The 72089-nt window shown below is 37.4% G+C and overlaps 1 protein-coding gene across 2 annotated transcripts; it reads left to right on the top strand.

The window, feature by feature from the left end:
- The first annotated feature begins 19878 nt into the window (after positions 1-19878).
- On the top strand, positions 19879-32082 carry RWDD3 (RWD domain containing 3). 2 transcript variants are annotated; one of them, XM_045547476.1, is made up of 4 exons: positions 19879-20034; positions 29064-29551; positions 31393-31508; positions 31607-32082. In XM_045547476.1, exons 1-4 carry the CDS (start codon positions 19947-19949, stop codon positions 31719-31721), a joined length of 807 nt encoding a protein of 268 aa, XP_045403432.1. In that variant the 5' UTR covers positions 19879-19946; the 3' UTR covers positions 31722-32082. The 2 variants fall into 2 exon arrangements, with proteins under 2 accessions (XP_045403432.1, XP_045403434.1); XM_045547478.1 differs by lacking the exon at positions 31607-32082 and having other exon boundaries at positions 29064-29504; positions 31393-31600.
- Positions 32083-72089: the final 40007 nt, after the last annotated feature.

Below are 72089 nucleotides of genomic sequence, written 5' to 3'. Positions count from 1 at the left end.
CCCTAAAGGACAGCCAACAACCCTCCCTGGCTTTAGCATATTATTTAGCATAATAGTTTGGGGCTATTATGAATCATGCTGCTACCTATATAATTTCAAATCAAAAGCAATATGATGGGTTTGAATAGGGAATTTTGCCCTAAAACATATGTGAAGCATTTGCTTTATGTTCTACTTATTAACCTCACTCCTCCCAGGACACATTATTTTCAAGCTGGTGTTTTAAAACATTATTTATTGTGGATAAGTAATTTAGGCTAGAAAGAAAGTATTTAATAAGCTAAGGATAAATAACAATTGCCTAATTATGATTCTGTGGAAGAACAAGGCTTTCTGGTGTGTTTGGAATTGTGTCTACTAGAGGCACCCTTTATTTTAAGCAGGCTGCTTGTGGAAAGCTAAGCCGAAAGTCTGAGTAATGACACCCTTCACGCTAAATATTGTGGTGGGATAATTTGTACAAAGCTGATGAGTTCATTTACAGAGTGTTGATCAATTTGTATATTACTCTCGAGATTAAATGGTTTATATAATAAACATTTAAGTAAAAAACATTCTACAGTTTAAATGAAAAAATAGGATTTCCTATAACAAATATTTTTATAAGCTGTGTAACCCTCACATAATTTTTGATTTCCTGGAAATAAACAAAAAATGTGTAATTAATAGTTGAGTGTCTTGGGGAACTTCTTGCTCTTCAGAAAACATTCAAGTGAACTTTAATTAAATTTAAATAAGTTTTTTACCCTTCCAGGCTAGTGCTCTTTGTTTATTGTAGTTTTGGAGGTCACTGGGGTGTGAGCACTTCTAACATCTATTATCTTTGCTAAGAAGGATAAGAGCCCACACAGTACTTAGAATTCCTGAACTACTTATACCAACAAGATTATTTCTGCACAAGGTTCATTACCAAATATCACTGTGACCTTTAGTCTTTCTGTAAGTTTACCTAAGGCTGAAAAAAATTTTGGAAGATTGCTTATAATTTTACTTACAACTTTAAGGGGACCCAAATTATAAAGTTAAATATTGACTTAATACAGTTTTATTTTTGACAACTTATTTCCTACTGAAACAAAATGAATGAAAGTTAGTGCTCAACTCTGATGGAGAATATTAACAACAACAACAATAGTAACAAACAACAGAATCACCTTACAAACATAAACAAAGGAAAGTAATGTATAAAAACTGCAGTGTTATCTGGGTAGCTAGTAAAAAGAAAATAATGCCCTTATCTTTAGGTTGCAGCTGATAGTATTTTTAGGTCAAATTAATTAGTAGGATAATTTCATATACTACTTTAATCCATACTAGTACTTAGGTTAAGAAATTGGGAGGAATTTTGTGACAATAATATGAGATATTACAGAACAAATGAAATAAAAGAGGACACCATGGATTACATAAAATTTTTAAATTTTAATTTAAAAAATATTTTTCTTATCATCTTATTTATAAAGTCTTAAAATATTTATTTATGGATAATCTAATGTAAGAGTTTTCAAAATAAGATTGTCTCCTTCCTTCCTGCCTTGCATCTTTCCTGTCCTTCAGCAGTGAGTAAGATGTAGTACTAGACTCACAGGGCTTCTCAGTGGGCATCCAAGATTTCATTGAAATGCAGATTATCAGTCAGTAGGTCTGTGATGGATCCTGGAAATCTGTGTTTCTAATATGCTTCCAGGTGATGCCAATGCTGTTGTACCTTGGACCATTCTCTGTTTGAATAGCAATGATTGAGAATAGTCCCTCCTCCAAGAGTTCATAGTCTAGTTACAGCCACTTCCATTCTCCACTGTAGTTCAAAAAGTTTGAGCTTATTTTTCAGATAATGTGTACAACCCAGATGCCAACAGGGAGCTTCTCCCTCCTCTTAAGATCTATGTAGAATTGGATTAATACACATTCCCAATTCTATAGCCTATAAAAATCCAAAGACTTTCCCATAGATTATTGAATGAACCCAGAGGTGAAACTTGATTCTTCTCCATTTTCCACAGAAAACCCACCTGCATAAAGATGTTGTCTATTTGTAGACTTTACTGAGATGGGAGAAGACAAGGAGGAGTTGATATAATGAGTGCAAACACCTCTGAAAGGCACCATGGGCTTCTGCTTCCACAGATTAGTTAGCTCAGTTTCTGGACCTTCCCACTGTCGGAAATGCTGTATCCATTCTGCATTACACACTGTAAATGCCATCCATAAGCTTGTGCTTCCAAATGTGAGGGAGGGAGCTGGCATTCGAGCTACATCTAATCAAGCACCTATTTAGAACTCTCCTAAAAAAAAAAAAGGCAAAATTTTCCTCTGCCTGGATAAATCCAGGAGAATCCCTTGGTTAGTATAAATGTTTAATGTGTAATAAAATTTAATAATATCAAAAATATGGTGAAATGATTAGACAGAATAATTGAGAACATAAAACAATGCTTAATTAGTTGCTAAATGCTGGCTGTGTGCCCTGGACAGATCAAACATCACGTGTGCATATGACTTCCTCACATCTTCTTAAAGTATTTAGTATTTTATTTACATATAGGACAAAATACTGCCAACGGTCTCCAGCCAAAGACCACCAGGAACGTACTTGTGTTTGAACACATTGGGTTTCTTACTCTTGCAGCAAGGAAGAATGCACCCCGTGGGGAACAGTGGGGGGCATCTCAATAAGATAGTGTTAGAAAGGGTTTAGGAAAGGATTTGGGCTTGTGTTTGGGCTTCTGTGCAGTGATTTGGTGGCGGAGTTTAAGGAAGCAGGGCTTTGCTCAGGAGTGGATGTTGTCAGGAAATAGCGTTCATTTTATGATTGGGTATTTTAATAAATCTTATCTAGAAGAAGAGACTACTAGACAAAGGCTAAATTGTAGTTGTTAAAGAAGCCACATTCACTCCTATTAGCCAGCATAGGAGGATGCTAGGTCATTTTTGTGGCTTGGACAATGTTCCAGTTGCATCTGTGTTCAGATAGGATTATGAAGTGCTCTTGTTTTTGTCATTAACACCATCACAGGGTGGCCTTGTCTGATGTTGGCGTTCCATGAAACAGTTTATGTTCCACAGGAGAGCCCCAGTGCCTAGCAGGTAGTACCAGGCCAGCTCCTGGATGTCAATGGCTGCTTTTCTCTTTCTCAATACATTTTAGAAGAAAAATGTCGTTAGCCTTACTTTCTTTCTTTCACAGAGCAGTGTAACATGAACCTCCATTTGATAAATGTTACTCTGAAAAATAGAAAAAAACACAGGGGGTTTAAGCTATAGGGTAATATGATGTATTTTGTCATCATGTGTGGAGAATAGGCTGTTGGAGGACAGACTGGAGGGAAAGAGACTTAAAGGAAGGGTAAATTACGATTACTAAACGCTGCGTGCCAGGCCCTGTGCTGGGCTGTGGAGCAGCAATGGAGAATGAGACAGACTGTGTCTCACAGAGCCACAGTTTAGCAAGGAGGAGAAACAAGCATCCAGGAACAGTGTGACCAGCACTGGGACAGGGCCCTGCCAGGGGAGGCCTCTGACTCACGCAGGGAGGGAAGGAAGCCTCTGGTGGAAACCAATTATGAGTTGGAAAAGCCAAATGCAACGAGTGCGGAAATGCGAAGCATGTTTCAACCGGAGGGAACAGCATATTGGGGAACTGTAAGAGGTTAGGAGGCAATTTGCAAAGTCCAGGCAAGAAGTAATGAGGATCTGGACCAGTTCAAAGATGGTGGTGAATGAGAGGCAGATTAGATGTGACAGTTGATGGGAGTGGGGCAACTAAGAGGGAGCCCATATTTCTATATTGGTTAATGCCACTATTAAGGTTAGAGGAATAGGTTTCTTGTGGGTGTGTGGTGCACTTTGGGGAAATACAATCATTTTCAGACAAGCTGAATTTGAGGTCCCGTGGAAGATCCAAACGAAGTTAGGAGAGCAGGGGGAGAAAATGGATTGGAGTTCAGAATTCTTTGCCATAGATGTAGATATGGGAAGACACTAGATTATAGGAGATAATAAAGTCACAGATTGGATGGAATTATCTAGGGGGAGAACAAAATCTTCAAAAACAGCAACATTTAAGGGTTAGGCAGAGGGAGCAGAGCTTATGGAACTGGTGTATTCATCACAAACTTAGGGTACAAATATGATCACATCTTTTGTTTGATCAATTGATTGAGTCCATGCTTGCCGTATTAGCAAGGAGTTTTCATACATTTCTTCACCAAAAATTTCCAAGAATGGAGCCTGGGCAGCATAGTGAGACCCTGTCTCTAAAAAAAAAAAAAAAAAAAATTGCCAGATGTGGTGGCACTCCCCTGTATTCCCTCCTGCTATGCTACTCTGTAGGTTGAGGCAGGAAGATTGCTTGAGCCTTTGAGTTCAAGGCTGCAGTGAGCTATGATTGTGCCACTGTACTCCAGCCTGGGTGACAGAGCAAGACCCCATCTCAAAAAAGAAATTTCTAAGAATGACAACTATTGATTCAACCCAAGGGAAGAGATCTATGTGCATCAGTTCTCTTCCAAGCATCAAGTGGAGAGGGCACTGGACTCTCATGAGCACATTGCCTGTGTTTCTTGAGTCCACAGAGTCATCACCATTGAAGGCTGTCCTACAGTTTGGTGGATGGCATTGGGATGCCTTTGCTGGTCCAGATAGATGACTGTGGAGACCACAGTGGTGCCATAGAGTGGGTATTAGGGTTATAGCTGCTTTTAATTCACACTGATGCCCAGTAATTTTTCCCCAGTATGCAGTAGCCATGACAATATGGTCGGATTTGGAGGAAATTTTGCCAGCCTGTGCTAAAAACAATGTACTCACCTCTCCACCTCCATGAATTCTGAGGTCCTTCTGCTGACATCTTTCCTGGTGCATTCCACTCTCAGAATTCTGGGCTTATTTTCCTTCTAGAAGACTTTAATCAAGACTACTTGATGAACCCATCCTAACTTTGAATCATGGCAATTGGAGTTTGGGGCTTTGATGTCTCCTTTCCAAGAAGGCCCTGAGTTCCTTATAGGCACTGAGTCACCTCCTCTTCAGTGGTGACCATCTCTGCACACCAAAGGGAGAGAGAGTTATTGCTAAAATAAGAAATTAAGTCCTTTATTCCTGAATGACAGGTGCCTGCTCACCCTATATTTGCATAACTAAGAAGATTACTCAAAAATCCTTCTCCTGAATTAGAATCTCAAGTTCTATCAATTTTAAAAAGGAACAAGTTGAAAAAAGGAAAAAATTAAAGATGGGTATCTTGCCATATTAGCAAAGGAGAAGGAAAGTTAGGAGAACAAGGGAGACTGGGGTAAGGAAACTGGGAGTTTTAAAGAAGTGAGTGAACAATACTTGCAATTTTCATCAGGTTAAGCAAAATGAAGACTGAGAAAAATCCACTGAATTTGGACTTTGTGTCATTGTTGGGTAGACATCTGACTGCAGTGGTTTGAAGAGTAAATGAGAGGTGGAATAGAGATTGCAGATCTATACAGTCAGCCCTTCACATTTTGGGTTACACATTTGTGGATTCAACCAACCTCAGATGGAAAGTTTTTGGAAAAAAATTTCATGTGTACTAAATATGTACAGACTTTTTTTTTGTCATTATTCCCTAAAGAATACAGTGTAACTGCTATTTACATTGTGTTAGGTATTGTAAGTAATCTAGAGACGATTTAAAACATACTGGAGGATGTGCACAGGTTAAATACAACTACTACACCATTTATATCAGGGACCTGAGCACCCCTGGATGGGTGTCTGTGGAAGGCCCTGGAACCTATCCCCCATGGATACAGGACAACTGAACATTTCACCCAAGAGCCTTGGCTGCGAAAGGAAAGCGAGAGGAGACACTGCGGGAGAGGGGGTGACGTTGGAGGTAGGCTTCCTCAGAACAAGAAAGTGTGGCTCTGAGTTATTCCAGCCTCACTTTTGTTATCTGCTTCTTTAGGAATTTTGAGTTAGCCAAGAGCCTGGCATAGCAGGATCAACTACTGAAATGCCAAAATGATAAATTTATTTTTAAAATAAACTTTATATTTTAGAAGAATTTTAGATTTATAGAAGAGTTGCAAAGATAGTTCAGAGATTTCCAATATACCTTGTACCCAGTTTCTCCTACTATTAACATCTTACATTAATGATGCATTTATTACAATTAATGAATCAATATTCACACATGATTATTAACTAAAGTCCATACTGTATTCAGATGTCCTTACTTTTTACTTATTATCCTCTTCTTGTTACAGGATCCTATCTAGGATACATAGCATTTAGTCATATTAAAAACAAAACAAAACAAATCAAAAACAAAACCAGGGAAGCCATTAGGCTGAGCGGGCTCCAGCATGCTGGGAGGTTTTTAGTAAGCAAACCTCGAAACTCAGAGTAACTTTGCAAATCAGAAACTGCCCCCTAATCTCCAACTAGAGACTTTAAAGTGCTGTTCCACTTTGACCCATCAAGTATTCCCTTTGTCTTGCTTCCGAGAACACCCGTCTGTCCCCTGTATGAAGCCCCAAGGGCGTGTGGTTTGGCACTGCCCGATTCGTGAATCACTGTCTGCTCAAATAAACTCTTTAAAATTTTAATGTGCCCAAGTTTAGCTTTCAACAATCTCCTCTTGGCTGTCAGTTTCTCCGACTTTCCTTGTTTGTGATGACCTTGACAGTGTTGAGGAGTATTGGTCAGGCATTTTGTAGAATGTCACTCAACTGGAATTGGTCTGGTGCTTTTCTCATGATTAGCCTGGGGTTGTGGGTTTTTGGGAGGAAGACCACAAAAGTGTCATTTTAGTCACCTTGTATCAAGGGTCCATACTATCAATGTGACTTAACTGTGTTGATGTTGACCTTGTTTCTCCCTGTCCCCGTTGCCCCCCACTTCCCATACTGTATTCTTTGGATGGAAGTCACTATGTTAAGCCTGTACTTAAAAAGTGGCGAGTTACACGGCACCTCCTTGACAGTGGAGTGTCTACATAAATTATTTGGAATTCTTCTGCACCAGAGTTTTGTCTCGTCTCCCCAGGATAAGTGAATTTTTTTATCCTAAAAAAAAGACTCAATGACTTCATGCCTTGCTTACTAAGATTAAACTCGTAGGATAAATTTTATCCAGGAAGTTAGCTGTTTGGTTCATGTTTTTCAATACAGATTAACATGCTGACAGTAGCAGAATTGAGAGCTGTGAGGAAGAGTCTCACAAAAATAATATTGAAAGCGGCTTATTCACATATTTCTTTCCCTAGTCATTAACATTTCTATAGGCCAAGTAAAAAGTCATGTAATGGAAGCTACTTGTAACTGAGTGATTTGAATAACAACAAGCTAAAGTACTGGATCAACATTTTTGTTTGGCACTTTTCATTTTCTGACTTCTGAATAGGTAGCACAGTATACAGGGTATAAATAAAGTTAGAGGGTTTCTTATCCTTATAATTAGCACTGGGAATGGAAGAGAAACCACAGAATAAAATACACTGGTTGTGTTGGGCAGCCATATTCCATCTAGATTCTACCACTTACTAGTTGTGTGACCTCTGTAAGCCTTGATTTTCTCACTCATAGACTGAGAAAAGTAATAATGCCTACATAACACAATTTTTGAGGACTAAATGAAATAATACACTTTTAAGTGAATTTGTGAACACTAAAGTAGCCCTGGTTGCTCAAGCCACTAATTCCTGGGGCTGACACTCAGCCAGGGTGCACTGCAGCAGTCAGTAGAGATGTTTATTCCTAATGTCTGCCAGTTTGGCCAGGCCCAAGTTGCATTAGCTGTTAAATATTTCGTGTATTACCGCTGTTAGCTACTGAGGAGCCACACAGAGTCAGCTTCTTCCTGGCTCTCACAGCCATGTATGGACTGTTGGAACTAGCAGCGTCTCTGTCCCTGGGCCTCACTACATGTGGATGATTAAGATTCCCTGATGTCTGGGGATGTGGGGGTGGGTAGGCAGCCGGCGCATTTACCTTGATGGAATTTGAAAGGCAAACATTCCTCCTGCAGAAGGCACACCGTGGCGCAGCCCTTCCCAGTGTAAGCACAGACAGGCAGACAGACACCCCTGTGTTCACACTGTGGTTCTGCGGACGCCCATCTGCTAGTGTGAACTTTAAGGCAGTGGACATAATTAGTATTCGGTAAAGGCAGTTTTGTTCCTTTCCATGCTTTTCCTGCATTAAAATGTTATCCAAAGTAATGAACACATGAGGAAATCATGCCCCTGAATAATTTCTTAAGTGTAAGCAAGTTAGGCATGAGTACAAAGCTATCAAAAATTCCGAGCCGTATTTATGACTGAGATTGGACATGGCTGTTCCAGGGAATTAAGCACACCTTTAAATAAAAAAAAATACTGAGTAGTATCTCCTCCAATACATTCTAACTTGAAGGCAGTTTATTGAATGAATTCTACTTTTGTTGGAAAAAATGCTTAGTGCTTTTGAAAAAATAATATAATAATTTCCCAATTACATTCCATATTTCATTTTCCCAAGTCAACATTTTGGCTAAGGAGTTTAGTTTTTTGATTTGTAAAATTGCATCAGCTGGCCGAGATTGAGTATACAGAATTTTTTATAATTGCAAATTACTTATTAATGTGGGTTTTTAAAAGGTCATTATTTTGGGGAAAAAAGCAATCATGTATTCCATTTTGGTATTAAAAATGGAAATCAATGGTTCATAAGGAAAAACAAGAACATTTCAGCCTCCTTCTCATTGTTTAACTTTGAAGATTTGACTTCAGCTGCAAGGATGTCTGCAGTTATTTTGGCTTAGGAATGAAAAAAACTCTGCAACATTCTAGAATTTGGTGATTTTCCCTTCCCCCAGTCACAAGTCTTGTAGTATGAAAACTATCATGAGATAGTTCCTGCAGATAAGGTTTATAACATCACTTTATTCTTTTACTTCATCCAAAGGTATTTCATAGTTTGTTTTTTTGTTTATTCTTAGCACTGAGCAAAACTCTTATCTTCATTTCGTTTTGTTAAGCATATCACTTGATAATACTGAATTGAATTCTACTAAGAAAAAGTACCTATTATCAAAGAAGCTGGAGGCGGAATGGGCAGTGAAACCCACTGGATTTATTGACAAGTAGTGTCTGGACTGTAAGATTCTTTGGATTGGCTGGCACCAGAGAAAGAAAGATGAGCAGAGTTGAAAGGGTTAAGCAACGAGGCTTTATTGGGGCGCTCCCGGGGAGGTTCACAGGCAGAGAGAGAGAGAGAGAGAGAGAGAGAGAGAGAGAAGCCCTAGAATTCGCATCGCCCAGAAGTTTTGAGTGGGCTTATATATGTTTTTAGGGCTGGGGGTGGGGGTTTCTTTGGCGGCAAGATTTATGGTGGGGAGAGCAAGGAATTTTCCGTTGCATTTTTAGGGCAGGTATTGAGAAATAGGAGGGGCTGGTGGCATGTGTGGACTCCAGGAACCGTGACTGTTATCAGGGTAACCATCCAGGTGTGGTCATCCTTTAACTTAGCTGGGCCTTGCAGGCATTGTCCTTGGCAGGTCTCGTGGGCTTCTTTTTCCATCAGGGAGGGGATGGGTGCCTGGCACCAGCCTTACATGGATGACTTTAATCTGCACAAGAGGCAAGAATTTTAAAACCAGAAATGTTCTTAGAAATTATCTTTCAATTTGCGTCTTTTTACAGTGGAGGAAACTGAGTTCCATGAAAGTTGAGCAACTTGCCTTAAAACACAGAGGTGCTTGCTTAGAGGAAAACTGAGCTGGCTCATGGTCCCGTGTTCTTTGTGCTTATTTCACTGCTTCTTGCCCAGTGCTGATTAGGGCATGGTTTAATCCCAAAGAGAATCAGGAGTTTCCCAAGCTGCCAACTGTAACTGAAACAGCCAACTTCATTCATTGCACAGTTTAAAGAAGCAAGCCAGCAGGGCTCAAATCTGGCTGTTAGAGGTACATTAAAAGTAATTATTACTAGTAACTACTAGTAACTTACTAGTAAGTATTACTAGTAAAATGTATAAACCGTATTAAAGCTATGAATGAATACAGTAGTATGCTTTTTGTTGCAAGTGATAAAATCCCAGATAGAACTAAGGCAAAAAAAGAGGATGATTTGTTGTTAAGATTCTCGGGTACCTCACATAATTGAAGCAAGAGCTGCATCACCAAATTGAGGATAAAGCTGGCTTCAAGAACAGCCCGGACAGTGACTGGATGTTGCTGGGCTTTTCACATTCTCTCTCTCTCAGCACCTTCTTTAAGCTTTCACTTTGAATTACTAGGGATGTTGGGGGTGGGGTGGAGGAAGTTACTGTACAAATGTCAAGAGCTTAGGGGGTCAGTCAAAACTAGATTCTAATTCAGTTTTGCAGTTTTACCTTGGACATGTCATTTCGTGGCTCTGAAAGGGTAAAAGTTAGTTCAAAAATAACTCTCTCTCAGGGTTTTTTGGGAGAATTACATGCCATAGTATACATAAGGTGCTTAGCATAACAGTTGGCTTATAGTAGCTAATCAGTAAATAGAATTGTTATTGTTATACATTGAAGATATTATTTGATTACAGATCTTTCCTCCCTATTTTTCCACCATCCCCCTGGCTGAAAAGCCAACATACAAAAGGCAACTGGCAAAGATCAGATTTTATAGAATCTAGATGCCATTAACTGTGAGATGGACCATTATTTTATGTATCACTACAAAAGATAATATCCTGCTAATTATACTATGGCTCATTTATCACTTGAAATTTTTATTTTATATTTCTTGAAAAAGCTCTTTTAGACTTATTTAGATGTACGTGATCCAATATCACTATTGTGCACATATAGAAAGGAAGATATAAGCAAAATACCTGGTTAAAGTATTGCTAAAACTCATTGAACAGTTCATGTCTGTGAACCACATTTCAACTCAGAGGCATTGGTATCTGTATTTTTCCATACTCATTATCCTTTGTTTCATTGATAGCATTGGTGAGACTGCACTCTTTTAAAAAAGAAAGCTCCACTAATACCTCCAGGACTTTTTTCCAAGTTGCTAATACCCATTCTACCATTATGCAAGTTTTGATGCTGGTACTTTCATGATCTCACCAGAAATCAAGTCATTAAGGTAAACAACCAAACTAATGCATGTGCAAGCCACATCAATTATATCTTATCTACTGCCTGGCTCATGCCAAGGCAAGATGCCATCGATGGTACAGAGCTTCTTGATTCAGAGATGTTAGAAGAAAAATATGTGCATCTAAGAAGTGATATACAAAGCATACTAGACTGCCCAGATCACTACGGGTCCCTCACTTTGCCAAAAATAAATAAATAGGATCATAAAATTATTTGAAATAGTACATTTGTTTTGCACACTAAAAATTATTTGAGTAATCATATTTTAGTCTATATAAAATATGGTGTACTTGAATCGATCAGTTTTTTTTTTTTTGGTAACACCAACAGACAATGATAGGCTGAGCTTGCAGTCTCAAAACAACTTGCCCTAAGTGAAGGAGTGGTTTTCTTCAGTTCTATTAGCATCCCACTCACAGAGACAAGTTGGTGCCATTTGAAGAAACATGAAACCTGTAACTTTTTCTTGCCAAGATTTGTTGTTGTAACATAAAAATCAAGCAGTAGCAAGGCTTAAAGATTTTCTAAAAGAATAAATTTCCTTCAATTTTCAAGCTGAGGGAATACTCAGCTCAAATCAGAAAAAAAAGGAATCTTATAAATGTACTATGAAATTACTAATCTGTCTTTTCCCTCAATACTTAAAAAAATTGAGATATATGTAAAACAAAATGCACAGATCTTACGGGTACAGTTAAATGGCTTAAACTCATGTAACTCCCACCCCAATCAAGAAATAGAACATTTCTATCATGACAAAAAGTTCTCTTTGGTCCCTCTCCAGTGAATCCCCTGCCCCTTCAATATAATCTGGTCTTTTAATTTAAGCCATGATCAACAGCACATTGAAGCATCAGTAAAGCAAAAGAAAAAAAGAGAAGGAAACTTCTTTAGTGATTATAAGTTACACAGTGAAAAATCTCAGAGCGTCTTCTTGAGAGCTTGTTTGGAGGTTCTAGCGGGGGAGCAGGGGAGCACAGGTACTCCTATACACTTGACCGAACGGTCCTCCTCTATCAGGGCAGGTCGTCCTCTTCCACCCAGAGCGCAGCTTCGGGAGGGACGCACATGGAGCGGTCAGGGAGGAGGGGGACACCTGCCTAGCCAGCCAGATCAGCCGAATCAACCCTGGCGGTCAGTGGGGTGACAGATGTCTTAGCCAGATCGCCCTCACATCCAAAGAGCGTATTCTTAATTTTAGTTACTATGGTTACATTGTTATACATCGCTAGAGTAGTCATGTGATCAAGTGACTAAGTTATTTTAAAAACGATTAATATTAACTTGTATAGTAACAAACTAAAATACCCTAGTCACACATTCAGGTGGTAATTAATATGAGAGAGATTTCTAGCCAGTCTGGATCGGGTACCATGTGGTGTCCCATTTCAGTTTGGGACTTAAGCACTATATAGATTTACCTACCACATGACTTCCAGACTCAGCCCATGAATGTCAAGACTTTATATTGTTATTAGCTAAAATAATTACTTTAAACCACATTTCTCTTTGTACATAATGTAATCAAGTGAAGGTGGCAACTGTGAGCAAATATTACTCAAATGTGAAAAGTTACTGTGAAAGTGACATATTCTCCCCTTTTCAACTTCCTGTATGAGACTGTGGGGCTTTGTTACGAGTAATCCACTGTTTCCTTTGCCTATTTGTATTTTTCTCCACCACTCTGAATGTGAATAAAGACAAGACATGGGTAGCAATCTGTTTGCTTAACATTATGTGTCAGCATGTTCAAGGGATAATAAAATCTGGTAGAAATCAGAATGGAGGTAATAAGAAAAGTGAACCATAACCTGTTTGCTTATACACTATAACCATGCATTCATTTATTCTTGATTCATTCTACAGATATTGAATGCCTTTTATATGCCAGGCACCATGCTAAGAGTTGGAGGTACAACCAAAGATGGCATAGAAAATACACCCTTATCTCATGAAAGTCATACTCTGCTGGGATTATAGACACATAAGCAATTACAGTACAGTCCAACAAGTGGGTAAATATGATAAATAACAGAGAAAAATAGGAGGGGTCCTCAACTCAGACTCAAAAGAAAGCATGGGATTCAGACCTGAAGAATGAATAAGAGTTCACCAGGCAAAGAGGTGGGAAAGTATCTTAGGAAAGAGGAGAAAGAGGTGAGGACAAAGCATGTGGTAATACAATACCAATAATAGGAACCTTGGCCGTGCTTCATCTAGAAGTATAATGTTCATTTTGAAAATAATGAAGCTATCAGTGAAGAAATTCCTGGCTAATCAATGTTTTGAAGAGCAATGAGAATTACATAAATATAGCAGGATTTTATCTGAAAAAACAATAGACAAAGTATTCTAGCCGAGTCTTTTATTCTTAGGTAGCTTTTATATCAACAAGGTGGGGGCAGGGAGAGAGAGAGAGAGAGGGAGAGAGAGAGAGAGAGAGAGAGAGAAAGTCAGATGAGACAAAGTCCAAAGACCAAGGTGGTATTAACAGGTGGTAATAGTGCCACAACGGAGATTTTTTTCTATTTTCTTGACTTGACTTTTCTCACCACCAAAAATAGAGGGAAATATTGTAAAAAAAGCTAAAAACAATAAGGAAATACAGAAACACTTCCACAAAAGGACTATTGTTTTCAACCCAGATTATGTTAGAAAGACCAGCAAAATAGTGAATCTTTGTTCCATTTCCGGGAAATTCATCATCATCATTGTGAAATTCTTGCAATGCAGGCAGGCAATTTCATCTACCCCCATTATTTCAACAAACTGCAGATTATCAAATGTGTGATTTTTTTTTAAGGTCTGTCTCTACCCAGTACCATACAACTTCTAAGAGGTTCTTATTGAAAACCACAGTTTCCCTTGGAGCTGGTACAATACTTGGCATATAATATGGTGCTCGATAAATGCTCATTGAAGAATAAAGGCAGAGATACCTTTCCAGCCACCTTTCCTTACGCTTTCCTTCTCTTCTCCTTACCCTATCATAGGGAACCTCTATCACAATGGCCAAACCAGGCTTCCTGGGCCTTCTCTGATGGCCGTCCCCTCACCTGGCAGGACCCTCATTACCTCATCCAGGAAAGGCTGATGTCCCTCCAGGATTAGAGGGCCTTGACTATGTCTCATGTACTCATGGAATGCCTGAAACCTCATAAAATGGCCAATACATAGTTCGTGCTTGATAACTCTGTTGAACAAGTGATTTTATCAAGAACTTACAAACTTTGCAATGAGTTCATTTGTGTCAAAAAATATTTATTGAATTCCTAATTTGCCAGGCACTGTTTTAGATATGGAAGAAACATTGGTGAACAGGAATGATAAAACTTCTGGTCTCATGGAAATTTAAATTCTAGTAGAGATAAACCAGATCTCTTTCTTTCACCATATACAAAAATCAACCCCAAATGAATTAAAGACTTAAATTTAAGACCTGAAACTACAAAAGTACTAGAAGAAAATGTAAGAGAAATGTTTCAGGACATTATCTGGACAGGTTTTTTTTGATGGGGGGGCGGGTAAGACCTCAAAAGCACAGGCAACAAAAGCAAAAATAGACAAATGGAATTATATCAAACTAAAAAGCTTCTATACAGCACAGGAAACAATCAACAAAGTGAAGAAACAACCTACAAAATGAGAGAAATGGGAGAAAATATTTGCAAACTATCTGACAAGGGGTTAATATCCAGATTATATAAAGAACTCAAACAATAAAGAATTCAAAAGCAAAAACACAGATAATCTGATTTAAAAAATGGGCAAAGGATCTGAATAGACATTGCTCAAAAGAAGACATACAAATGGCTAAAAAGTATATGAAAAAATGCTCAACATCATTTCCTTAGGGAAATGCAAATCAAAACCACAATGAGGTATCATCTCACCCCGATTAAAATGGCAATTATCAAAAAGACAAAAAAAAAATAACAAATGCTGGTGAGGATGAAGAGAAAGGGGTTCCCCTTATACACTGTTGGTGGGAATGTAAATTCATATAGTCATTATGGAAAACAGTATGGAAGTTCCTCAAAAAGCTAAAAATAGAATTACTATATATATGATCCAGCAATCCCACTTCTGGGAAAGGAAATCAGGGTGTTGAAGAGATATCTGGACTCCCATGTTGCAACACTATTCACAATAGCCATGAAATGGAATCAACTTGCATCTATCAACAGATTAGTGGATAAAGAAAATCTGGTATATATACACAATGGAATATTAGTCATAAAAAGGACGGAATCCTGTCAACTGTGGCAACATGGATGAGCTTGGAGGACAGGATAAGTAAAATAAGCCAGCCACAGAAAGACAAATACCACATGTTCTTACTGATATATGGGAGCTAAAAAAGTTGATCTCACAGAAGTAGAGAATAGAAGAGACAGTACCAAAGGCTGGGAAGGGTAGGAGAAGGGGACATGGGAAGAGGTTGATTAATGGGTACAAAGTTACAGTTAGATAGGAAGAATAAGTCCTGGTGTTATAAGGTGACTATAGTTAACAATAATTTACTGTTTATTTCAAAATAGCTAGAAGAGAAGATTTTGAATATTCCTAACACAAAGAAATGGTAAATGTTTGAGGTGATGAATATCTCAATTACCCTGATTTGATCATTACATATTGTATATGTGTATTATATGTATACATGAAATATCACATGTACTCCATAAATATGTATAATTATTATGGATCATTTTAGAAAAAGAATCCAAAAAATTATTTGCACTGAGTAAAACGAAAAATAAATAAAATTTCAGATCTCTTTATTATTTAAGAAGCATGTGAATCAATCATCTTTACTTTTTCTAGATATAAAGCCAAATTCCCAACTCATAATTTCCTTTGCCTCCTAAAAATTGTCCTTTTCTTAACATCTTCCAAAGCGTTCATCTTCCTATGTTCCCTTCCTTTCCCTTTCTCCCTCTCCCTCCTTCCTCTTTTTTTCCCTTTCTCTTTCTCTTCCTACCCTCTTTCCTCCCTCCACTTTAAAAAAAATTTTTTTTAAAGGATATCCAGGTTTAGTTTTCCCAATTATAGTTTTGGTTCCCTGATATGCATCTCTTTCTCTGTTTTCAACCACTGAAAATCTATTTTGCTAAAATGTCAGAGTTTACTCATGTATCAACCCTTTATGCATTTGGAGAAAAGGATTTTTAAAAAGTCACACAATCCTCAACCCCCACTCAAATAATAAAAGCTGCCTACACTAGTAATACAGAGTGGGAAAATATAATGAATAGTAAGAATCCATTTATATTAATAGTAGTAACCAAAATTAAATATTGGATATTATTTTAACTAGACAAACTCTAAAACCCTAATGATACTGAAGACTTGTTTTTATAACAATGATAAGGTTTTGACCTTTAATGTCAGTAGATCTGGGCCATCTGGATGGTTTCCCGTAAAGCAAGCTGGAACCATCTTGATACCATTTATGCACAGGAATCAAGCACAGGCAGAATGCAATGAACATTTTGGAGGGAGTACAGATTACTTGGACATGAGGCAGATCTTTCTACACAATAGTATGATCACAGAGTCAATGTCAAATTCTCATAGATTTTATTTACTTTTATTTTGTTATCATGATGAAAAATAAATTTGCTATTTGTACACTGTTGTGTACACTGTTTACAGAGCAAAAAGAACTATGACCAATAAACATTACAGACTTTGTGTACTTTGGGAATCCTTCTACGTTCCTGAGCATTACAGAATTATTGCTCCTCTGGGAAACTGTGGGAGATACATGCTACTCCTCCACCCCACTGCTTTCACCCACATCATGATATTGAACTTCAGACCACTAAAGAAATGTGGCAATTCTTGTACCCTTAGCTTGGTGAAAGAATTTGTAATTGTAGCATATTGTGTTTATTTGTTTAGACTAAAGAGTGAAGTCATTGAAGCAAGGACTTGTTTTCATCTCTAAATTTCAACACTTAGCTTGAAGAGCCAGGCCAACAGTCAGTGAGAACCCAAGAATATTTTGTGAAATGAGTAGGTCAATATAGAAACCCTTTAGACAGAACCAGTAGCACAGCTTCTTGGAGTTCAGGTTTATTTAGGAAGTTGGCATTTAAGGCCTCTTTTGTTCTTTACTCTTAGTGGTTCTTGAAAGCATTTTTACTGTTCTCATAGTTTTGATGTGATAATTTTCCTCATCACACCCCACTCCAATATTAGGATCTTTAGCTTTTTTGACACAATACTAACACTTAACCTCTCCTAATACTCTTAAAATTGTGTGTTCTCATTTCTATGCCCCAGCAAGTTTTTGACTTACAACTTAGAATTGAATATTTAAGTCTACATACTATTCATGAGAAAGTGAGTAGAACTGTTTCCCCCCCAAAAGTAAAAAGAACTCTCTTGGGTTAGTGGTTTTAACTGAAGGTGAGAGGTTTTAAACTTTTCTCCCTTATGGTCTTGGCAAAGTAACTATTTGGAAAAATTTCACGTAAAAATAATATTATTCTGGGGGCAGAGGCAGAAAAAAATAATGTTGTTCTAGCAAATCACACACCGTTGTATGTATGTGGAGGGGGAGATAGAGATGGAGATTGACAATGCTCTAACTGTAGACATTCATTCCACATTTAAATATTTAGAATTTTCAGTGGCCTGTGAATACAAGAGAATTTATTACATTAGGGTAGACTTTATAGAGTTGACATGTAGTTGATATTTTCACAGTGTGAGAAATATCAAGCTGACATTATGCTGTCTCTGCGATGATTATTTCCAAATGTCAGAGTGCAAAAACATATTCATGGGACTTCAGTGCCTTAGTTAGGATGGTGTCAATTTAAAAGACATTCATATCAACTTTTTTAATTTCAACATGAAGTATGAAAAGCAGGTTAAGAAATCAATGGAGAGAGGAAGAGCAAAGAAGCAACCTATTGACAAGAAAATTTTAAATAATAGATTGATGTACTCTTAAATCAATTTCCACGGACCCCTTGCTGACAGCAGGCTTCAGCAACTGCCTTCTAATATTTCTGACAGCTATAATCTTGCTGTTCATATTATTTCACTCAAATCACTTATATTAAACTTGAAAAATTAAAAATAGGATAAAAACTATTAGATTATTTTGTAGACTACCTTTAATAAATAAGTCAAACTATTTGACTTTAAGTAGTAACACTGGACTTCAAACTAAAATCAAATAACTTAGTGATATTTTAAAGTAAAAATTTATTCTTTTGTTCACCAATTTCTTTAGCAGTTAATTATGAACCCACTGAACTGCTTGAACTTCTGCTATTTTGGAAGTAACTCAAAGGAGTTTTTTGTTTTTTTTAAACCATTTGGCCACATCAGGGATAACTATGAGTTTAAATAAACCTTTGTCGTTCCAATTATGTGCACAGCAGTGCTCCTAATTACTTGGGGTCACTGAAATCCCATGGCATCCTCTGAAAAGCATTTCCCCTGCAGTCCATCTTGTTAGGTTTCTTTTCTGTTCCAGGAAGCCAGTATCTTTTCCTTTTTCAAATCCCTTTTTCGGGCAACAGTGGAAATGATAATGGTAACATGGATTCAGGCAACTTTGTTTTGACTTCTGTAGGTCACTAAGTAGCTACCTAAATTCCCTGATTTATCTCATATAATGTTATTTCTGATACAAACAAAAGTTCTGGGACTTCCCTGAGCAAGAACAGCTGCTTTTTGGGGCTGCCAAATTTTAAATTGTTACTTGAAAATCAAAAGGACAAGCCAAACATGCTGAAAGACAGAACTACTACAGAGTAGCATTGTAATCTGGTTCACTAAAATGAAAGCCCAAAAAGAACGATTGCTAATTTTGTTATCCAATTGGTATTGCTCAAATTTTTAAATTTAGGTGCTGGATTCAAGGATCATAATTTCATTATTACTCATCGAGAGTCACAGGGGTAATGCACACATTGTATTGCATGCATCGAATACTACAAAATGAAAACACTGAAAAGCTAGCGTTTGCTAGTGTTTACACTCTCGGATCCTACCCCCAACGGCCCAGGAGTTCCGCTGGCCGCTTTCAGGTGGGCTGTCCCCTGGGAAGGCAAGAGACAAATGGGAGTGTGAGGACTTTGCTCCCAGGACCTTGGCGCATGGTTCCCCACCAGGTCCAGGGCCAAGACCTTGAGCAGGCTAGGCCTGGCAGGTCCGATGCTTCCCTTTGCACCCGTCGTGGGAACGAGGTCCCGGACTGAGGGCCTTGTCTGGAGTCCCAGCGCCAGTAGCAGCTCAGCGTCCTGGAGGCTGTCACTCACCCGGCCTTTCCCGGGCTTCCCAGACGCCTGGAGCCCTAACGGCTCCACGAGGGCGGAGAATTTCGCCTGTTTTGTTAACTGTGCTGTATCTCTAACACCTAGTTCAACCCTGAGCCGGACACGCTCACCTCGTCTTCTGATACCTCCCTCCCCAACTGCCAAGTTCCTCCCGCCCTGTCTGTCTTCACCCCACAGCCCCAGGCCGCGTCTGGGCGGGGATGCTCAGGGCTCTAAATCTGGGGCTCCGGTTCGAGGATTTCGGGCTTTGCTGGGAGGCCTCCTTCCGCTTAGGAAAGCCGCAGGTAAGCTGGGCTGTCGTCTCCACCGAGACCCAGGCGCCAGACCTCCAACCTCGGACAAAAACCTCAAAGCAGCCGAGGTGCGGATCCCCCAGTCTGGAGTTCAAGGGCAGGAGCTTTTGGGCGGGACTGGCGAGGGCCCCGCCCCGCCCCGCCGCGTTGGCGCGCGGCGCCCCCTGGTGGCCGTGTGGCCGCGCTGCTCGCGGCCGGCGGCGGCGGCGGCGGCGGCGGCGGAAGGGGCAGCGCTGAGGCGGCGGGACCGAGCAGCCATGGCGGCGGAGTCGGTGCGGGAGGAGCTCTCGGCCCTGGCCGCGATTTTCTGCGGGCCCCACGAGTGGGAGGTGCTGAGCCGCTCAGGTGACTATCCCGACGCGGGAGGGGCACGGCGCCCGTGTTCTCTCCGCGCCGCCCTCTCCTCCCCACCACGGAGCCGGGGCCCACGGTTGGGGACCTGGGCAGTGGAATGATGGAATGACCCGCACCGCGGACTGGAGTCGCGTCGGAGCAGGCGCGGGTGTGAGGCGACTCCCGGGGACGTGAACGGCGGGGCGCGGCCCGACTCGCCTCTGCCAGCCCTTGCCCTGGCCTTCAGCTCTCTCCTTGAAACGAGGCCTATGCTGGCATGTACCCCCTTTGAAATCCAGCTTCCCGAAGTTGTTTTACGTCCTTCGTAAGCACCACGCATTAGGCCTTTGAGGGCGCTCACCAGGTGTAACTCTACTTGGGTATTGGGTCGCCGTAAGTTGCACAGAGGCAGGGAGCCTGTTTTGTAATCCCAAACTCCAGGCACCTAGAACAGTGCCAGCCAGGCACGTGGTAGATAAACAGCAACTGGAATGAGCTTTTGAATTGTCCAGTGCTCAGCCCCAGCCTTATTTGCGTTCTACTTCCAAGTTGATTGCTTTTTCTCATATATTTTTTTAACAAGCTTTTAGGGGCACATTAATCATTCAGCCCACATTTGTTGAATATCTGCTCTGTGCAAACATTGACAGGGTTTCAAGGCATCGCCAGTGCCGTCTAATAGCTAAAACTTATTCTGTCCCGGTCTATGGCTTTTATTAAATAACAAAGAAAGCCGCCACTTATAAGAAAGTGCAGTGATGCAGATAATTCTCAGTTTCACTTAATTGTCAAATACTTTATGCACATTTTGGGGGGTATGGGATTCATCCTTCTAATGTTAGGGTGTAGCTACTATTAAAATTGTCTTTCTGATCATAAATTTGTTGACCTTTAAGAAGGTAGTCTAAAATGGGCTGGATGTTGTGAGAAAACCATCTAGGATGAAGATAGCTTCATGGTATCCGTGTGGTGTGTTATTTACTCACAGAGTGTGATCGGCCCCTTTTCATTTATTCCTTCTGGTGTTCACCCATCTACAGGCATTCAATGAGCACTGTTATGTTCCAGGCACTGTGAACCTATAAATGTAATGGAGCTGCTTTCTTTTTAGTACCTAGCCTGTCTTGTATCTTTTTGAAACAATTGCTTAAAATCCATATGAAGGGACTTACTCACTTTTAGTGTTTTCTTGTCACCCCTCTTGTGATTGGATAGCCTTCGTAATTCCCATCTCCCTTTCTGTCTCCTCTGCTGTCTTTATTGATAATTACTTCTGCCTGAGGCAGCTATTTGAAGAGATCATCAGTTTTCTTAAATTCATTTATTATAGCTCAGTTGGGAATATCCTGGAAAAATGAACCTGCGATTTCCTATCACACCTTAAAGAGATAGTAATAGTTTGGGTCATGAGTACACAGCTGAGCATAAAACACTGCTGACAGGTCAGAGAAAGCCCCAAAAAGTATGTGTAGAAAGAAAGAGAACAGTTTCTTAATATTGAGAACACTGTGGACCCTTTATTTGCTGTTAAATTGAGCATGACTTTCAAGCCGTGCCTCCTAATTAATTTAATTCAGTGTTCTGGCATCAATAAGTAATTGAATTATGAAAGAATTCAGTGTAACAACTTAGGACATTTTGTTGCTGAAAGGTTCATTGCAGAGTAGAACAATTCAGTGATTGAAATAGGGGTGTTTGATATTCACAACTGGGAATTAAGGATAAGGTAAGGACTTTTTTAACAGACCACAAAAAAAGACTGCTGGCTACGGTTCACTATTGCTGTCCGTTTGGGTTAGAGGGTATAAGCTCGGTACCAGAACACTCTGAACACCATTGGTTCCTTCCTGGCCTTCCCCAAGTAAGGTTCTCCCTACTGCCACTGGAATCAGGAGAACATTGCAGAGGGATTGCACTGCTGGTCACAAGATAGCCCAGAAAGGCTCAGGCTCTAATCCGAGGGTGAAATATTAGGGCCACAAGATTGAAGAGGCTGAATAATTGGATTCAATTTAGCTGGGTTAAAAAATTTAATCAGAATTTCAGGGGATTTATCTACATTTTGGTCTCTTTACAAAGGTTACAGTAAGTAAGAGGCATCAGGTGTAACCATCTCTTAGGGAGACAAATTATGTAAGTCCTTATACGCCTGTCAATTAGGGAGGGTTGTAAGAACAGTCTGTCCCTCTCCAGTCCAGGTGCCAAGTTTAATGGGGTCACTTACCATGTACCTGAGACTTTAAATGTTTCTTACTCCATGAGGGTTACTCTTGGCCTTATTTTACAGAGACAATAACTGAGCTTGGACTGGTTAAATAACCACCAGGTTCGAGAGTGTATGAACTTTTGCGGTGCATCATGTTCCTAAATAGAAATGTGGCTGCTGCATCAATAAAACAGTTGTGGAGAGCGAGGAAACACTTGTCCAGAAAGACAGAGCAAAAATGAGCAATAATGAGCACCCAGAGAAAAGACATGGCATGATCCAGTTTATGTTTAGAACAGTTCTAAAGAGGAGGGTGTATGTGTACATCTATGAGGTGTGTGAGGTAGGTGTTATGCATCTTCATTTTCCTGATGGGGAAATTGAGGGTCACAGAGATTGTATTGCTGTAGTCAGTGCTCATTATATGTGGGAGTTGCATTTCTGGAAATCATCTCACAGATGAAAAATTTCTAAAATGGGAGATGTATAAAACCCAGAATCAGGTAAAATGTTTGCACAGTAGTTTCAGGGTGAATTTTTCTATGTTATTAACACTAATGTTCAGATTAGATTGGGCTGTCTTGCAAAATGAATCGTGAGTGTTACACCTTAACCGCTTTAAATCTTCTCAGCTGTTTCCTGCTCATTGTCAGTACTGAGCTCACCTCTGTAAAACCAATTTAGCCTTGAACTTCACTTCTGAAGGATTGGATTGCCACTTTTAGCTTCATTTATTTTTAGTTTTTTTTTTTTTCTTTTGTAACTGCACTTAAACATGTAAAAATCCAGCTGAAGCCTAAAACAAGCACTTGTGTATGTGCACTTATGAACTGCCTGGGAACAAGAGGAAAGAAAGTCCTGGTACATGAAGTACGAGAAGGTGTTGGAGGCTTCTTAGTGGTTTTCTGCAGTCTCACATTGAGGATATATAAAAACTGCAAAAGAAAAAAAAAAAGCAAGTATAGGGAAAGTCAGCTGTATGTGGTATGTAAATGATTTCTTATTGTTCTCCTTGGGCACTAAATGAAACTTGAAGAACCCATTCTCTTAAATTTTGTTTACCCTTGTCAGTGTCTTCTGTTATTGGACTATGTTATTGAGTGTTATAGACTATGAAGAAGAATGAAACCTTAAAAATAGCATTAGTGTGGAATTTGGGGTTCAGTTCAGTTTTGGTAGTTTGAATTTCTGTTGTCTGGAGTGTGGTTAGGAGCATAATTTCTTTTGTGTGTTTATGAGGAAGGATAAGATCTGAAACCTATTTCAGTTTGTGTTTTGCTTTAGTTATGAAATGGATACAACTATTATAAGGTAGAGTGATTTATAAAAAACAACAGCTAGTCAATTTGTATGAACTTCAACTGGAGGTGAGACCTACATCTTTTGGTAGGGTCTTTAGAATAGATGGAAATAGCCTCGAAACTTACGAACATTGGAGTTTTCTAGGGCAGTCATAAGTTTTTTAGGGCTTAGATATTTGTTGAGAAAGATGAGTTTGTGAGTTAAGCTTATTAACTAGAGAATTAGGGGGCCAGGGAGGGGCAGAGATTACCATTCGATTTAGAACACAATCCTTTTTTGTTGTTGTTAATCACTGTTTCTAAGCTGTTAATAACCTAAAGCAGATAGGCGTAACTTTGTTTTCTTTTTATTATGGAAAAAAAGAAAACAAACACAAAAAATTCAGACTTAAAGTGCATGTGTTACATGAAAAATTTTGAGGCAAAGGAGTAAGTTTAATTGCTTGTACAAATTAAGGCAGATGAGAAACGGAAGGATAAGATACTTCTAGAGTTTTAGGGAGAACATGAGGTTTTAAAAAGCATGTGTAATTTTATTTCCACATTAAATATCAGCAGAATGGGGTGCATTATTAGGCTTTTCATTTTCTTATATCGATAGTATCATTTTGTATAATTTTAGTTTTCAGCTACAGTGTGTGTGGATGGGTGGGCAGGAGGATTCACCAGGAAGACCAATTAGGAAGAATGTTTATTCTTCCAATTCTTAAAAGAATTAAAGTAGTTTTTCTTTTGAATATATATTACAACTAACAGTTTCACAATCTTTTAAGGTAAAAGTCAGGATTTCCCCCCATTGCTATTCTGTTTGCTGGCTAGGACCAGAAAATGACAGAGAGAAAAATGAAAACTGGTAAGGGTTTACATGGCTGGCTCGATAGACTTTCAAGACTCCCTCGATGGTTTCTGTCATTTGGTTCCCTGTTTTGGGGAGGAACAGGTGGGTGTTTATATGGCAGAAGTTGGAGAACACTGTGAGTCTCAGGGTTTTGATCAGAAAGGGATTCTTTGAAGCCTGCAGCAGAGCATCTTGCTTTAGTGGATACATTGCCTTCTTTTGTGGTAAAATCTTCTGCCTCCCCCTTATAAGGACACCTGTGGTTACATTTAAGGCTCACCTGAGTAATCCAGGATAATCTCCCCATTTCAAGATCTGTAACTTAATATGTGTACAAAGGCCCATTTGATGTAAGGGAACATACTCATAGGCTCCAAGGAACAGGCTGTGTATATCTTTGGGTCCGTTATTTAGCCTATGACAGGTACCAAGGACTTCTGCACCTGTGTGATCCATGGTTAAAACCTACTAGCATAATTATAAGAGCTGTACAACTGTAAGGTTTAAGGCTTTTTTTGTAAACTCTCTTTTGGTTGTTGTTTAAAAAGAAAATTGAGATATTTCAGTGGTGGAGAAAATGTTAATTTGGTTTAACCACAATAATTCTAGGCATGAAAATACCATAAGTAAGTTCAGAGCACCATGGAAGTCATAAGGGCAGGCTTTAGAGAGGTGCCATGGAGATTGACAAAATTCTAGGAGACACAAGGTTAAAGGCCTTCTTGAAAGGCACGATAGCAGGAGCAAGGTCCAGAGCAGAGATAGGAAACTAGGGAGTTAGGTCAGGGCACAGCGTAAAGTGGGTTAGTTGAAGCAAGGAATGAGGAGAGAGGAAGTAGAGTGGTGAACTGGCCCTTGGTGTTGGATGGAGGAATTTGTAATTCAATTTGTTTGTCAGCCTGAGAGAGCAGTGTAGGATGATTTGGTGTGGGAAGGAAACCACTATTGCAGAAGCCAGAGAAAGGCCTGGATTAAGAGGATGGTAGTATGAATGGAAGAGGGAGAAATTCTGGAGGATTGTAGTGGGAGTTTGGCAATTGAATATTAAGTATGAAGCAGGGAGGGAAAAAAATGGAGTGGAAGGTGACTTTAAGATTTTAAGCCTGGATAACTGGAGCAAGAAAGTTGTTTGTGGTATTATGCTTTACAGAATGCCTGTGTGTTTAGGGGTTTAGGAAAAGAAGGAATATTCCTTTAGTGAAGGAATAAGCAGAGATATGGGAAAAGCACCAGGACTATGTGGTGTCTGAGAGGTAAGGGGAAGAGAGAATTTTGAGAAGGAGATTGGTTCAGTAGGTTCAGATGCTATTGAAGCATAGGACAGGATAAAGGCCATTGAGTGGGGCTGTGTCAGGGGTCCCCAAACCATCCTCAGACTCATTGATTTGCTAGAAGGACTTACAGGACTCAGAAAAGCTGGTTGCAATGTATTACAAGTTGGATACAGATTAGAATCTGCAAAGAGATAATGTGTATAGAATGAAGTCCAGGAAAAACCAGGAGCTAGGTTCCAGGTGTCCTCTTCCAGTGGAGTCACACAGACATGCTTAATTCTCTTAGCAGTAATGTGTGACAACACATGAGACATGTTGACAATGAGGAAAACTCACTTGAGCCTCGGTGTCCAGAGTGTTTATTGGGGGTCAGTCATGTAGGCATGTAGCACCTATATGGCTGATTTTAGCTACTGAGGCTCCAGCCCCTGGAGCAAGAAGATTCACCATAAATTACAGTTAGCATAAACCATTTAATCAACAGGTGCTGTATGGCCCAATCCTTCAGACATACCCAAACATTCTTTTTTTTGTTTTTGAGACAAGAGTCTCACTGTCACCCGGGCTAGAGTGGCATGGCGTCAGCCTAGCTCACAGCAACTTCAAACCCCTGGACTCAAGGGATCTTCCTGCCTCAGCCTCCTGAGTAGCTGGGACTACAGGTGCGTACCACCACGCCTTGCTAAATTTTCTGTTTTTAATAGAGATGGAGTCTCACTCTCTCAGGCTGGTCTTGAACTCCTGACCTCAAGCGATCCTCCCGCCGTGGCCTCCCAGAGTGCTAGGATTACAGGCGTGAGTCACTGAAATAGAATATTACAAGGACTCAGAGGTGAGCTCTCAGGAGGCAGCCATGGGCCATTCCTGAAAGCAGGCTGATCTGGGGAACGTGCAGGATTTGAGCAGCCCAAGCCTGCTGAGTTGCCTCTTTCCTGCACGGTGGCTGCAGATGAAGGGACAGAGAGGTACGTCTGTAGCTTAAGGGAATTAGTAGTATTGGATTTTTTTTTTTTGAAGCAAGGAGAAGATAAATATTTTGTTAGTAGAAGAGAGGAAACATTAGAGAGAGGGATAGAAAATGCAATTACGAGAGAAGTGATAATGATTGGAACAATGTCTTCGAGACGGTAAGGTTTCCTGTGGAAGGGAAGAAGACGCTTTTTTCTCAGAGAAAGGAGTGAAAAGGAAAGAGCAAGGTGGTGATAAAAAAGTGTATATTGTCAAATGGTCAAGCAGTTCCCAAGCAGCAGTGACTACGACTGCAGCTGCTAGACAGTCTATTGCTTGCTGCACAGCAGGTAGCATGAGCTTCATGTTCATATTGTTTCTTAGTCCCCAAGTCCTGTGGGGCAGTGTGGAGGTGGACTGAGGTGGATACTACGCACACAGTAGGTCTGGACTGAAGTGGATACTATGCACACAGTAGGTCTTGTCACAGCTGAGGAACACTGAGCTTAGGAACCCTCCAGTCTTATAAGGGGCTGCTAGAGATCCTGCTCAACCTTTGTCTTGAAGGAATATGTTGTCTTACTCTGGTTAGGAAATAAATCTTCCCTCTGACCTGGAGGGAGAAATCTCTAGCTTCAAGGCCGTCTGTTATGTAAACATCCTTGAACAAAGCTATCAGTGCCCTCTGCTCAGAAGATATTCAGAAATGCCAGACCCCTGAAGAATTATCCCAATAAATAAACATTTATATAAATTATATGTATATATATTTGTAAATAAAGAAATTTTTAGGTGTAGAAGAGAAGTTGAGGAAGATCACTTGGGATGTAACCACCCTTTTCAAGTTCTGAAACACTGAATTGAGTCAACGTGTCAGGATCTGTGTATTACCCATTCTTTTCCCTCAGAGACTAGTACAGTGCCTTGAGCTTAGTAGGTGCTCGGTGAATGTTTGTTGAATGATGAATGAATGAAGAGAATGTCTGTTGAATGGTGAATGAATGAAGATCTTTAAAAGTTGTATCTTCTCCTTGAGAGAGAATGTGGACTCTCTAGATGATTATTGGAGAGTTTATTCGGCCTAATGGTCATATGTTCTCTGCAGGTCTATTTATTAATGCCCATTTCACATAGCAAAATGTACTGATTTAACTGACATATAGTTAGGGTGTCTACTTTAACAATAAAATATTTTTTTAAAAGGATAACCAACTGAATACAAGAAAGAGGTTTTGAGAAATGTGATGGATTTTGAAGGAATGTATCAAGTTAAGTTTGGAACACTTCTTTATACAATACACATTTTACTTATGTAATACAAATTTATTCATAAATTACATCATTTTAGCATGGTCCTTGTAATGGTTACTGCCTGTGTTTCCAGGTGGTGCCCTAAAATAGTAGTTCCTTGCTGCTAATACTGAAGAGTCTATTAAAGAAAAACTCTGTGTAACAGACGTGCTTGGTCCTGTGTGAATTGATGTCTGTAACAGTGGCTTTTGTATACATGGAATCAGATGGCTAGGAAGCAATTTTAATGTTCTGTTAGGTTCTTTAAAATGGGAATACATTCAGGTTTCTGTTGTTGAGGCTGTTGAGCAGCCCTCCAGGTACGAAAATGAGAAAGATTTGACTGCATCTCTCGTGAAGAAGAATAAAACAAGGGCCTATGCAGAAAGTAGGGGGAGATAGAGACAAGTTAGCTTCAGAGAGATTCTGACGTTTTATCAACTTTCTGAAAAGTGAGGTGAAGTGGTGTGGAACACATCAGAGGGGTGAAGCCAAGCAAATCTGAAAGAGAGCAGAGCATTTCATCTGATATCCTCTGAGTGCTCTCCCCTTCCTTCTTGGGGAGCCAGAAGAGGCTGAATTGATGTCCACTCAATTTCAGTTCATCTTGCTACCGTCATGTTACACTGATACTAATATATTCAAAATAAGAACAGAGCAGTTCAGGCAGTTACTGTGTCACACGCAGTCTTCAGTTTTTCTGCAACCCTACAACCACACCGATTCCAGTGTTTACTTTGACTTGGATTTACCTTAAAATGACCTTCTGTGAATTGAGCGTAGAACTTTTTGATTAATTTCTGATTTTATATATACATGGTACTGCTGCTTTGAAAGTTCATAAGAGTTTATTAGCGGTTTCTAAAATTATCAACTAAGTCTGGATAGAAATACATTGTGTGATGAAAAACCTTTCTGGTATTTTAGTAAAAATGTGGTGATAGCAAGTATAAATGCCATCTAAGTCCTGAGTGTTGGTGTGCGTGAGTACACGAATGTACGTATATGGATGAAGGAAATAATCTGTAAATCATGGCTTTTTAGTATTGCATGTCTCTTCCTAAAGTAACTCAGCATTTTCTTGTGAAAAATAAATCGACATTTGAAACAAAATTTTTAACTTGTTAGTGTTGCATTCAAATTGAATTACGTACAGCTAATGATTATTTTTGCATGTCTTCCAGAGACAGATGGAACCGTGTTCAGAATTCACACAAAAGCTGAAGGACTTATGGATGTGGATATACCCTTAGAATTGGTGTTCCATTTGCCGGTCAATTACCCTTTGTGTCTTCCTGGCATCTCCGTTAACTCTGAATACCTGACCAGGGCCCAGTGTGTGACTGTGAAAGAGAAGTTACGTGAGCAAGCAGAGAACCTTTTGTCAGAGCCTATGGTTCACGAGCTGGTTCTCTGGATTCAGCAGAATCTCAGGTATATCCTTAAGCAACCAGAAACTGGAAGTGGCAGTGAAAAGTGTACTTTTCCAACAAGCACGACTGTCGATGATGGATTGTGGATAACTCTTTTACATTTAGATCACATGAGAGCAAAGACTAAATATGTCAAAACCGTGGAGAAGTGGGCTTCAGATTTAAGGCTGACAGGAAGACTGATGTTCATGGGTAAAATAATACTGATTTTACTACAAGGAGACAAAAGCAACATCAAGGTGTGAAAAAGTTAAATGTTGAATATGAATCTGGCTGTTTTCTGCTTAAAATGATTTGTCTTTAAGTATGTTTTATAACAATGGGATAGATTAATCATTGAGATGTTTCTGCTTTCACTATTACGATGTTAATGGATCTTCATTTTCTTTTTTAAGAATGTCTAACTCCTAATTGCAACTACAAACTTTCAAAGCTTGAAGAATAAGTATAAGATCAGATTTTAAAAATCATGCCACTTAATGAAAGTGATGGGTTATAAAAAAAATCTGTGGTACATGAGTGTTTGTTTCTGTAATTAGCTATGAGCCTCAACTTTATAAATGTGCAATAAAAGTTTGTGTATATTAATATTTCTTTCCATAGTTAGGCACAGCAAGGCGTGTATTTGTGGGTAGTCTGCAAGATTTGTAACTTCTGGCAGTTAAAAATACATTCTGACACTTTAATTTGGTGTCTATAATACCTGGAAAGAGGAGCTTGTCCCTTATAACTGAGATTTCATGTTAGTAAAAGCAGAATCATTAGGACTGTCAGCTTGTCACCTCCTACCTAGCTTTTGCTTTCCACTTGACTTGTCTCAGTAGCTGCTTTCAAAATCATCATCTTCTTAAGATTTTTCAAGTTCTTATTCTACACTCTTAGAACCTGTTTTATGAGGGACCAGATGAGGAAAACTGCTTATTATATTTTAAATCTTAGGAGACCTACAAATCACTTAATAGATTTTATACTTTCAGATAGGATAGGTCAGGAATAATTATGTTTGAATTTATTTAAAACAAATTTAGTGTGAACAACCTATAATCTTAAAGATTTGTAGAATAACGACCTAGTTTTTTAATGATGAGCTCTTACCACAAAACTACTTTGGCATTTGATTAACCAGATTCTTGCTGGATTATGGTACATAGATACAATAATGATTCAGATTTAATATATATCCTGGTTAGGGGCCTGACCAAGGAACCATGTATTTTAAGGTAATTTGTAGTATATCTATAAAATTTGATCCTTTTGGGTAAAATACTAGCTGACAAAAATGAATACAAATTTATTTTCTTGCACTTATTTACCTAAAAGGCTCAGATTTTTCTTTAAGCTAGCTCTAGTTTATTAGGCTAGATGCCGCTGTTTTGTAGATGTTACTCAGATTGAATCATCAATTAATTAACAAATATTTATTCATATGACTAGAACTCTGCTAATGGAGAGAAATGGTACTTTTCTGAGAGGTTCTTTTTTTTTTTTGCTTTCTCTAAAATGTCATTTTATGTAAATTTCTCTGTTAAATTTTTGTAAGATTGTATATTAGGATTGAGAATGTTCAGATACATATTTATAGATGCTATCAACTTGGAATGGTAAGTACTATGTCCCAGATAACTTGATTCAGCTGCTGAATTAGTAATAACAACAGTAGCTTGTGCTCTGTTGTGTGCCATAGCACCCTATACCAGGTACTCCTCTGGGTGCTTTGAATGTATTATCTCATTTAATCCTTATAAATTCCCCATGAGGTGGATCTTGTTATGAGTCCTATTTTATGGAGGAGGTAACTGAGGCACAGAGGACTGAAACAACCAGCCCAGAGTCAGAGGTAGTAGGCAGTCCACTGCAGATTTAAATTCAAGTTGTTTGATTATATCGCTCTTTACTTCCGCGTTCTCCAGTATGTTATTCTGTCAAGTATGTAAAGACACTGTGCAACTCTTTTAACTGCTTGATTCAGAGAGTACTCTGTAAGCATGAAAATAAGCCTGCAGGTTTATGGCTCCTTTTAAACTAGAACTCTTAAGGTTCAGAGTAAGGTATGTATTTAACGTACTGATTTATCATTTAGGAGTACCTGATTCTTCAGAAAACCTCCAAAGTAGATGTGGACTCAAGTGGAAAGAAATGCAAAGAAAAAATGATTAGTGTACTGTTTGAAACAAAAGTACAGACGGAACATAAAAGGTATAATTTAGTACTATTGCAGATAGAAAAGCAACTGAATCGGTAATTATACTCTGACAAATCTAGGCATATTCATGAGTTTCTCTTGTATAATGCAGGTTTTTGGCATTTGAAGTCAAAGAGTATTCATCGTTGGATGAATTACAAAAGGAATTTGAAACTGCAGGACTTAAGAAGCTTTTCTCCGAATTTGTACTTGGGTTGGTAAAATGAAATGGAAGACAGGAATCTTTTAGTAAAATAGCAGTGTTTTTTGTTGTTGTTTTTACATTGGATTTTGGGAGTGGCTAATTGAAATAGTCACCAGGGAGCAATTTTAAGTTTCTCTGAAGCAAAATGATAGACATCATCTTAACTTTAGGAACAAAGCTAGTTCTGATTTATAAAGTAGTAAACATTAAAATACCTCACGTATTCATGTTTGCCAGGAAAGACTAGGTTCAATAGATGAAACATTATTTAAAAGATAAATTTTAAAAAGTTGACGCTAAATTGGCCCTTGTTTTTTATATAGAGAATTTGTTTGGAACTATGCAATTTTCTGGCTGATTTTCTTGTAAATAAATGATTTTTTTAAAAAGAGATTTGTTTTCATGTTTACTTTTTCATGTTTACATTTTTAGCATTTCATCACCATTTTCCCCATTTGGCTTATTATGTCTAATGTTTTAAGTTGGATGTTAAGAAAAATGTAACACTGATTTTTTTTTGTGTGTGGAATAGTATAAATTGTTAGTTTAAATACAAAACAAAGAAGTTCTATAGAACTGATTAAGAATTGCTTTCTTTGGGGTTCCAGATAGCATGGTACATGATAGCTGTAGAAATGTAGAGTCAATTTAAATTAAAATTCTTATTTGAAAAATTTACTTTCTGGTTTTACAAGGGAGAAATGTTCACACAGAATGAACTTGGCTTGCTGTATGGAGGAAATTTTATCAAGATACTGTTTTTTAATTTCTTGTGAAATCTATTAAAGCATGATAAAATATATTTATTATGACCTAGGGAGAGAAGAAACCATATTAAAATTTACAACAAAAATAGAAGTAAGCATTTGTGTCTGAGAAAGGATATTTGTGTGCAGGAAGCCACAGGGCTGCAAAAATAAGGGGCTGAGTCATGGAAGAAAGGCCAGGTAAATCCCTCTCACTGCAACCTGTGAAGTACAGTGATGCCGTTATAATATTATAGCTGATGGAGAAGAGACGTGAGGGGAACACTATGGCATGCTGAGTAGTGTTTTGTGACCGTGCTGCTCTCTTAATGATGGCAGTTCAATCTGATTGTTTTCAGGTATCCTTGTAATTATCCCCACCTTTTGATTATTTTATGGGGTTATATTAAGGAGGGGGGATTTCAGTTTGATTTTTTAAAAATATCATTCTAGGGTGTCTATGATCTTTTGCTGGAGAACTGGTAAATGTAGTTAGATTTTGTATGGAAAGAGCACATATGGCAAGGAGAAGCCACCCTGCTGGTATGCAAAACTGAGAAAATCGGCTTGAAAATTTTGGGCTGGTCATTATTACCCCTTCATTTGATTTACTGTAGTTGTAGTGAAAATTAAAATAATGAAAAAGAATAAGGTTGAGAATATTGTCCATATGGTTGAGAAGGATTGAGGAAGATCATAATTTAATAACATTAAAAGTTATCGCCATCAAGGCTATAACAGCAGCAATGATAGAAGGCTGGGTTTGAATTTTATCGCAACAGAACTTTTAGTCCTCTATTTTACCATGCCTCATCTCTGCAAAAATATCTTCCTACTCATGCTTTATGGTTTACTTTTAAACTTTCATCTTCAAATTTGACTCTCTACCCCTAAACGAAGCTTAAATCAGGTCAAATTTAGTGTTAACTGTAATGACTTTCTGCAATTTAATTATTTTTCTATCTGCTGAAATTATGTAAAAATAGTATTGGTTATTATTACTTTCTTGGATGTTTACATCTGTCTTTCACAAATACATACACTTCAGAATGAAAAGCTAAACCTTGACAGTGTCAGCAATTTCTATAAATGTACTTTGATCTCTGGATAAAAGAAAATTTAAGATTGTATACTAAAAAGCTATGAGCCTCTTTGGTATATCTTTAATTTTAGTATTAGAGAAAGAGAATCTTAATTGTTTCCATTGATATTTTTGCCTCAAACTCTATTGCTTTCTTTTCAGCTTGAGATACTTATGAAAAGATAATTAGGACTTCTGCTTCAGTAATGTTATGTAGACCAGCTTCTCACTGAAGACAACTAAAAACAAAATACAAAACACATGCTCTTAAAAGCATCAGAGAAGATAGTGAGAATTGCTGTGCTGACCCTGGGAGGAGAGAGGAATCCAGAAAAGTAAACCCAGCACTTGGGGTTAATTTTTCCTAGGGTGCATTTGTCAATCTGGATGATTTAGCTGAAGGGCTTAGCTAATTTTTGGCAGCTTGAAGATCTAGGGAGTAAAAATTTGGGGTCTGGAGGATAGAAGAGGTAGGGCCAAGAGCTGGGACCTCCCCACGGACTACACTGTAGAAATAAGGGTGAACTGTTAATAAACAATTGCCCAGAGTCAGAGAAGGACATGTGGTGATAGAAGCAGAGGTCAGGGTGAGGCAGCGGCTGGCTTGAAGGGGAAGGGGCCATGAGCAATGGAATATGGAAAAGGCAAGGAGTGAATTCTCCCGAGAGCCTCCAGAAGGAACACAGACCTGTAGACACCTTGATTTTAGCCCCATAAGACTCATTTCAGACTTCTGACCTCCAAAATGGTAAGAAAATTAGTGTTATGTTAAATAGCTATGTTTGTGCTAATAGTAGCAATAGGACACTAATGCAGGAATATTTTGTTAATCTTTTAGTACTTTTAGTATCCTATTAAGTCAGAAATTCAGCATTTGAATAATTATATCTCATGTTGTTATAAATAAATAAACCAATTTTCCTAGACTAGAGCTAAGCTTTGAGGATTCTGGTAGGTCCAGAAAATCTTAAACCTTGAGCTTGGATTAAGATAATTCATGATTCTAATGCTCTCAAATCCTCAAAATTTGAGCATGATAACATCCTCCTAGGTCCCAAATTATATCTATGAACTATTTAAAAATTCAGTATGCAGCAAACAATCAGAGGTAATTTGGTACATGAAGAGACAAGATACTGAGTGAGAAACAAGAAAAACAATAGGCAATAGAAGTAGACCTGCAAGGACTTCAGATGCTAGAATTATCAGCCATAGCTCGTGAAACAGTTATGCTTAAAATGTTCAAGGAGATAAAAACCAAGCTTGAAACTGAAATTAGAAACTGTAAAGGCAGCATGGCATAGTTGAACAAAACAATAAATAGAATTTCTAGAACTGAAAAATGCAAGAATTCAAGACATGTTTAATCAGTTCAGGTCTAGTTAGGAAATCAGAAACCAGTCTAGGCACTTCAAACAGAGTAAATTTAAAACAGACATTGGTTACAAATTAAAAAGGCTGGAAGAGGGAGAGAGACTGGGGCTGGATGAGAGAAAAAAAGAGGAAGGTGAGATGCTTAGAGTTCAGAAACTGCTAAGAGCCTTTGTCTGCTGTTGCACTACTGGAGATTGCTGTAATTGGTTCCAGATCTGCTCAAATGCTGCCTAGACCAGAGCTAAAAATTACTGATCTCTGGTCTGTTGAAATTTGGAATCACTCTAACCTTGCTGCCACTGGAGCAACTGCCAACAATTACCACAGTGCTAGAGCCTGTGCTACCTTCTAATCTCCCAGAAGTGCCTCCTATGGACAAACCTAACAGGAATTGAGCTGGCAAAGAAGTCTGGGAAATACAATTTGCAGAATCTCAACCTCAAGAGAACAGAGAAGACTATAGGAGCATGGGTGTGTGTGTGTGAAGTGGGGGATAAGGAGCTTAGTGCCCTTAGTAAATAACCAACATTGTCCTTTCTTTTTGCTGTTAAGCATCCACACACATCCTTCTACCCATATTTAAATTTAAGTTTTTATGCAGCAATAATGGTTTTATGCTTCTGTCTATTCAGATTTGACATCTTTTATACAAGAAGAAACTCACCTTTTCTCCAAAAAGGGGAGAAACAAAGTCCCACCAGTTACTATTATCCTTATTGGTGTTAATTCTTCTAGTTTAGTCACAATCCCATCTGGGTATTCAGTATCCTGAAGGTTAAATTGTGAAGTTCACTACCACCGACACTCCTTGCATAGCATGATAGCGGGAAGGAGGAAGGAAAAAAATAGTTACTGTATACAAATATTTACAGAACATGCAATGAAGCAAATTTGCGTAACTACTTTGGTCATTGTTTCTATAACTTGTCACAAAGCTATAGTTGATATTTGTAACTTCTTCCTCTATTTGATTTTTCTTCACTCCTGGACAGCACTTCAGCTGGTCAGGGTTCTTTACCTAGTAGGGTAGCTGAATTTTCATTCTGGGTGTGTCTGAGTCCTTAGTTGGGTTGTTTATTAACTTTCACTATTAAATGAGAGAGGCAAACCAGAGAATCCCCTGGGTTCCTGACTTAGTCCTATTTGACCCCATTGTGTAGCAGCAACACAATCTCACTGTAATAATCTAGATCAATCACTCCAGCCAATACAGGAACCTCTCTCTTTGCTTGTTGGTTTAGTGTCATATGAAGCCTAATATATCTGGCTGCCAGTCTCAACTTCCAATTCATTTGAACCATTTTATGTGCCTGGTAGAAGCATTCTTTCCTTGTGAATAAGACCTGTAAACTAGCAAAGTCCAAGGTTACAGGGATGAGAATAAAAATTCTGTGAGAAAGTTATTAAGTGTAATACTGAGAGGAATCAGTCTTGTTTTTATCCCTTGATTTCTTTTTTTTTTTTTGAGACAGAGTCTCACTCTGTTGCCCAGGCTGGAGTGCCGTGGCATCAGCCTAGCTCAGAGCAACCTCAAACTCCTGGGCTCAAGCAATCCTCCTGCCTCAGCTTCCCGAGTAGCTGGGACTACAGGCATGTACCACCATGCCTGGCTAATTTTTTCTATATATATTTTTAGTTGTCCATATAATTTCTTTTCTATTTTTAGTGGAGATGGGGTCTTGCTCTTGCTGAGGCTGGTCTCGAACTCCTGAGCTCAAACAATCCACCTCCCTCAGCCTCCCAGAGTGCTAGGATTACAAGCATGAGCCACTGTGCTGGGCCTGAAATAAGTTTCTTATTTAGAAGTTATATTGTGAGGGATACCATGTCTGTAAGATCATAGTTGGTAGTTTTATAGGAAGGGATTTCAGATTCATACCCAGAAGAAGTGTCTACTTAGTGAGGTCAAATTGCTGGCCTTTCCATTAGAGAAGGCATCCAGTGTAATTAACCAGCTACCAGGTAGCCGTTGTTTCCCAGGAAGTGAGGCCCTCTTGGTGGCTCAGTATTGGTTTTTGTTCTGACCGGGTTAGGTACTCAGCAGTGACAGTTGCAAAATAAACATTGATGAGAGGAACTTCATGTTGTTGTGTCCATGAAGAACCTCCATCCCCACTGCCATATTTACTTTGTACATGAGTCCACTGAGAAGGAGAAGGAGGATGAGTCAGCTCATCCATTTGATTAATGAAGGCCTTCTCTGCAGTGGTTGCCCTTTGATAAACATCACATGGGACACAAGTATTTTCACATTTTGTGCTTATCCTGAGAGTCCATTCATATACCTCTGCCCCAGTTTTCCTTGTCATTAGTCCTCTTATCTTGTTCTTTCAAAGTCCCTTTCTACCTGGCCAACCTGTTAGGCATTGCCCATGAAGCACTGTAAATCTACACCTCTGGGTATCTCTTTACCTAAAGTAGACAACCAGAAGTACTGCTCGAAGTTCTGCCCACTGAGTAGATTTCACCTCTGTATTTCAGTCCTAAAGTAAGATATAGTCCTGAAATTAAAATGTATGGCTGTACTTGCTTCTAGTGGTCTTTGAAAATTGATACAGAGTAAAAAGCATTTGCCAGATTAAGAGCTAGATACTGATATCCAGAGCTGTGGTGATTTGCTCCAGTATAAGACTGCATTTGGAAGAGCAGCTATAATTAGAATCACCACCTACTTAAATTGGTTACTCTACAGTCATTTTCTAAGATGCATCTGCTTCTGCGCAAGCCCAATAGGTGAGTTAAATGAGGAAGTTATAGGAATCACACTTGGCAAGAACAGTCTTTTCAACACATGGTTTGGAACAATTAAATTTTGCCTCTACTTTGGATACCCTAGATTAATTTCAGGTGGATATCAGAACTAAGTGTAAAACTCAAAAATATTTTAGGAGAAAATATAGAACAATATTTTCTTGACTTTTGGGTCCTAATCTTAACACATTGACTGCCACACAAAAAACCCAGAAACTTTGCCTTGAGGCCACAGTGTTTTATTACGAAAATAGAACAAAAACTTTGAGTATAATTTAAAGGTAAACATAAATAGAAAAACAAAATTTATTCACTTCTATTCATTTAATCCACATTTTTAGAATTAAATTGTCAATATTTGTTGTAGCAATAAGAACACCAAGAAATGAGATTTATATATGTGCTTCATGTGGCCCCGGGGTCAAAACTAGAGTGAGTTAGGTACAACTCTCATGGTAGTTAATGTGTTAAACAGGACACAAAAATAATAATCTTTACAGAAAATACTGATAAATTGTACTACATCAAAATTAAGAACCAACTGTTCATCAAAAGATATCACTAAAGATAATAAAAATGTGAAACACAGAATGGGTGAAGGTTTTTGAGCACATTTAATTCATATAGGTTTAATCTCCAGAATATTACTAAGAAATAGACAACCTAATAGAAAAATGGGCATAAGAATCTTGAACACATATTTCACAACTGAGAGTATGCAAATGGATAAAAATATGCATAATAGTGCTCAACCTCATTAGTAATCAGGGGAAATGCAGATTAAAACCACAATAAGATACCATTAGTCACCCACTAGAATAACTAAAATTTGAAAGATGGATAATAGCAGGAGTTGGCAAAGAAGGGGGGCAATGGCAGTTGGTGGGAGTACACATTGACCCAGCTGCTTTGAGCAAACAGTTTGGCATTATCTAGAAGAACTGAAGATTCCAAACACTATAACCCAGATATTCTGCTTCTAGGTATATACCTTACAAAAATGTGTGCATATATGTAGGAAGTTACATGTACAAGTATACATATGTTTATAACATTATTTTTAATAGTACAAATGGAGCACCCCAAATATCCATTAATATAGAATGGACAAGTAAAATGTGGTTTTTTCATACAATGGAATACTATTATATAGCAAACTAAATGAGTGAATTACAGCCACATAGCACAGCATGGATTAATCTTAAAAAAAAACTCAATATTGAACCAAATGAAGTAAACATAAACAATTTGTACTGTATGATTCCAAAAGTTCAAGAGCAGGCAAAATGATGCGAAATTAGGGATGCATATTTAAGTGCTAAAACTAAAGATAAGCAAGGAAGTTATTATAATAAAAGTCAGGAGAGCAGTTACTTGTAGGGGTAGGGATGGCATTGTAGTTGGAAAGAGGCATGGCAAGGGTTTTTTTTTTTTTTGGGAGATGGCTACATCCTATTTCCTGATCAGGGTGCTAGTTTCTCAGATGTGTTGTTTATAATAATTCATTAAGCTATATAGGTACTTTAATATATATTTCTATATTTCTTCCCCCGTAAATGTAGCCTTGACTTAATGTCAGAGTTGTTACAATATTTTTGGTAAATAAGAAAAAATATTGATGATAATTCTTAAATCTTTGTAATTAATAGTAATTTCTCAATCCTGAAATTTGGCTCAACCACAGACAAAATTGCAGGGTAGATGCAGAAAGGTAGGCTATTTTAAGTAGGGAAATTTTCTCTAAGGAGTTGATATTTGAACCAATACATGAATGAAAGGGACCAACCACAGCAAGAAGAGCAAAGTTGGATGAAGACAATTTGGTTTAAACTTGGTTGGATTGTGTAATATCAGTTACTGGTTTTTCATCTAGTATTAGTTTGGTAAGCCGTGGACTAAGTAGTTTTTGAAATGTTTGTATGCACTTTTGAGAAACATTTTTTAAAACTTTTTATTGATACATAATAATTGTACATATTCATGGAGTACACATTATATTTTGATACAAGCATATAACATATAATGATCAAATCAGGGTAATTGGGACATGATTCACCTGAAACATTTATCATTGCTTTATGTTGGGAACATCTGAAAACTTCTAGCTATTCTGAAATATAATAAATTATTGTTAACTATAGTTGCCCTATTGCACTGTTGAACACTAGAACTTTTTTCTTCTATTTAACAGAGTTACCCCATCACCAACACCTCTTCATTACCCCTTCCCACCACACTTACCAACGTCTAGTAGCCACCATTCTATTCACTACCTCCTTGAGATCAATTTTTTTTTAGGTCCCATATATGAATGTGAAAATGCAATATTTATCTTTCTGTGCCTGGTTTATTTCACTTAAAGTAATGTCCTCCAGATCCATCCATGTTTCTGCAAATGACAAAATTTCCTTCTTTTTCATGGCTAAATAATATTCCATTGTGTACATGCACCACATCTTTTTTATCCATTCGTCCTTGATAAACACTTAAGCTGATTCCACAGTTTAGCCATTGTGAATAATGCTGCAATAAACACTGAAGTGCATATATCTCCTGGTTACATTTTATGCCTTTGCCTCACCCAAGTGAGGTTTAGAGGCATGCCCTTCCCCTCTACAATGCTCACCATGTCTGTGACCATTAGTTGTGAGTTTACCACCCCCCAACTTCTAATCCCTGGAGAATATTACAACAATGTGATGAGAAACACTTTTGAAATATATATACACACACGAGGTCTCCTGTACCCTTGCTACTCAAGGGGTTCATGGACTGGCATCTTCTGTTGTTAGAAATATAGAATTTCACATGCTATCCCAGACCCACTGAATTAGAATCTGCAATTTAACAAGATTCTCCAGTGGTTTGTGTGCACGTTAAAGTTTGAAACTCTGTCCTGTGATCATATGTTCCTAAAAATATGTGAGGAGATCGAATGTGAAAAGTTGAACAACAGACATACATGTTGTAAGGGGCATTCCAGTCCCAGAAAGCTAAAAGTATTATAAAATGTCAGATTGCCTATCAAACAATATTTGATCAGATGTTTTTAGCATGCTTACATATTTTTAATTTTGTTCTTTGTCTCATAATTGAATGCTGAAAAGAGTAAAGATCAGTGATCGTATAACAGAAGTCATACATCTATCTTTCTTAGCATGCCAAATGATCTCCTTCTTATCTCAATTACACTTTTAATAAGACCTTTGTTAGCACTATTTTTGACCCTTTAATTTGCTGTTTCCACCTATTTTTATATAAAAGGGAAAATATAACATTCAAACAATTGCACAAATACAGCTATATAAGATGAAGATGCTGTTGAAATTTTAGAATTATGATGTGATAGCTTGATTTGTCAGTTGATGCACAAAAGTCTAAATTTGATAAATAAAAAAAAATTTTAAGTTTTTGCTGTTATAAATTGCATAGGGCAGGAAAATGAATTTGAAATAAAAAGAATCAAAAATAGGAGCAATCCCTGCATATTATGAAAAACAAACAAAAATGTGTAAAGTTTGCAAAACTGCCGATGATGCATAAAAATTATTATACCAAGAAGTAAAAAAAGTTGGGGAATGGAATCTTTATTTGTGACCAGTTTGTCCTTTCAATTAATTTGATGCCTCAATCAGTTTGCTTTCCACCATTTGGTTTTTGACCAGATTACTTTTTTTTTCCAAATAACCTGGATCATGGGTTTCAATTTCTTCAGCTCGCTTGAAGTTATGTTGCTTTATTCTTTCCATCCCTATTGTATTAGTCAGGGTTCTTCAGAGAAAAAGAACCAATAGGATATGTGTGTGTGTGTGTGTGTGTGTGTGTGTACATACAAACAAATATGTATACACATAAGAGAAAGAAAGAGAGATTTATTTCAAGGAATGGGCTCAGGCAATTATGGAGTCTGGTAAGTCCAAGATCTCGAGGGTGGTTTGGTATGCCGGAGATTCAAAAGGAGCGATGTTGCAGTTCAAGGCTGTCAGGCTGCGCACCCAGGGAAAAGCTAATGTTGCAAGTGAAGTCTGAAGGCAATCTGCTGGCAGAAATCCCCGTTGCTCTGGGGAGGGCCAGCCTTTTGTTCTACTCAGGACTTCGACTGATTGACTGAAGCCCACCCACACTGTTGCCACATGAAGAGCAATCTGCTTTACTCAAAGTCCTCAGATTTAAATGTAAATCTCATCCAAAACATCCTCACAGAAACATCCAGAATAATGTTTGACTAAGTATCTGGCCTATCCAAATTGCCACATAAAATTAACCATCACATCTTTCAAGAAATATCCTGTCAGTAGCTTTGCTTTTAGAGGTGAGGAATGTGGCTTTCAGTTCATATCTGCTTAACTCATGTTTTTACCACTGTAACACATTAAATACTGATATGGATTTGTAGTAGCATTGGTAAGAAGGATACTGTTTACAAAATAAGTTAACAACTTGACAAACTGCAGTTTATTTTGGCTTGAATGTCTCCTCTGGAGTCAGAACTGGCCATAGTAACAGATTCGACAAAAAGCCACATTTCTGCTAGCCTGGGAGTATAAAAAATGTGAACTCAAGGACAGGTATTGATTTTTTTAAAAAAGTGAACTCATCTGCTTTGGGGTATCTTTCCAAAGCTCTAAACTTGTGTCTGCTCAGTTCATTGTTGGCAAGACATCCTGAAGGTGGTTACTAGGAGGGAATTCAGGAATTTTGCTCTCTTCTGTGTGAGCCTCCGCCTGGTGCATTTCTGGTGTGTCTGACAATGCTGCTCCTCCAAGGCAGGCTTAAGCTATGTTAGTGTTTAGCAATAGACCTTTTATGCAACTAAGAAAGCTGTTCTGCAAAGCGCTAGTGATTTACCAAAATTCCATGCATGAATTTCTTTATTACTTGAGAATTCCATCCATTGCCATAGATTTCAATGCCCCCCTGTGTAATTGAGGCTCAGATTTACACTTCAGGTCTTGACCTCTCTCCTGAACTCTAAACCCCCATTTCTAACTCTCTGCTTCACATCACAACCTGGATATCCTGCCAACACCTTAAATCCATCATGTTTAAAACAAAGTCATTAATGATCTCATTTTGTTGTTGTGGATAGCATTGACATTACTATTAAGCTACCAGGATTAACCTTGAATTTTTCTTTGACTCCTTCCTTTCTCTCTTATATCTGAGAAACTGCCAAGTCTAGTCCCCAGTCATGCTTACATTCACCCATCTTTTCTGTTCTCATGGAAAAGAACCACTGTATGTAAGGTTCTTTGTTTTTCTGGCCAGAACTGTTGGAAATCTCTAAACTGGCCCTCTTGCCTGTTTTCTCCTTCTAGCCTATCCTATACATGATGACAGCAGATAATTCCTCATCTAAAACTCTTGGGGTTAAAAGTGTTTTAGAATGCAGATTTTTCTTTTTCATTTTTGCAGTTTTAGAAAGGTAATATAATTGTACCGTGTATTACAAAATCTGCCTAATGGGGGCTGGGGAAACATCCTGTAATCAAACACTTATTTCTACAGTGAAATGTATGCATATTCACACTAAGATAAATAGAGAGTATAAACAGTTTTACATTGATTCAGATTAAACTTTGATGTCAAATGAATTCAGATCAGATTGGTTTTCTCTCCAAATAAGTGACCAGAAAAAAAATCCATATTTTTTGTTTTTAGAACTTTTTGGATTTTGAAATTGTGCATATAGGATGATAGACTTGGAACAGATCAATCTTCAAGTAATCATATCACTCCTATTTCCTACTGGATTTGTTGTGAACTCTTCACTCTGGTATTTTCAAATGCCTTCTCAATTTGACTCCAAACCATTATTTTCTGCTTTTATCTTCCACTGATTCTCTACATATCCTTTTTGCCTCAGCCAAATTGGATAACTATTGCTTATTTTTCCTTCTTCTTTATATATGTTCACCCTTCTTGAAATATTGTTTCTTCTTGTCTATTCTTCTGCTGTCTGTTGATGTCTTTTCTATATTTCCAGGCCTTTTTCCTCTATAATCTACTTGATCCCCATTTTTAGATCAGTAATTGTTTTCTGGTCTGAATTCTTATAGCAAGCTTCGGTTTTTCCAGATGTACAATCAGACTAATATATCACTTTCTTAGACTTCTCACTAGATTAAGTAACGTACAAATGCACCTAAGATAGTGTCCGACACATGGTAGGAACTCAACTGACATTAGTTCTTCACTGTTCCTTTTCCCCTCCTTCCTTCCCTTTTCTTAGTATATACTGTACTTTGCTGTAGTTTTAAATGTACTCTGTTCTTCTCATTACTATACTAGAAGTTTTTTGAGGTTAGACTCTTGCTTATTGGAAGCTCAGTAAATATTGAGTTATGTAAAATGAATACAAATATTGTTACTAGGGAAATTTCAACTCTTCCTCTGGATTCTGGAAAGACACTGGTTTGTGTACGTACGAATGTTCATCAAAAAACTCAGATAAAACAAAACAAAACCTATGATCCCAAATATAAGTTCAGTCTGTAAAATTTCTATCAGTAATATTCTAACTGGTAAAGATCACTCAGTATGACCTCCCATATACTTCCTCCAGTTCAACTACTCTCTGTACTATTATTCCCTTCTGGTAGTCTTTTTCAAGGTAAGACCTTTTACCTATATACTTGATTCCATCGTCTGTCTTCTGTGGGATTCTATAAGATTAATTATCTCTTGGATTTTTAATCTTGAATAATAAAATGATCAAATTATCCCTTTTATAAATAGCATCCTCTCTTAATTTTGATTCCCACTTACTTTGTTTTGTTTGTTGAGTGCAAATCTATTGTTATTATGTAATCACCCCCCTACCTCTTTACAAGATTATGTTATAGCACTCTTACAAAAATCAACAAAATATAATTATACAGCTTAAAAAATTATTATCAAGTGAAATCTGTACACTCACCACCTGTTCAAAAAATATTCCCTGAGTTGATCACTATTTGGGTGTTTATGACAATCGCTTCCTTGTTATTCTTTTTCTGTTTACTACCTAAATATGCTAACAGTATATAAAGTTTAGTTTTACTTGATTTTGAACTTTATGTAATAAAGTCTGACTTTTCTGCTCAGTCTTACATTTGTGAGATTCATCATTTTATTGGCATAGCTATTAATATAAGCCATTCTTTCATTGCTGCATGGCATTCCATTATATTTATATACCACAATTTATTTATCTGTTCTACTGTGGATGGCTATTGGGATTGTTTTAACATTTTTGCTATTACAATGATGCTGCAATAAATGTTCTTGTATGTGTCTCTGGGTACATGTAAGTATGCATGATTCTTGAGTACACAACTAGCAGTGTAATTATTAGGTTTTAGTGTTTGCGTATCTTCAGCTTTACTAGATAATGCTAAACTCTTTTCCCAAGTGGCTGGGGCAAAATGAACAGTTCTGCCAGCTGTACATGAGAGCTCCCATTGCTCCAGATTCATGCCAGCACTTGACACTGAGGGTTTTTTTAATTTTAGTAATTCTGGTATGTGTCTAGTGGTCCTAGATACCATAAGGTGAAGGGCAGAATACATCTGATTTCTTTATAGTTAGAACTTTGTTCTAGGCTCTCAAGTATGAAGTTATTCATACCTATTGATAAATCATCCATGTATCTCTCTCTATATATAAACCCACTCCATGTACAAGGGAGCATCTCAGTTAAGTTTGGATGAATGAGGTTTCCCCGTGATCCAAAGGTCAGTTCTAATTAGCAAGGCCCTTTTGGAGATGAAAATATTTTAAAATGTTTCTCAGTCATCTGATAAGCAGAGTAGATTGAACATAATCTAAGTTCAGTGCACTGGGGTTGGCATTCACAGCCTGATTCCACCCTGCTGTGACACAAGGAAGCTCTCTCTAGGTCTAGCCAAGTAGAAGAACCTTAGCTTCTACTTTTTTTTTTTTTTTGAGACAGAGTCTCACTCTGTCACCCTGGCCAGAGTGCCATGGTGTCAGCCTAGCTCACAGCAACCTCCAACTCCTGGGCTCAAGCAATCCTTCTGCCTCAGCCTCCCGAGTAGCTGGGACTACAGGCATGTGCCACCATGCCCGGCTAATTTTTTTGTGCATATATTTTTAGATGTCCATATAACTTCTTTCTATTTTTAGTAGAGACGGGGTCTCGCTCTTGCTCAGGCTGGTCTCGAACTCCTGACCTCGAGCGATCTACCTGCCTCAGCCTCCCAGAGTGCTAGGATTATTTTACAGGCATGAGCCACCGTGCCAGGCCTGCTTCTACTTCTTGTGAATGACCCCATCACTGTCATGTCCCAGAAGGTCTTTGTCCCTCTCTCTTCCTTTTGCCACCTCTGCTTCATTTCCCCTCTCACTTTTTTCCTACTCACCATTCTTAGTGCTTCGTTTGATCTCTGCCCTTGCAGAGATTGGCTGCTTATTGATTTCTTTCCTCTTCTCTCTTCTTTGCTGTCTCTTCTCTCCTGTCTTATCCGCTTCTTCCAAATGTTATGATTTTATGGTAGCAGGACTTAGCTTTTATAGCTATCATCACCAATGAGAGTGATTCTTTTCAATCAGTACAACCCATCACCATGTGTCGTCTTGAATTTCACCTCCAGAGATCAGTACCTCCCTCACGAGGCCGCTGTTTATCCTTTTCATTATTTCCAGTGGTACTCACACCCGCAGGCTTAAAAAATTGTTTTTAGGTTCATGGTTTGTTCCCGAAGGTTGACACTACTTGACTGCTTAGGTACGATGACTTCTCCGTATTTGGTACCACACTTAACTAGAAAGAACTAAAAAGATGGTCTAATCTAGCTTTTTGTTTTTTTTTTAAGTGGGGATAGTGAAGTAAGTTACTAACCCAAGACTACTCATCCATCTGGTAGCAAAACCAGGACTAGGACACAGGTCTATAAAACTACATTTGGGAGATAATTCTATTAGATCTTTAGTCCTATATGTAGTGCCAGGAGAACTCAAGGAGCCAGGGAACAGTTGTCTGATAGTTCCAGCCTTCTAGGGAAAATATCTGCTCTGTTCTGTTCTGGCACATTAGTGAGGAGAGATGATTTCTTTCATTCTTGGATTGTAAAATTATCCCTAAATTTATACTCATAGTAAATTCATAGGGTTTCCTCACAAATAAAAGCTATTTTCTTATAATTGCAATTGTTTATATATGAATAGAACATATAATACTTGATGCCTAAAACTTGTTATACTTCTTGTTTCATACGTATTGGGTGTTTTCCTGTGGTCCCCAACCCCTGGGCTGCGGAGCAGTATCAGTCCGTGGCCTGTTAGGGACCGGGCCGCACAGCTCCACTGCGCCCACTCCCCATGAAAAAATTATCTTCCATGAAACTTAGGAAACGGCGAGGGGGGGGGGCGGTGTGGGGAATACTTGCACCGCAGGAGGTGTGTGGCTGGTTTCATTTGTATTTACGGCATCACTGCTTGAGCTCCCCCAACCCCCAGGTCTGTGGAAAAATTGTCTTTTTTTTTTTTGCAATTGCCTTCGGATTTATTTTATTTTATTTTTATTTCAGCTTATTATGGGAGTACAAAAGTTCAGGTTATATATATTGCCCATTCCCCCCCATCCCCCCCGAGTCTGAGCTTCAAGTGTGTACCTACATGATGAGTGTGATGTGCACTATCTAGGGAATGGACACGCTTGAAAAATTGTCTTCCATGAAACTGGTTCCTGGTGCCAAAAAGGTTGGGGACCCCTGTTTTAAATGACCACATGTCTCTTTTGGTTTGAGAGTAAGCAATCTGTATATCACAAAATCTTACACTTACTTAAAAGAACCTTAATTTTAATTATAATATTTTTCTGTTAGAGAAATGAAAATACAATACAAATCTCCTTTTGAGCTGCATTTATGCATTTCATTTTATCTAGAAAAAATAGAATCTGAGACCTAGAAAGAAATTTAGAGATATTTTAGTCCCAGTTTGCACCCAGTGGAGTAATTTTTAAAAATTATAACTGTGATAGACATCCAACCTGTGCTTGAAAACCTCCAGAGATCAGTACACCCTCAAGAGGCAGCTGTTATTATTACTGGAAAGCACAAGAGATAATAAGCTCTTTCTTGCATTGAATCAAAATCTGCTTTCCTTAACTTACAGCTTTTTATCCTGGTTCTGGCCTCTGGAGCAAGACAGAATTAGTATACTCTTCTCTCCATGACAGCTTTTCAAATATTTGAAAGCAGATATTATGCCTTTCCTTATTCTTCACCTCCCCAAGTTGCTTGAATAATTTATCAAAAATTATAGCTTCTCCCATTCACCTGGACATTTGCCTTTCATTACATTCTAATTGGTCAATGTCCCTCTTAAAATGTGGCATACAGAATTGAATTCCATGTTATAGATGTGGTTTAACTAGCCAGAAATACAATAGAACTGTCACGGGTAGTGATCTGTGGGTAGTAATTTCTCAGGGAAGCTTTACCCTTCAGATAGACTAAGTCCCTTAAAAGAAGTGGGCTTGTAGGAAAACACTCGGGAAATTGTAAAGTGCTTTATAAACGAAATAAATTGTTATATCTCATCTTAAGACATGAAAATACAACAAATAATTAAAGAATGTATTTTTTTACATATTCTTTTACACCGCTTTACACAGTGCAGATTTTAACCTTTGAGTCTGCAGAGTTAGTAAAAAAGCTGGTATTTCTTTTCTTGGAAAAAGGATGAAAACACTTTTAATCTCAGCCATTATTCTGGGGTCCTAGGCCCTTTCTGAGTTGAACAAATTTTACATAATCTAGTACTTTTTGGAACATGATTTTTTTTGAAGCAAATGATAAATGTTATTTTATTTTTTACCTATATATACTTATTTAATGAGGTAATAGCAAGATCTCCCACTGATAAGACATTTTAATAAACAGAACCATTCACATTTGATGTAGAGTTTTAGGTACATAATCTGTATTTTCTCCATTTTAAAGTAAATGTAAACTTTTCTGATTTTAACTAATGTAGAGTAGAATAGGAACCTGACCTGAATGTGGTTTAATGTTGTTATCTAACCATTCATTCATTCTCAGTAGCTTATTGAGTATTGAATACATGTTAAGGACTTGAAAAAGGCATTAATAAATTGTCCTTCATTCTTCATCAACTCTAAAGAAGTTTTGAAAAGAATAACCTTTTTCTAATGTGCTTGGCATGAATTTATACCCTAAACATTCTGATTAAGGATTCTAACATTCTAATGGTGGTTTATAATTGGCAAATACAACTGTGAATATAAATGTGTGTAAATATAATCGTTAAATATAAACATGAGGCCCAGATGGGATAATGGTAATGATGAGGGCCCAACACTCTCCCTGGCACATAGTAGATTCTTAATCAATATTTGCCACATGTATTCTACATATTAGGGGAATGCTATTCCTAATCTTGGCAGTGAACATGGTGTTACACCTGGAGGTTGAGTCCTATAGATTTATGTGCCATTGTTCAACTGAGTGAGACACTTTGGGACTGCACTGTATTTTAAGACCTCATATCTCTTTTGTAGGAACATTATTTCTTGGCCAAAAGAAATTACTGTATTTTCTAAAACATGACAGTATTGTAGTGGTTGTAGTTTGATTTGTAACATATGTCAAATACTCCAAAGGGCATAAATTATTTAAAAATACATAAGTATTCAGAATAAAAATCAGTTGTTTGGGAGTGTCTATACTGGAAAGAAATTTATCAAGGAAAATCTGGTAAACCACTTCCAAGGATTATAGTATTCTGAAATTTATTTAGAAAAATAAGAAAAAATTAGAATTCTGGAGAATCATCAATTTATTGGCACACTTTAAAAAAATTGTGCTATTTAAACTTTCTTTTCTTGTTACAAATCTTGCCAGCTGGGACCATGTAATTGGAGGGTGCTTGCTTTGTATAATTAGATTTGGAGTCACGTAATTTAAATTTATACTAGTAGGTCCAGAATTTCCCTTTCTATTGGATTTACTTTCTTCTTAATAGTTTTTTTAAAAATTATTATTCAAATAGGTAAGCCTTTCCAGAGAAAGACTGTGCTTTCTTTTTATATTTTGTAAACTTAAATCTTCCTAAGCTAGGCATTATTTTGTTAAACATACAACTTATACATAGACTGAAGAATTATGAATATTCTAATAGCATCTAATGGTTATTGTTTTTGGCAATATGATGTGTGGTGTTTTTATATCAATATTCGTTAGTGTTTTCTAAACTTCATAGTATTTTCCTCCAGCAAAGAACTGTCTCTTTTATGAGAAGGAAAAAAAAAACCCTGCTTATAAAGTGAGGCCATTTTGCATATTAATTAGGAACCCTTTGAACTCTAAGAATAAAATCCGTTAATGCTTTGGGTATGGAACAATTATGCATTCAAGGACTTTAATTTTATGCTAATAATGCGACAAGCTTTACATTTTTCTTTGTTTTGTTTGCATTTTATAAAGATAATTTAATGCAAATAATTCATCCATATACTGCATAGAGCGTGTCGGATGGTTTCCCTATAGTTAAGATTGTATCAGTACTCACATTATAAATCTCTATTACCCATGGTTTATAATTTAATTGAAAAAACTCACTGCAGGCAGAAATTCAGCACTTACGGTTTCAGGCTAAAAGCAATATTTCTCTTTTAAAAATTGCCTTCTCTATTTAATTTCATAGTTAAGAAGGATGGTCCTGGAGCTGACTTTGAACAAAGCCAAACATATCATTATCTATAACTAAAATAATTTCTAAATAAAAGTAGTTGATATCTTATCATTGGCCTAATACTACAATGTTTAACCAAATAAGAAAAGACAATAATGAAATCTGTTTATCCTTTCTCTACACATAAAAATACACATTTACAAGGAGTACAAGAAAATCCTGTAAGACCATACATCTATAAAATGTATATTTGACAATATTGTTTGAGGCATTATGTTTTTGTTTTATTTCAAAGTGCACGCTTTACTCCTTTTAGTGGATCTGGGCTAAAGCTGTGGAACCTGCTTTTTGTCAAACTGAGATAGGAAGAGGTCATAGGGTGAGGAGATGTGTGCTCTGGAATTCTGTACTTTATCTGCCATATAAATCTTCATCTTAAATTTATGCTTCAATTACCTTGAAGGGATTCAGGGGTTAATTAACAGGCTAGCAGTTTCAGCTGGCTTACACAGTAGAATTGAGAAGATCAGCTTTTAGAGTCATGGTGGTTTTGTCATCAGCTTTTGAACTCAAATCCTGTAGTGGAGAAAGGTTAACCTGCTGGTCATATGCAATCTCCAATCAAGACTTCACTGTACTTTTATCAAGCCCAATGAGACAAAGAAAATGTGAGTTACTTAGAACAAGATGTACTCTATTTCCCTCAACCCATCAACCTTTTCCTATTTAATTCTTACTTGTAAAACCACATGTGAAATATATGCCATGATTTCTTAACCCTAAATAGTCATTGGAAATTTGGTTAAAAATGGTCTGGCTTTATCTGTGAAATGTATTGTGTTTCTAAATCAGCTGCCTTTGAGACTCTAAGGAACATTATTAAGGACAATAATACAAACTTACCTCTCTTACAGCACTTTGCCATTTAAAGGTCTTTAATACACATAATACCCTCAACTGCTTAGATAGTACAGAAAACAGAGGCTCAGAGATTAAGTTACTTGCTCAGGATCAGGCAGCTAACAAGTGGTGGTCAGTGCTCAGATTCTGTCTTCAGTCTAGTGCTCCCTCTCCTGTAGCCCAGTGTCTCCTTAGGTCTTTTGGGGGAGCTCATACTTTGAGAAGTAGAGTCTAGTGATACTGTCTTAGTCTGTTTCTGCTGCTATAACAAAATACCTTAGACTAGGAAATTTATAAATAGAAATAATAGAAATTTATTTCTTACAGTTCTTGGAAGTCCAAGATCAAGGTGCCAGCAGATTTGGTTCCTGGTGAGGGCCTGCTCTCTGCTTTGTAGATGGTGCCTTGTTGCTGTGTCTTCCAGAGGAGATGAATGTCATGTCCTCATATGGTGGGACTGAAAAATCAGGCAGTTCTCTGAAGCCTCTTTTATAAGGGCATTAATTCTGTTCACAAGAGCAGAGCCCTCATGACTTAATTACTTCCCCAAAGGCCCCACTTCTTAGACCATGCAATGGGGATCAAGTTCCAACATGAATGTTGGGGGGACACAAACGTTCAAACCGTAGCAGATACCATGAAGGGAATGCTTTGTACTTACTTGATATCTATTGTCAAAGACCATAAGGGAATTCATAAAATTTATAAGTCTAATTCTTAAAATATTCCACATTAGCTTAGATTTATAAATAAAGAACTTAAAGCCTAGATAAAATTCATGTACATCTAAGCTACATAATAAATCAGTGATAAAAAGAAGACATGGATTTACTATTCCATCTCTCTGATTAAAAATTATTCATAATGTTGACATTTTGATTATACCAAAAACACTGTTTAAGTGTAAAGGTTATGAGAAAAGATTATGTGAACATATATTATTGTTCAGTCTTAAGAGATTTTTGAGAAAATAGTAGGTACTTATTTTCTGAGGAGGTTTAATGGTATATTGGTATAATGAAACAGGGAATACGCTAGAAACCCCCCTTCAAATCTGGAAGCTCATATTTTTTTATGTACAGTGAAAAGCAAACTATTTTTCAAAATTTGTAAACCAATTTGAATTTTTTGTTTCTATTATAAGAATTTTAATAAGTCATTACTTACTCTTACCCCTTTTATTTTTGTTGCTTTCGAATAGTATAAATTTAGAATGCAATGTAGGATTTACTTCTAAAGTTTTTATTACCCCAAAACTTTTTCTGACGCACTAGGTGCTGTGGATGTTGTGTGATATTGAGTTTAGGCATTCAGCTTAACATTTTATGTAACTAAATGGTCAGTTCATGTGCCACGTGAGAACTAATAACCTCTTTTTCTTCTCCTACCCTGTCCTGAGTAGATGTTAATATTTGGTGAACTTTTTGCTTCCTCTATCTCTCTTCCTTCCTCCAGGTTGAACTTGTTCATCCTCTTCTGTTTTCTTGCACCGAAATACTCTTGCCAGGGCCCCCAGAAACCTCCCAAAGGCAGCATCCAGTGGGTAACTTTTAGCAGTACCTGGAGAGACAGTGAGGTGTACTTGAAAGATAATGCATTTTGGATTCAGACCAGGGGTGGGCAAACCTTTTCTGCAGAAGACCAGGTAGTAAATATTTTTTTGTGATCCATACGATCTCTGTCACAACCACCCCTCTCTGCCACTATAGTGCTAAAGCAGCCATGGAGAATATATAAACAAATGAGCATTACTGTTCCAATAAAATGTTATTTATGGACACGGAAATTTAATTTTGGCCCAGTGTGGTGGCTCATGCCTGTAATCCTAGTACTCTTGGAGGCTGATGTGGGAGGATTGCTAGAGCTCAGGAGTTCAAGACCAACTTGAGCAAGAGCAAGACCCTATCTCTACAAAAAATACAAAAAATTAGCTGGGTGTGGTGGTGCACACCTGTAGTCCAGCTGCTTGGGAGGCTGAGGCAGGAGGATTGCTTGAGCCCAGGAGTTTGAGGTTTCCGTGAGCTATGGTGACACCACTGCACTCCAGCTTGGATGACAGAGCGAAACTCTGTTTCAAAAAATAATGTTGTTTATCGACATTGAAATTTGAATTTCATATAATTTTCATGTGTCACAAAGTATTCTTCCATGTTGTTTCAACAATTAAAAAATGTAAAAACCATTCTCAGCTCACAGGCTGTAGAAAAACGGGGGGTTGGTGGGATTTGACCTGTGGGTTGTAGTTTATATTCCCTGCTTTAGGCAGATCTTTAGGATTTATATGGCAACTTCATTAATTATTGGCTTTGTGTCGTTTGGTGAGTTAGTTTTCTTTTTTGAGTTTCAGTTTTGTCGATAAGATGTGAGTCACACCTACTTCATGAGTATTTGTGAGGATCAAATTTGATAATGTATGTAAAATATACAGTGCAGTAATTGTTAATAGTAGGTAATTTGTAAGTGGTAAATATTAATGCAGAGGCAATATAAATTTTAAATTGTTAATGATTAATTTACCTGATGGCTCTTCCTCAATTAATGTTGACTTCTTTTTTTTCAAAATGGAAACATCTTTCTTATTCACGATTAAAAGTAATACATGTTCTTTTAAAAAATAAAATAATATGAAATACAAAGATAATAAGCATAAGATTAACTCACAGGGTTAATCTCATAACAACCCTATGATATAGGTACTTTCATCTCCCTCATTTTATATAAAGGCACCTGAGGCTCAGATATGTTACATAATCTGCCTATGGTTACCATTTATATAGTGTTTATTTATCTTTTTCAATCCCAATTTTAAGTTAAGAAAATTTATCTTTTGGAGAATTTGTGCTTTTTCTATCCCAAACATGGTTGTGATGGGAGAGCAATCAAAATTCTCCCATCCCTTGGGCAAAGGGTGGACGTGTGTCAGAAAGGACAAATCACCATACTCTGCTGCCCTGGCCCAAGGTAGGATTTGTTCATGGCTGACCATGTGATCCAGGCTTGCCCAGTCAGCAGCATTTACTGGGATAATTTTAATTGAAGCACTGTTTTCTCTTTGGCTACGAGGCTTGGAGAATGTAAGTTTCATATTACCTGTGGCCATGTATTGAATTTGTGGGGACAGCTGGCCTGAGAGAACGAAGCCAATATGAGGAAGCAGTGCTGGTAGACCCTGGGCAGAAAGGGCCAGTGGGTGGCGGGATGAGAGGAGAAGAAACTTAATGAGGCTTGAGTCTCTGGATCTAGACATTTCTGAAGACAAACCTACTGCTGGCTTCCCCACACTTTGGTGTGAGCCCTGACGGAAATCCTGTTTCCTTAGGTTGGTTTTATTTTTTTTTCTCTTTTTTGCAGTCCAAGGAATATTGACTGAGTGGCTAGAATGAGGATGAAACCCCAGATCTGGCTGACATTGGAACCTTGAGCTTCCCTCCAACTCTCCTCAGAGACAACCGCTGAGAATGGTTTTATATTTTTCTTGACTTTTATTTTTTAAAATGACTAAACAAATATGATATATGTGAGTATTTAACTTTGTGTTTTATTGCCAAATTGTCATCCAATTTGGCCTTACTAATTTATGCTTGCCCCAACACTTGCACGCTGGATAGCTTCTGCCTCCCCTCTGGGTCCGTGCTATACTCTTCTCCACCCATGCCATTTCTACCCTGTTCTGTGCTCTGGGAAGCTGGCCTGAAAGTACAAGTCTCTTGCATCCTGGCTTGTGGTAGGGCTGGATTAATGGGGGCCCTGGCAAGAGATGAGAGGGAGGGAAGAGGAGGTACGTTGAGGCATCGCCTCCTCTGGCTCTCTGCATGGGGTTGCTGAGGCTCCACTGCCTCCCTTGACCTGAGCTCACAGTTCCTGGTAGCTGAGCCTCTCTGCTCAGCTTGGTTTCGCTGCTTGCAGCCCTGGGGACTGCATTGTCCCTTGTGGGTTCCCTTCACCCTGCCCACACCCTTATGAATAATCCTTTTATTAAACGCTCTTCAAATTACCCAATTTGAGTGTGCTCTTTGTTTCCTGTCTAGACTCTGAGTAATCCTACTTGTATAATAGTATCTTTTTCCTCCACATTTCATGTCAAGATACGGTATTAGCCACGTTTTTAATCATTTCAATTCTCATAAGGGGAAAATGGCATCTTGTTTTAATTTATATTTTTTTGATCATTATTGAGTTTGAACATCTGTTCATATGTTAATTGGATATTTGCATATTCCTGTTAATTGCTTGTTAATATTCTTTGCCCATTTTTCTTTTGGGTGTTCTGTTTCTCTTTTAAATTCCTATTATGAGTGGAATATTTTTTCCTATTATATTTTCCAACTGATTGTTGTTAGTATAAGTGAAAATTATTAACTTTGTGTTTTGCTGTATTCTTCTGAATTCTTTCATTAGTTTTAATAGGTTTTAGTCGATTTTCTTGGATTTTTCTAATATTATTTGCAAAGAATAATAATACTGTCTCTTCCTTTCTGATTGATGCCTCATTTCTTTATCTTGTTTTACTGCATTGGCTAGATCCTCCAAAACACTACTGGACAATAGTGGTGTTAATGGGAATCACTGGACAAGAGGGGTGGAGTGGGGGACTCTTTGTCTCATTCCTGGCTCTAACTCAGCTGTTCCCAGAGTTTCACAGAACACTACCACAGGGCACTGCCCCTTGAGAAAAGTTCAGACTTGTGCAGGAGGCACTGCACCCTTTTAAAGAGTTCCAGTGCACATGAACATATTAAAGGCTCTGAGATTTTTTTTTTTGGTCCTTGCCTAAGATAGTAATGAATTTTATGCAGCACATTATCAGCTCAATAATTTTCACAGGTTCTGGAGGGTTAAAATACAAACAAAATGTTTTGCAATAATATAGCTAAACCACTGTGGTTTTATGTGAAAACTCTGACTGAATTATTCTAAGTTTTTATTTATTATGCCTCTTCTCAGTGTTTATTACTACAGAAACTTAAGCCACTATATTTTGTATTTAAGGGATTGTATGGATTATCCACCATTTTGGTATGTTTTGCCTTCAAAAGGAACAATTGAGATGAAAAAATTAACTTAAATGAAAAGACGGTATTAGGAAACCAAACTGTTCTTGCTCCCTCCCTTTCTTCTCAGTTATACACGTGCATGCACACACACACACACACGGACACACACACACGGACACACACTCCGAACAGAAAAACCAAATGATGGACCTCAAGCTACCATTTTCATACATGTGCACACGTTCTTCTTAACCCCCTTCTCCCTTCCCTCCTTCCTTTCCATTATGCTTTTCTTCCGCCTTTCCTCTCTTCCAAGGCATGCTTAGCTGTCTCCAGAACAATCTTTCTCCATTATTTCAATTCTCATAAGGGGAAAATGGCATCTTGCATTATTGCTCTTTTTCCATCCCAATTATAAGTTAAAAATTATTCTTATCATTGTTAATAAAAATAAAGTTAATATTAGGAATATGTGTAACAAGGGAAGAGAAAGATACTGGTTTTTAAACTTACCATAACTGTACAATGAATACATTTTGTTATGCATTCACGTGAAATTAAGCCCTAATACAGAAGTGGTGGTAACAACTTCTAAGGACTTTGAAAAAGCTCAGAAGTCCTCTTTAGAATTCTCATGAACATCTCGTGATGTTTGCTTTCTCTGCCAATTAAATCTATTATTCCTAGAGCATTTAAGAATAATAAACTGTTTTATTCCATTTGACTTTCCGTTTTCTTTAATTACTAGTATGAAAGAGTTTTGCTTTCTACTATATTTCATTACAAACCTTTCCGCTATGTTATAAGACTAAATTAAATTTTTATAGATTCTTTTTTAGGATAAACCTAATCCTCATTTATTGTTTCTAGGGTAATACTCATCTTAAGTTTCAAAAAACTGACATGTAAATAAGCTCTTGGGTAACAACTCACTTAAAAATTGTCAATTTCCTGTGTGGTAAATATAAAATACCAAAAGATGAACTCTCCTATATTTACAAAATTTCTTTAGTTAGTTTAATTAGGTCAAATGTTGGGGTGTGAATTTAAATATCATGTTTCTATGTAATGCAGAATCACAGAAATTTAGTAGTACCTCAACTTAATTATCTCATTATTTTAGTCATATGTTCCTATTTTTCATTTTAAATAAAAATTCTTTAATTTCTGAAGTTGGAATTCCAATATTTAAAAGACTAGATCTATGATTTTATGCTAAATGGAATGGCATATTGGATTTTTTTTTTAAAACAGAATTGGGAGTGGTGTTTGGCAAAATGCCTTTTCCATTAAATAGATCTATAAGAAAAAAATTCGTTATTGCTAATGAATTTAGGGATTTTACTTACTGGAAGTAGTCAAGTGGTCTGATACAAAAATACGTATTGCATTATGAACCATGACACTGCTAGGTTTGTAATATAAGAGCTGCTAAATATACTTTGAATATCACAAAGAATGTACTTCTTGCCTGGAGCATGCTCTTTGTTATAGCCTCCATCTCATATTCTTATCTTTTTCATGAGGAGTAGTGAATCTCAATAAAATCTATGGATTGTGTTATGTTTAAAGGCTCCTTACTGAACCAATATATTCACAGATAAGATCAATAATATATGTGTAAACCTTTGAAATTTAGATCGGAGAGAAAGCTGCCTAATAAAACTCTGGTACTGAATTTTATACAACATATACCAGCATTTTAATTTTATATTCAGGTCCCGAAGGACTAGAAGACAAACTGAACACATCTGCAATTTTCTGTATTAAACCATTATGGTTTTATGCAAAAACTGTGAATGCACTTAAGGTTTATGTTTTGTAAAGGCATTGTATAATGATTATTCATTTCATTTCTTTGTTAAGAGCCTTTGTCTAATGTTAAAATTTTGAATTAAAAGTTTTATGTTTACACCTATTTAGTTGGACCATTAGTTCAAGATGCAGACTAAGGAAGCGCTGTAGTTCTATAGTATGCTTTATTCAACATTTTTTTTATAGAGTTGGTATCTAATGTTGTATTTGTAAGGCCATCAGTTATCAAACCGTGTAAGTGCTAAATTCCTTTTGAAGCTTTCAAGAGGTATTTTAATTAAGTTTTCAAAATTGCTTTTGGATCATGCTCACAATTCTTTTGTGCTTTATTTCCATTAACAAAATAGTAATTAAAATTAAAATTTAAAAGAAATAACCACAGTAGGTCATACTTTTATTAACTTGAGGTAGATAATGAACCTGTCCTATATAAAGACTGAGCTAAATCTGCTGAGAGTCTGAGGATAGTGTATTTTAATTAAGGTAATCCTTATTTGCATCTAACAAACAGCATTGCTACTTAGAAATTTAAGACCTTAGCGATGCATATTAGTACATTACCTCAACAAATCTAATGGAGATTTAATACTTGTGTTTTAAGAAGCAATTTGTCATAAATTAAGAGCATTTGCATACTAAATTTCAAGGATATTATTCTTTGCAGAGTTTTCTATAATTAAGGAACACATTAAACATTAAAATTTTATAATTTTTGTAGTGCCAGGAATGCTTGCTTTGTTATTAAACTAAGTCTCATTTTCAGCTGTGCATAACCCTATGGAAAAGTCCAGCTTTAATAAAGACATAATGAATGTATTGTCACTAAGGTTTTTTTCCTCTTAAATCTGAGAGATGGCTTATATGTTTAAAGAATGTTTTAGCATGCAAAATGCAACTCCAAAGACATCTATTCAGTTTGATGGAGAATATTTAATCATTTAAAAAGTAGGCCAAAGAGACTTACCCCAACCACGCTGCTAAATAGTTATGAGCTGCATCATATATAAATTAAGTGTTCTCTAATTGTGGTTATGGATAGAATCTTTCTTTAGTCAGTTAAGTGTTTACAATATTAATATCTACTTTAGTTAGTTAGAGTAAAGGGATTAAAGAACCCATTTAAATTAAGAATGACAACTTTATTCTCAAGGTTCCTTTTATTTTGATGGTTAACTAGATACTTTTAGCATTTGCATTTTATTGATCCAGAGAGAATGATTTTATGAAATACAGCTTAGGATAAAGGCTCCACAGCTGAGCTCACCTGTGGTCATATGGATTTTTGACTTGTGAAGGCCTCTACCATGTAGAGTGACTTAGATGGGATAGGTTCCTCTGAGGAACTGAGGAACATCAGATAACTGATAGGTTCCTCAGAGAAGAAGGAATTTATACCTTATTCAGTTTACCTTAGATTGCTGTGTTCTTTCTTCTCATTATCTTCTCTCATAAACTAACAGGATCTCTTTGCTTTTCTAACCAAGAGGAAAGGCCTCTTGGTTAGAGGAGTGTTTGCCACCAACATCTAGAGCGTTGACTCCTCCAGTTTGTGGTAGTTTAAAAAAGTTTCCCCTTAGCTAGGAATGCAAGTGTTACTCAATATTTATTCAATGATTGTGATGTTTCAAAAGACGAATTCAGGTTATATGGGTGTGGGCATTGCACGTCTGATAATTTGTAATTCAGTGTTGCATCAATTCTAAGAATAATTCTAAAATATTGAGGTACCTAGTTTTATCATATATTGGAGCCAGTATAGAAGATGTTATTTCAAGCTGTTCTTATACATAAAAGCTTTCCATACTATCAGTATATTTATTATTTTTATTATATAATTTGTTAAAAGAGTCTAATAGTTATAAGGTATAAAAACTAGCTGTATCTTAAGAGATGATAGTAATAAAAATGATATTTGCTTTTCAGTAAAAGGGCAAGCCGAAGTTGCCTGAAAAGCAGTCAATTGTGGGCTCCAATCTCAATATTGCGATTCCTGGCTAGGTGAAGTTGGTCCTTAATTTCTAAATTTGTACATTGGAAATAATGTTGCAAGGGTAAGTACTGCTTCCCTTTTCCCTCAATTTTAAAGGAATATATTAATTTGGAAGCTCCAGTGATATCATGGGCTAAATATACGGCAACTGTTCCTTCCCTGTCCTATTTTAAGTCACCACTTGCTCACCTCTAGCCCTCACTTTTTTTTTAAGAGTTGAAAAACTAAAGTCCAGAAAGATAAAGTGATTCATTTTGGATAAAACACCAAATAATTAAAAAATAAAAATGAGTAGCCGACAAAGATCAACTCATCTGGGTCACTTAGTCCCTGAAATGAATTGAGTATTCCTGTGGAGGGAGCATTGAGTTATATGACTAGGACTTAGCGAGGAATGGCCAAATTGTCTGTCATGTCAAAGAATTTACAGCCCAGTGTCTTAGATTAGGACTAAGTTCAGGCTATTTTATTGTTTAGGTTGCAGTGTTTTAGATGCTCAATGAAACTTGGTGATTGCAAGCTTATCAACTAACATGCTGAGTTGTGGGTGACCAAATCTGTCTTCTGAAATAGCCCTAAGAGCTAAAAATAGTATCCAACATTTAAACATTTATTCAGCACTTTCTGTGCCAAGCACTGAGCACTTTATCTTTATTAACTCATTTAATTATCACTACAACCCATAATGTTGGTATTATTACCACATCCATATACTTGTGAGAAAATCGAGACACAAAAAAAATAAGAAAATTTGTCCATACAAGGAAGTCACAGAACTGCGAAGCTAATCTAGGCAATCTGACACCATAGCCCAAGCTGTTGACCACTTTGCTAATTCTGGCACTTATATTTTGTGGGATTACTAAGGAGAATTGGTACAAAGATATGCATGGGGCCCAGCTCTTTTCCATCAGCATTTAATTTCTCCATTTGGGGTAGCTCTAGTGGAGAGCACGCATCGGAAAGGATCTGAGAAGCGCAGCAGAGGAGGGTAGCCGTGTCATACATAGGGGCTTTGGAGTCCCCCAGATGTGACTTTGTGTGTTAGCTCTGCAACTCCCTTGTGTGACCTTAGGTGAGCTGCTGAAGCTCTCTGAATTTCCTGCTCTGTGAAGTGCTGAAGCTAATGCCTACATCATCTACATCACGGGTTGTTTTTTCATGTCACCTAAGCAGCAGATGCCTGTTCCAGAGTAAGGGCTTTATACATTGTAGCTATTACTACAATTTGCCACTTATTTCACCTTAGAGAAATAAGGAATCTCAATAGCACTCTTTTGCCCAGAGTGCTATCATTCAAAAGTTAATGTTTGCTTCATTTTTGATAATCTTGTTGGCCTGCAATGTCCCTAGTTTCTATGATATGGGTTTTATAGTTGTGTTTTTAAGTAAGTGTAACTTTCTCTTTTGGTATATACATTTTTACCTCATGATAGAGAAATAAACATCTGCATAAATCCAAAATATTTTTATAAGACACTTATTTACAGTTAATCTCTATGATAACACTTTGTGGGAATTAGCAGTGATTACATTGGTTTTAGAAGAACAATCCTAACACAGTATGTTTTCATTTGGAAAGAGGGCAGGGAATTTCATTTTTTGATTTCAATAAATCTTCCTGGAAGATCTACTATGTGCCAGGTACTGTGCCTGGGTAGAGTGAGTACATTTCATTCTAAGTGATCACTGAGCAATTAGTGGAGGCTGTCTGCAATGCTGTGTTAAGATGGATTGTGCTCTTGGGCCAGCAGGAAAGAGTGCCAGGGGTTGGGAGAGGAGGTGACATAATTGGAGTATATATTTGCTGTTTATGAGGTAACCACAACAGCATAGCCAAAATTCCTGCCTGAGTCATGTTGTATTAGAATCTCTCTGTGTTTATAAAGTGCTTTGATGATGTTGACTCTTTTGGACTTTTTTCTATTACACTATATATTTATGTATATATACACACTAATATATAATATAATAATATATTATTCATTTATTATATGATTTTTGATATATTTTGCCTCATCTATAACATTACTTTATACCAGTGTATATGAGCTTATCTTCAAAGAGAAGTTATTAATTATCTTCAGATATGTAACAAAGGCATAGTCCTTGCCTTTTAGCAGTTTGGAGTTTAAAATAGACAATACCAAGATATAAACACCCTATAAATATCAAAGAGGTATATAATTTGAATAAAACATTTTGTATTTACAGGAATATCACTTATCTCCTTTAATCAGCATATGTACTAGTAATTTTTGTGTCTGTTTCTGCAAAGCCAGAAAGAACTAATGATTCAATCCTAATGGGGAAAGAACAAAGATGTCACAAAATCATACAGTTCTTTAAATTTGTTTTTTCCGTGCCTCTTATTGTTATGCTCTTTATCAGGATTGCTGCTCTAAAATATTAACCTTTTAAAAAAATTCATTGCACAGTTGTTTGCAGCACTGTGATCTGCCAAATTACAGCATTCTGTATGTTTATAAGTCATTGGGAATCCAATTCCCTGAAGGGAAAGAAAAATTAAAATCATTGTTTCCCTCCTCTGTTTTTGTTCACAGAGAGAACAGACTTGTTTGTCAAGAACAAACACACAGAAGTGAGAGATCAGAAAATCATAGGACAAGGTAGCTGAGTTTTGCTTTGTTGAACACTATCATAAGGAATGAGTCCAACAGTCAGTCACCATGAGGTGTCTCGGTGTTTGAGGAGAATTTGTGTGAACTGTCAGTTGAAAGTATTGGCAAGGTACCATTAGTAATGAATTATGGGAGTCATTTTATTAATTTCTTCACCTCAGTCAGTACATGTTAGTGTAAGTTGCTCAACCAAACATCAAAAGAACCATTGCATTTTTAACCTTTTAGTCTTTTACCGTGTAACCAGGAATGGTGAGGGAATAAATTAGTGTAGGCTTCCTTTAAAAAAAAATGCCTGGAGATAAGGAGTGGACATAATTTTTTCAGTTTTTAATTTAATAGCAGGTTTATGGTTTTATGCAAAACCATTCACATTACATTTGACCCTCTGGGAGCTGCTTTTTTTTTTTTTTTTTTTCCTGTGGATATAATTTTGAGTCTTTAATAATCTGTTGTTAAATCCAGTCTGAGTTTGATTAATGAATTGTGATGAACCAGTGCATTAATTTGCAGGTTTGGTCCAATGCCCTAAAAGGCTGCTTTGTTGCAGATGTTATTAACACTAAACTCTTCAGAAGGAGCCATGGGCTGGCAGTGTGTCCCAAGTAATGGACAAGCTACATACTGGGGAAGTCCTAGTGATGGAGCTGTAGCTTTAGAAGTGACTGTGGAGCTATATTATTGAAAAACAAAATCCTCATTTAGCTTAATACCCTAGAATGGGGCCACAGACACCCAAAGGGTCTCTGGATGGAATTCAGGGGACTTTGTGAATTTAGAGAGGAAAAAAACATCTTTACTTTGATTAACCTCTAACAGAAATTTAACATTTGTTCAATTACAAATGTAGGCAACAAACCACAGCATTATTAGGCATATCTGTGACTTTGTTATTACTAGAAATCACCCATATTTTCATAAAAGATTTAGGGTTGCAAGTACCTCAACATATAATTTATGCTCATCACTACTTCAAAATTATAGTAGCTATTAGGACAGCTGCTTGACTTGTTATTTAATACAATAAAGAAGTAAACATATTACATATATTACTATTTTACTAATTTACAAAAATGACCATATTCCAATATAATTGATTTCATTTGTAATTTTATTTTAGACATTTGAACACATGATTCTGAGAAGGGGTCTATGGCTCCAAAATGGTTAAGAACCCCCTTTGTAGAGTGGCTGTTGTTTATGCTGCCGTCTTTCCCTTTGGAATGTTGATACTTAACCTATTCCTCAGGGCACTATTTTCAGGAACATGTTCAAGGTTCAAACATGTTACTAATGTGACCAGATGATAGCAGTGACCGAGTTGTGCCACCATAATCAACTTTTCAATGACTCCCCTCCCCACTTTTCTTCCTCTAAGCTCCTGGAAGCTATGAACTGTTTGCCTTATTCACTGATATTTCCCAAGCACATATTATACTGTTTGACACATAACAGGCACTTAGTAAATGTTTAATGAATGAATGATAGCTTTAGGAGAAAATATGTTTTCTCTGAGTCATTTGAATGAATCTGGGTTCTAAAGTCATTTTTTTGCAAATGAAATAAATGAGATATCGATATTCTAAAGAGTTTTTTACATATGTAAAAGGTATTTACAAGACATTAGAAATGTTTGTGAACTGATACCAACCAGGTTATTGTCCAGCAGCTCAGTTTATCAGGGCACTGTAGGTAGACTTTCATACCTGACTTTTTTCAAAGCACTGTTACAATTAAACTAAGAGAACCGGAATTCTCCAAAGGCAAATATAGCTGCAGAGAGTTAGGATAATTAGATGAAGGGAAAAAAATTGGCGTGCGTGTTGGGAGTGTGTATAAGTGTGTGGATGTGTTTGTGTGCCTCTGTGTGTAAAGAGACCCAACCTGGTGAAAGTCTTTAGAGCTGTAAGTTGCCTTAGAGATTATTTTTCAATTTAATTTAACAAGTATTGAAACTGAAGCACAGAGAGGTTAAATGACCAGTGACCTCCTAATTGCTAAATCCAATAAACCCTTCTCAGACCTTATCTTATTTGACCACACTATTGCATTCGTGTTGTTTACCTTTTCCTTTTTCTGGAAGCCTGTGTACAGGCTGTTTCCCACGCAGGACACCCTCCCTCCGCGCCCCTACTCTTCGAGGAGAACACAGAAACCCTCCTGGTCTCCAGCCCTCAAGGACAGCTTTGTCCCAGTGTAGTGTTTCTCATTATGTTTTTCATTATTGCCACCCCACCAATAGCCTTTTGAGATATTTTTCCCCCTTAATTCCCCCAACTTTTCCCTGCTCCCCATCCTCCGGTGGAATTTGAATACCACAGATATGCTGTATATCTGTTTATGTACTGTGACCTTTTGGAAGCCAACAAACCATTATAATATCTAAGATTTTTTTACCCCCTAGAACTCCTTCTTGGGGTCAAGATCAACCTTGTTGAGAATGTATGCTCTGGTAGAGCCCAAATGTCACCAGACTTTTTCATCTTGTGGATTCAAACAAAGTTACAAAGGGCTCCAATCTCCACTCATTTTGCTAAGATAAATTCTAGTCTTTTCTGTGAGATTACCTCCCTCCCCAAACTGCTTGGGGTGTTTACCTGTTTTTATGAAATTAGTCTGTTCTGTCTGCCTGTTTCTACCTGCTGTGGAGCTGGGAACATAGACACTGCCCTTCAAGATGAACTATAAAAAAGCCATCCTCCACTTTGCCCTTGGTAATGATGGCCAAGCCTGGCAAAGTGCTGCTGGGGTGGGGTTGGGGGAATGAAGCTCAGAGCCCTCGTGGTTGCTGCCACCACAACTGCCTGGTGGGGTGAGCAGACAGTTGCTGTTGCTGCTCCTGCTCTTGGCTGTAGGTGCCTGTGTTTGCTGGCCTTGGTCTAGACATCTGGTAGAGTAACTGCTTGGTCAAGTATGTACTGCAGCAATATACTGTGGTGACATAACTCCTTCAACTCCCACCTCACACAGTTACCTTCTCTAGGTGCATTCAAGACACCAGGTCAACTTGTAACTTCCTGAGTGCCCCTTGGTCGCTCTAGCTTCCAAGCTTGACTCACGATATTCCAACTTCCTGGAATGATCTTTCTTCTCTTCAACTATTATAGATCACTCTACTGTCAGTTACAATATCACTTCTTTCAGGAAGCTTCTTGGAAGCCCCTTCTATTTGTGATATCCCTCCTGTGTGCTTCTAAGGAGTCCTAGATTCCTAGAGTTTTATATATGGACTATTTATTTGTCTATATATCTATCCCATTATATTCTAAGCTCCTTGAAGGCAGAGAGCATGTAGGACTGTCCAACTTAGCAACTAAAAATATAGGACGCCCAGTTAAATTTGATTTTCATATAAACAACAATTTTTAGTATATGTCCCATAATTGAATATTGCATATGGAATATACATATTTGAATATTTGAGTATGGAACATACTTATACTAAAAATTATTTATTGTTTATATGCCATGCAAATTTAACTGGTTATTCTGTATTTTATCTGGCAATCCTAAGGGCATGAGATGTGCTTATTGTATTCCTAGCACAGATCCAATCATCTAGGAGGCACTCCATAAATGTTTGTGAAATGAATGAGTTTATTCTATTAATATATGCTGGTGATATAGCACTTAACAAAAACAAAAGTCTTTGCTGTCTTAGAGATTACATTCTAGTGGGTGAATATAGATAATAAATAAGTAAAATATATAGTATGTCAGTATTGATAAGAGCTATGGAGGAAAATAAAGCCAAAAAGAGGCTATAACATGTCTAACATGGAACTTATTTTTTTTTTTTTCTCTCCAAACTTGCTCTATGCTCAGTCTTTCTCAGCTCAGCTGTTGGCAACTTCATTTTTCCATTTGCTTGGATCAAAACCCTGGAAGTCATCCTTCCTCTTTCTCTTATATCCTTCATCTAACTTGTTAGGAAATCTTATTTTTTCTACCTTTAAAATATATCCAGAATCTGAGCACTTGTCACTATCTCTACTGATACCTTCCTGGTCCAAGCCACCGTCACCTCCCACCTGGAATACTGCAATAGTATTTGAGATGGTGCCCCTTCTTCTGCCTTTGTCCTTCTACATTCTATTTTCAATGTAGCAACCAGACTGAGTCTTTTAGAATGAAAGCCAGATTGTGTCATTCCTCTCTTCATAAAATTCTAATGGCTCCCCATTTTTCTTATTCTGAAAGCCAGCATCCTTACAGTGGTTCCCATGGTTCTTCATGATCTGATGCCACCCCTATGCCTTCTCTCCTTTCTCCCCCTTGTCATATCTCTGAGCTCTCCTCCAATAACTTTTTCTAGAGTGATCAGCTTTAGCCATCTTGGTTTACCCTGGATGCTCCTGTAACACCTAACGTCACACATCCCAGGACACCCCTGAGTCCCTGGCAGACTTGGACAGTGGCTCACCTTACATGCCACTATAGCCGTATATGCCTTTTTACTAATCCTCAGGCATGTCAGCCACACTCACTCCTACATTTGGCCTTGGCACTTGTTTGGAAAGCTCTTCCCCCTACATCTGCATGGCTAATTCTCTTACTACCTTCAAAGTTTTGCTCAGATGTCATTCTAACCAACACTTGCCCTGAACACCTTATTTATAATTACAACTCCCTTCTCATCCCCTCTGAACAGTTTCACTAACATCACCGACCTTGCTCCAGTTTTACTTCCATAGCATTTATCTGCTTCCAATACACTGTGTAAATAATGCATTTATGCTTATTGTTTGTTTCCCTCTGTTAGAATGTAAGCCTCATGAATGTAGGAATCTTTATCTGTTCTGTTTACTGTTTTGTCCTGAGTGCCTGTAACAGTAACTGCTTAATATTGGTGCTGCAATGATATTTGGTGAGTTGAACTGAAGAGGGATTGGAGGTTGTTTTGGGTAGAGGGAAATGCAATGACAGATGATGGTCATGGTAGAGGGTGGTGCTGTGTCAGTCTAGGGAAAGAAACTTACAGGTAGAGGGAAAGGTGCATCAAATGTCGTGGGCAAGAATGTGCCTGGCATGTCTGGGAAAAGCAAGGAGGCAGTATGGCTGGAGCAGGGTGACCAAGAGGTAGTGGCAGGAGATGAAGTAGGAGAGGGGATGGTAGTTCAGATCATGTAGAGACAATGGCCATAGCAATTATTTGGCTTTTATTGTAAGTGAAATGAAAAGACAACTGGACAGTTTGGTGGACATTGGTGACGTGATCTGATTCAGCTTTACCAGTTCACCTTGGTGGCAGGATATAGGAGCAAGGGCAGAAGCAGGGAGATGAGTTGTGAAACTCTGAGATAAATGGAGACGTGCTGTTGGTTCAGACAGGATTAGTAGCTGGGGAGGTAGCAAGAAATGGCCAGAATCTGGGTGTATTTTGAATTAAAGCCAATAGGAAATGTTGATGATCTGGATGTGGGATGTGAGAAAAAGAGGAGTCATGAGTAATTTCTAGTTTGTTTTTTTTTAAAGTGCACTTTTTCTTCAAGTACAACATGCACACAGAAAAAATGCCCAAATCTTAAATGTACAGCTTGGGGCATTTTTCACAAAGGAGAAACACCCTTGTAATCATCCCCCCAGCAAGAAATAGAGCGTTGCCAGCTCCCAACAGGCCCCACTTATGCTGCCTTTCAGTCTCCTCCCTCTTTCCCCAGGTAGCCACTGTCACTGGCTTTTCCCACATTCACGGGTTTTGAAATGCCAAGTGTTTATTATCATTTAGTTCAAAATACTTTCTAATTTCCACTGTGATTTATTTTTGACCAATTTCAAAATATTTAGGGGATGTTCTAGTTATCATTTTGTTACTGATGTCTAGCTTGTTTCTACTGGGGTCAGAGAATACATTCATGGTCTCAATATTTTGAAATTTTTTGGGACTTGGGGACTTGTTTTATGGCCCAGCATATAGTCAGTTTTAGTAAATGTTGCATGTTTCCTTATTAGATGCAAAATTTTCTATGTATCAATTAAGCCAAGTTTATTAATTATATCATTTAGTCTGTTTAGTAAGTAATTGAGAGAAGTGTGTTAAGTATCCCACTGTCATTGTGGATTTATCTCTTTATACTCTAGTTTTGTCAATTTTTACTTTACATTTTGAGAGAATACAAATTTGTCCTATCTTTCTTGTAGATTAATTTTTAAACATCATTACAAAATCTCCCTTTTTATGTTTGATAATAATGTTTACTTATCTCTCCTTCCATTCTTTTACTGTCAATCTTTCTGTGTCCTTATATTTAAGATGTGCTTATTGAGGTAACATGGTTGAATTTGTATTTTTTCATTGAGTTGGACATTTATCTTTCAATAAAGAATTTATTCCATTTACATTTAATGTAATTACTGATATATTTGGAATTATATTTACTGGATACAACAACATGCATTCTTTATTTAATAAAGTCTAATATAAATTAGTAGTTTTATCACTTTCCAGACAATACTAGGATTTACGAAAATGTTAACTCCATTTATCTCCTTTGGCTGTTTGAGTTATTGCTGTCATGCATTTTAACTACATATGTTATTTATTTATTTATTTTTAAGAAATGGGGTCCCGCTCTGTTGCCCAGGCTGGTCTTGAACTCCTGGACTCAAGCAATCTTTCCACCTCAGCTTCCAAAGTAGCTGGGACTATAGGCGCACACCGCTGTGCCTGGCTATACATGTGTTTTAAACTCCAAAATATAATTATTACTTTGTAGTCAATAGACATTTATATTTATACTCACATTTACCTTTCTATTGCTTTTCATTCCTTCTTGCATTTCCGTCTTTCCATCTGGGATCATTTTCCTCCTGTCTGAAGAACTCCGTTCAATATTTCTTTTAGTATGGGTTTACTGAAAACAAACTCTTTTTTCCCCTTAAAATTTGAAGGGTATTTTCACTGGATATAGATGATTAAGTTGTCAATAATTTCTTTCAGCACTTCAAGATGTCATTCTATTTTCTTCTGACTTCCATGGTTTTTGTTGAGATCTTAGCTGCCATTGCTATAGTTCCTTTGAAGGTAACATGCTTTTTTTATCTGGCTGTTACTGTGGCTTACTCTTTGTCTTTGTCATTGGTAGTTTTACTGTGAAGTGACTAGTACTATATGTACCTTGCTTGGGGTTTGACATCTTTTATCTGAACATTCTCAGATATTTTCACTTTAAATATTTCTTTTGCCCCCATTTCTTCTCTAATCCACTTCTGGAGCCTCAGGTACACTTGTTAGGATTTTTGCCATCTCTCATATGTCTCTTGTACTCTTTTTTGTATTTTCATTCTTTGTTTTCTTTTTGTGCTTTGTTCTGGGTCTTTTCTACCAAGCTGTCTTACAGAACTAATCTTGTTGCACTTGTATTAATTGTCATCAAACTAATCTGTTGAGTTCTTAGCTTTATTATATTTTTTTAGTTCTAGAATTTTTCCTTGACTTTTTTTTAGATCCCATTTCTCTGGTGAAACTATCTTGTCATCTATTTTTTTTAACATATGAATCCATGTCTGATAACCTCATTATCTGGATCATCTATGGCCCTGTTTCTATTGCCTTTTTTCTTTTTGCCCTATTTCTTGGTATGTCTTCTTTTTTTTATTGAATGCCAAATATCTTATATGAAAAATTATAGAGGCTCTAGATGATTATTCTAGAGGTGTCACCTTATACAATGGTAGGCAGATAAAATAGGTGCAGAGAAACCCAATCTAATCTGTATCACTGAAAAGATGTTGGGTTTCAGAATTCATAAGGCTCTAGGGTCATCTGCCTGGGTCCAACCTGTAGGGTGGGTAATATTGGGCAAGTTACTTAATATTTCTATTAATTTTTTCAGTGATAACACAGGGAAATAATAGTACTTCCTTCACACGATGTTTAAGAAGATTAAATGAGTTAATATACCAAGTGTACTTAGAATAGCACTTGACACATATTAAGTGGTCAGTAAGTGTTTGCTAGTGTAGCTATTAATTCATGCCCTGATCAGACATATTTTAAGGCCAAAATCTTCTCCCTCCATGACTGCTATTAAAAATATTAATTGGCATGGCTGCTAATGGAATTCAATATGTGGAAAAAGATTAGAACTTGTTAGAGGATAGGATCAAGAAATAGGGAGGAATTATAAAACTTAAAAGCTCTTGCTATATTGATAATAGAGTCAAAGAGGTAACGCAGGCATCTCAGTGTTGATCTATAGTTATACCAGATAATTTCCTACATGTAATTCAGTCAATTCCCATACTGCTAGGAGGAATTTCAAAGTACAAGTCTCCCACTGTAGGGGGAAGTTTGAGGACTGGTCAGTTTCTTACCTGCTGTCCCTGGGGTGGAAGTGAGGGGTGGTCAGAGAAGGCAAGGCTCAGGGAGAGAGAGTGAATAGCCTATGTTCCCTCTCCATTCTCTCTCTCTCTTCTGGCATGGGCTCCAGGAAAGATGTTCGATAAAACCGAGAATTAGACACAATTTCATTAGAGAAGTTCCCAACTAATGGTTCTTTCTCACTCTTATAAGAATCATCCTAGTAGGATCATTCCAGTTTGATCGGATTCAAGGTACATGATTATGCCACAGACACTGTACATGAAGCAATCTGTGTTTTGACTGGTGATAAATTGATAATCACCTACCTGGTTAAGCCATTCCGCAGGGAGACAGTTAATATTGTGAAACTTCAATAAAGTCGGCTGTCAATGCAATAGATATTGCAGGTGAACTCCTTGATCTCTCATTGTAATCCTTTGAATCTCTGTTATCCATCACTCTATAATACATTTGTTTAGCAGGGAAATAGGCTTCTAAAATCTCACCATCACAGTAAGCCTCAACAATAATGTTTCTAAATCTGACACACAAGTCTCAACAACAGTCAGAACACTATTTAGCTGTTAAATTTAGTGAGGCGATGTAAATTTACAGGACGGCAAGAGATTAAAAAGTGTTCCCCTTTGTTTTCTTGGACAATAAAAAGTTTTGGAAGTATCCTTCTGCACTCGCCTTACCAATCAGGAGTCTGAGTAGAGGTTTTGGTGTTAAGCTTCCCCGCTTCCCTGACAGGTCAAAATGCAGACTTTCAAAAGTTCATGAGCTTTCCCTATGCTAAGTCTTAAGCGGTGCAAAGTGGAGTAAGAATTAGATTATAGAAGGTACAGCTTTATTCTCACGAATGGAAGCAAAACTGTTAAAAAACAAATAATATTGATTGAGGGTTTTTATTTAGAAAAAAAGATTTAATTTAATTTAATTTTTAAAAGCTATTTTGTACTTAGTTTTGTTGTCAAAATGAGTTATCACCTCAGTAATTCTTCCAGGAGAACTTGTATTCCACAAAGGCCAAAACTCAAGAGTAGAACCAGTCGTGGCTCCACTTAGCATTTCTAGGGTGTTAGGAAGAAGACATTTGCTCTTCTGCTGGTATATTTTGAATTTATATGAA

The sequence above is a fragment of the Lemur catta genome, chromosome 3 (genome assembly GCF_020740605.2).
Source record: "Lemur catta isolate mLemCat1 chromosome 3, mLemCat1.pri, whole genome shotgun sequence".
NCBI classification, from domain to species: domain Eukaryota; kingdom Metazoa; phylum Chordata; class Mammalia; order Primates; family Lemuridae; genus Lemur; species Lemur catta.
Note: the sequence above shows the minus strand (reverse complement) of the source record. Positions and strands in the feature narration are given on the sequence as shown.

What these genes read in the sequence shown, in the direction of transcription:
- RWDD3 (XM_045547476.1), top strand. Translation starts at nt 19,947, where the DNA reads ATGGCGGCGGAGTCGGTGCGGGAGGAGCTCTCGGCCCTGGCCGCGATT. An exon ending in GGAGGTGCTGAGCCGCTCAG is followed by an intron (nt 20,035 to 29,063) that starts GTGACTATCCCG and finishes CATGTCTTCCAG; the next exon opens with AGACAGATGGAACCGTGTTC. An exon ending in GTACAGACGGAACATAAAAG is followed by an intron (nt 31,509 to 31,606) that starts GTATAATTTAGT and finishes TGTATAATGCAG; the next exon opens with GTTTTTGGCATTTGAAGTCA.